The sequence below is a fragment of the Hordeum vulgare genome, chromosome 6H (genome assembly GCF_904849725.1).
Source record: "Hordeum vulgare subsp. vulgare chromosome 6H, MorexV3_pseudomolecules_assembly, whole genome shotgun sequence".
Classification (NCBI taxonomy): Eukaryota; Viridiplantae; Streptophyta; class Magnoliopsida; order Poales; family Poaceae; genus Hordeum; species Hordeum vulgare.
This window is the reverse complement of record NC_058523.1, coordinates 247592051-247664139: the sequence shown is the minus strand read 5'-3', so window position 1 is coordinate 247664139 and position 72089 is coordinate 247592051.

Genomic DNA, 72089 nt, shown 5'->3' with positions numbered 1-72089 from the left:
TGAGGCTTTCAGTCTGTCCTCTTCTTGGACACACATTGCTATTGTATTTTCAATGTCCCATGTTTTAGGGGACATGTTATAGTTCACAACAAAGGTTTCAAACTCCTTTGGCAGTGAAGCCCTGACCAAGTGGACGAGGAGTGCTGGTTTGATTTCTAGATCCGCGTCCATTGGCTAGAGCTTCGCTGCCGTGTTTCTCATCCGAAGGATGTGCTCTCTAATGCCATGGCCACCTCTAGTGTAGTTCTCTGTAACCAGTTGTTTTATTAACTGGGTGGCATATGTCTTTGAAGAGCCAGTGAACTGGCTCTTTATCTTTGTAAGCATCTCCCCTACGGAAATGCACTCTGCAATTGAGCCCACAATGACGTTCTCAATTGTATTCTTTATAAATGCCAGACACTTTTTGTTGGCATTTATCCACTTTTGATTGCAAATGGAGTAGGATAGCTCCACTGTTGCATGATCCCTCTCCTTTTTCGCCCATGCATCATCATCATCATCGGCCTCTCTGACTGGCTCTGTTGGTTTAACGGGCTGTGGTTCCTACAGAACCGAGTCCACCTCAGCACAGACAAAAGTCATGCCTACTTTCTTCCTCCACTCAGAGTAGTTATCACCTGTGAGTGTCGGAACATCTTTTAGGCAACTCATCAGGTGGAAGCCTCCTGAAATAACAATGTAAGTGAGATCAGTATAACAATAATATGCTTTAATCTAACGTTGGTCAAATTAAACATGCAACTGTTTATGCAATTAAACTATATTACCGTTGGGCAAAAATAGAAATAAATGCACCTTTAATTCTAATAATGATAAAACATGATTATGTTATTAACAATGTTGGTTAGAAAATAACAGGATCATATTCTCTTTTAATAAACAATCACTTTAATGTGCTCTTTAATTTTACTTCTATCTTAACTTTTATTTTCTTTGTAAAAGAGCACTAAAATTGTTAGTTCCATGCTTTCCTGTGCTTATATTAGTTCAAGGTCACCTATTTAGGTGCAGAAGGAAAATGTTGGTTCTCTTAAAATATGATTCACATGTGCACCTCCTAAATTAAGCCTTTAAAAGTAATCACATTTGGTTTCTTTTTCTTTCTGCACTTAGTGTGTGCACATAGCTGTCATTTTTCTTTATATAGATAACATGAAGGCACGTGTTATGTCGGGTTGTAGCTGTTCACATAGTTGAGATTATATTTCCCTTTTACTTTCCTCCATTATTTTCATGTGTGTCAATCAGAAGAATTAGATTTTATTGTTGTGCCTACTAATTGTTATTAATATTTCACTCCACAATCTCACTATGCAGATAAAAGGTTGCCTCCCTCCTTGTCCGCGCGACTGTGCCATGTTGTCTTGCCTCGGATTGTGGTCATTGCTCCGCCCATGGCGCCTTCCAGCCGAGAACGCCATCTCCACCCGACAAGGTTCTCTCTCTATCTTGCTCTTTCTCTCATGAACACATCATTTTATTCTGGCTGGATGCTAGAGGTATGTGACAATGCTGCAAATTATGTGCTTGTGCTTGTAGGTAACTTAGTCGACGGACCTATTCATGGTTTAACTTAAAATGGTGTGCTGAATAGAAACACCTTTACATTGGATAGACTGTTATTGCTGACGTGAACTTGGATTCACTGTAGTTTAGCTATGCAGAGATGTGTAAGATGCATAGGTTACAACACTATTAAAGTAGTGTATCATGGCCTCTTGTAGTTCACTCGCGTTCACTTTCTCATGTTTTGTTTAGTGCTTCTTTTTATTGGCTGGCCAAAGCTTATAAACAAGATTCATCGCTGGGTATGTCATGTTAGTAAGCACAATGCCAAATGTAAAATAAAAACATAGGAATTGAACTGGAGAGATAGATCCATTTGAACTAAAATTGAAAAACACAACTTCCGGTTGGCTTTGACAGAATAGCAGCAGACCCAGCAATGGCTAGCCGGAATAGGTTCACTTAACAGCAGACCCAGCCTGTTGCTGCTCGCCATGCGCTTGTTGTTGCTGCTCGCCAGCTGATTGACGGCTTCCCCATGTTGTTCATGTTCTGCTGCTTCTTGCTTATTACTACTGCTAGCCTCCTACTTGGTTCTTGCTTATTCCCAGTGCGGAAAGCTTTATTTCAGGCGATTGGATGTTGCTTAACTATGATTTCTGCTTATTTTAATAGTATTTTTAAATATCAACCGGTTATCATGACTTACTGGTAAAATTTAAAAGTTATATATTGCCACATGCATACGGGTATTTAACTTAACGTGGTCTACATATTCTGAATATGTAGTTCTGCACTATTGCTTTTTGATTACCCAATTATGTTCACTGGAAGTGTGTGGTTCCCTTAGGTACTTACAAAGTTTCCGTCAATTATGTTGCACGTTGTCTTTTAAATAATAGAATTTGATTATGTTCGTTTCTTTTTCAAGTTCCACGATTGTACTAGCTTAAATAAATCTCTCGGCATCAAACTAGATAAAATTGTAGCATTTGTTTGTTAACGAAGGATCCTTAAATTCTACGTTGAACCTCATACCTTGCCCTCTTTTCTTTACTTCCATGTCCATTGACCCCAATAAATTATCTTTTTGCAGGGCAGGACGTGTGTCTACCTCAAGGTGCTCGAGACCCTCCTGCGGCGCTGCCAGTATCACGGTGAGAACCTTTATCTTGTTGTTTTGCAGTTCATGGTTGTAATTTGTCAAGGAGCCGGCTACTTGGTCAGGCGTGGTCAATTTTAGTTGCTCTGTTTCAGAAAATTTGCCTGTTCCTCGGTGTCTAGGATGACCAGTAAAAAATTTGATGTTGGTAGTTGTCACAACTCACAAGTAGATTTGGTGTACTACGCATCATATATGAATGCTGCCTGTAGCCAAAGATTGACTACCTGTTGATGGACAGATTCACTTGATTGCGTGACCTGGATTTATGATGCACTTTTTATAGTATAGAAGATGCACGAGGCATATGGTTTTTGTCATGAAAAATGCATAGGACCATTTCCCTTTTCTTGTGTTGTTACCCACTTTGGAAGAGTAACCTCTTGTTGTGTGTCCGGTAACGGCGACGACTCACGCTGTTATCGTACTGAGGATGCTGCGGGAAAACAGGGACATGTTTGATCTTATTATGAGTGATGTGCACATGCTAGACATGGATGGCTTTAAGCTTCTTGGAATTGACAGTAAGAACTTACCAGTATCCCTTCTCTGTTGCTACTTTTTTAGTAGTCACTTGTGTTGTTCACTATTCTTTCACATTGATGTAGAAGCTGTGACAAAAAGGATACTCGAGCTCATGAATGTTGAGAAACTCACTAGGGAAAATGTTGCAATTCACCTACAGGCAAGCCACTTAATTTACTTTATTGTAGTTATTATCAGTAGACCAGTGCCATGTGCATTCCATACTTGTCGAGCATTATCTGTACTGCAACCATCAGCTAGGCATTCAGAGATAGTAGTGCATAGAAAAACTTACAAGGAAGAGATCATTTTTGGGTTACAAGTCTCTAGGTATTGTATATCCTGCAACTTATATTAAGTTCTTCGATGCAATTGATAGAGGTTTTAGTAACATATAATATATGATAACTGATTAACAATATTAAAGTTGATCTGAAATAACATACTGCTCCCTGATTAACAATAGTAAGGTTGAAGTTTAAAAAAACAAAATTATGTTTTCACTGGTAAACACTCCAGTTTCATGAACAAATGCTGAAACAAGTAAATGAGTAATCTGGTAAGAACTGGATAGAAGGGGCACTTTTCTACAACACTTCTCTAAATCAGTTGTTCGTTTGTCTAAAGTTATTTTATACCTGAGAACTTGTGGTTGTTTAGAGTTAGATATTTTGTAAAAGCTTGTCATGTTGTTGTACTACTAACAAGTCACAACTGATTATAGATATTTAGAACTAATAAAGCTGGTGGGGACCCTCATGGTTGCCACCGACCGGATGCCACCACCGCTGCTGATGTCATTGTCATCCTCGCGGCTGCACCACATGACACTATCGAACAAGTCTGTATGCCTCAATCTCGCCCAGTGCTTCCCTCGCCTCACTGGTTCGTTTGGTGACCTCCCTTGCCTCCTTCTTCCTCAGCCTTAGGAAAAGCATGGCTGCCAGCACAAAATTGTCTTAATTATTAAAAATATATATACAAATTGGAATTAAACATTTTTTCTTTAATAATGTAACACATTTTGTTGGAAAACTGGATTAGAATCGCTGCTATGTGATCTTTGATATATGTACTGGATTGCAACAATACAAGGTACATTCTGCCACCGCTGATTTGGTTTGTTCCGCGTGCAGATCGTCGGCCTTTGCTTTGTGAGCCAGCCATTGCGTCAATGGCGGAGGTACCGCACGTTGACTTAAGCATCTGCTAACGCCCACACCTAACTAAGAGCCAGTCCTTCTTGTCGCACCTAACGGTCATGGTTGGTTCCCTCTTTCTTTTGTGGCAGCAGGGGAAGAAGGAGAAGGAGTTCAGGCTTTTCAGCATGCCCCCCTGTTTCTGCTCATGTTCAGCGTCAAGAACAACACTCCGGTAAGTGGAGTTCTTGTGTGTGTTGATTGATATCTCAGCTTAGCAAGGACATATCTTCTGTAGTAGTACTTACTGTCTATCTGCACAACTGTTTTAATTGAACGCCTGACCTTCTGGAGTGCTGATTTTGTCTGTCTTGCATGCACTTGCTAAGACTTAATTGTATGTGCTCATGTCTTCCAAGTGACTAGTCGTTTCCCTCTCAAATGCCTTTGGTAATAGTGTGGCACTGCAAAGTTAAATGCACCACTGTGTACATGAGAAATTAACTACTGGCTGCAGAGTTAATTGCGCCGTGTAATAATGAGTAAATATGATGGTTTCTCTGCACCTTTCATCAACTAGTCACCCTTGTAGCAGTGTGGCTCTCTTAGTGTTGCAAAGTTAAATGCATCAACACGTAATATGTGAGTAATTAACCATCTTGGTGTCACATATTTTTTCTTGCTTTATGTGATGTGATCTTGCAATTATTATTATATATAATCTTTTAGTGGCGGCGCAGTCATACATTGATTGAAGTTCTATCGACAAAGATTGATGGATATGTTGATTGGCCATTAATAGCAGTCGATGGATTTGAATTGTGAGTTGCCATGTTTTGCTCGACTGGAATTCATCCGCCGTCGTTCAGGCAAGGAGTAGACCAGCCGTTCCTACAAGCCATTAATGGAGTGGAGGGGAGGTGTGATGGTGGAGCTGATGTGTTTCTGGGTGCCTACCTCTGTAGCTTGCATGCAAGTGTTTTTACGGATTAATTTAGCTGGCCTCTCAATTCTCAGTGTCTGTAGTTTAATGCTAATGGCTCTGTGCTTCCTATTTCGTCAGTGTTATGAAAGATTGAAAGAGATTTAAAATTGGGGAATAATACATCTCGGCATGTGTGATTCTTTTAAGGAAGGCAGTGGTGTAATTATGCAACTTTAATTAATGTTTTCTGTCGCACTCACATATGATTCAAATTGTAATTTGTTTTGATGCGCTGCTTTCCACTGGGAAACACTACGATAATTATATGGTATAGGAACGGGGGGAGAGAGGAGTACGGGAGGGAGAGAGGAGTACCTCCAGCACAAGTGTTTTGTGTGTGGCGGCTATCTCAGGAACAGGAGATGGCTGGGAGCTTCCTTTTAGGTTAGTCCCACTACATGGGCCTGGGCCCTAAGAGATAACTTGTATGGGCTGGGCCATACCGGTTCAACACTCCCCCTCAAGATGGGTGGTAGATATCTGTCATTCCCATCTTGTCACATGCCAAGTTACAATCCTTTGTTCCCAGACCCTTTGTGAAACAATCTGCAAACTGCTGTCCAGAACTGACATGAGTAAGGCTGATGACCCCGGCATCAAGCTTCTCCTTAATGAATAACCGATCAATTTCCACATGCTTTGTCCTATCATGTTGAACTGGGTTATTAGCGATGGCTATAGCTGACTAATTGTCACACCACACCTTCAAGGGCCCCTTCCTCAGAAGTTTCAACTCGCTCAGTAGGTACTTGACCTAGAGCATCTCACACAACCCTTGAGATAATGCTCTATACTCAGCTTCTTCTGTTGATCTAGACACAACCGACTGTTTCTTGCTTCTCCATGATACCAAATTTCCTCCCACAAACACGCAGTAACCAGAAGTAGATCTTCTATCATCTTGACAACTGGCCCAGTCAGAGTCACTATAGCCATCCACCTCAAGATGTCCACTCTTCCCAAACCACAACCCTTTACCCGGAGTCCCCTTCAAGTATCTCAGGATTCTGTGCACAATATCAAGATGCCCACTCCTTGGTTCATGCATGTATCTGCTCACCACCCCCGTAGCATACGTAATGTCAGGCCTGGTATGACACAAGTACAACAACCTTCCAACCAGTTTCTGATACTCTTCCTTATTCACTAGCTCTCCTGACTGTGCTGTCACTTGGTGATTTTGTTCAATCGGAGTAGGGGCAGTATGACATCCCATCATGCCCACGTCACTCAAGAGATCCAAAGTGTATTTTCGTTGGCACAAAGAGTTCCCTTCTCTATCCGAGCCACTTCAATGCCAAGAAAGTATTTTAGGTTACCCAAATCCTTTACCTCAAACTCCTTGCTCAAACAACCCTTCAATCTCTCTATTTCCTCCTCATCATCTCCAGTGATGATAATGTCATCCACATAAACAGCAAGAATGGTGATCTTCTGATTAGAGTGCTTGTAGAACATCGTGTGGTCACCGTTACACTGACCATACCCCATAGCACGGACAACACGTCTGAACCTATCAAACCAGGCCCTTGGTGATTGCTTCAGTCCATAAAAGGATTTCTTCAGCCTGCATACCTTCCCCATAGTCTCTGAAGTACCAAAAACTGGTGGTATTTCCATGTACACTTCTTCTTGCAACTCACCATGCAAGAAGGCATTCTTGACATCTAATTGATGCAACTTCCACCCAAAGTTTGCAGCACAGGAGACCAATATCCTTACTGTGTTCATCTTTGCCACGGGAGCAAACGTCTCATCATAGTCAATTCCATAAGTTTGACTATATCCTGTGGCGACCAATCTGTCCTTATACCGTTCCACCTTCCCTTCAGGATTCTGCTTCACTGTATAGATCCACTTACAACTCATTGCTTTCTTTTCTGCCAGCAATGTGGTTAGCACCCATGTCTTGTTTTTCCTTAGTTCTTCCAACTCTTCTATCATCGCTTCACGCCACCTCGGATCTTGCTTTGCAGCCTTCGAATCCTTTGGAATTGACACAGTTTGAAGGGAGGCAACAAACGCCTTATATGTGGGTGACAAAGCCTTATAAGACACAAAATTGCCAATATCAAGATCATCACAAGCATCATCCTTCGGTAGAGCCTTCCTTGCTACTTCACCCTTTCTTGCCGCTTCACGTGTAGCCTTTCGCAATGCAATGGGCAGCTCCACTGTGTCAGATGAGCTCGTCTCACTATCTTGCTGCTCCCCCTGCACTCTTGCCTCATTGCCTTGTTGCTCCCCCTGCACTCTTGCCTCACTGCCTTGCTGCTCCCCTTGCACGTGTGGTCGCCGTCGAGAGTACACTAGGGTGTTCGTCTGCCATCGATCCCGAACAGGAACCCGAAGAGCACCAATCTTAAGTGTATCGACGGTTTGCTCGACTGGAACTTGCACATCATCATCAGTGAGAGTACTAACCGGAATTGTTCCCACTATTGGTTGGACCTGAACTTGCACATCATTAGCAGTGTTATTGCCCACAGAATCACCCTGAGTATGAGACACATCCTTCTCCCCCTCTTGACCATCGTGCACATGATGTAGGTGGTCAAGCTCTTCAAATAGCAGACTGAGATCAGTCGGCGTACCATAGAATGGCTCGGACTCCCTGAAGGTAACATCCATACTCACGAACCTGCGTTTTTCAGAGGGAGACCAACATTAATACCCCTGCTGACTAGAAGAGTATCCCAGGAAGACACACTTCACTGCCCGAGGATCAAGCTTTCCAACAGATGGTCGGCGATCATGAATAAAGCAAGTACTGCCAAACAACTTTGGGGAAACAACAAACTTATTATCTCCAATGAGCAACTCAGACGGAGATTTCATACCTAATATCCTGGAAGGTGTCCGGTTGATCAGGTACGTGGTTGTCATAACTGCTTCATCCCATAAGAACTTAGGCACATTCATAGTAAACATTAATGACCGAGCAACCTCAAGAATATGACGATTCTTCCTTTCGGCCACTCCATTCTGAGGTGGGGTGTCCGGACATGAAGTTTGATGAAGAATCCATTGGTTAGCCAGGAAATCCCCAAAAATATTGTTCACATACTCTGTACCATTGTCAGTCCTGAGCACGTTGACCTGCACCTGAAACTGGTTCTTCACAAGAGCATGGAAGTTCTCAAAATAGCTAAACACCTCATCCTTGTGATGCATCAAGTAAATCCAAGTCATACGAGAATAGCAGTCAATAAAGGTAACAAAATACTTCTTTCCATTCATTGACACTACTGGGCTAGTCCATACATCTGAATGAATGAGCATAAAAGGAGATATGCTCCTAAGCCCCTTACTCACATATGAGGCTCGTGTGTGTTTTGCATATTCGCAAGCATCACATGTCAACTTGCCCTTGCCTATTCCACACATAACATCCGGAAAGATTCTACTCATCTTATCAAAAGATACATGACCCATTCTACAATGATGGATCATCGCATGCTTCTCCTTGTCCTCCATGGTCGCAGCACACACCAAGTCCGGTTGCACCTCCTGGTCCATGTACCAGAGCCCCGTACGCCTGGTGCCAGTCCCAACCGTCTGGCTCGTCTATCGCTCCTGAATCAAGCAACCGAACTTGTCAAGGAACACACGACAGTCTATTTGATCAATGAGAGCACTGAAAGAGACCAAATTGATAGGAAAAGCTGGCACATGCAAAACTGATGATAATGAGATGGCTGAAGTGCATTTGACTGTGCCAACCCCTACGACAGGCTGATTGGTACCATCGGCAGTTTGTATAGTGCCCTTGTGAGTAGGAGCATGCTTATGGTAAGACTCAAACACACAGGAATTACCCGCAACATGCTTAGATGCACCAGAGTCTAAGACCAACTCTAAAGCACTCTCATTAGGAGGAAGACATGCCTTCATTGAATTACCTTCGTCAGTGGAGGCCCAGTGAGCAAAGTCTCCATAGGCAGCCTCATCAACTCCCTTGCCCTGTGACGTCCGAGTGTCCTCTTCAACTACCATATGCGCCCTGCCCCCTGAGTTTCCTGAGTAGCCACCTCTGCCCCTAGAAAGTTGACCCCCTGAATTCCATGGGTATCCACCTCTGCCTCGAGCATACCTTCCTCTGCAGTGCCCCCTTTGTTGTATCCCCTGCCTCTACCATGAGTTGGACATTCCCTCTTCCAATGACCTACCTCCCCACAAATATGACATTTGTTGGGATCTCCCCACTACATGCGCTCAGTGACTGCAAATGTCGAAGCCGGCACAAACTTCACGTTTGCATGCGCAAGAGATAGCCTCACCTCCTCTTGAGACATTGCTGCAATACTCTCCTCAATAGTTGGCAGGAGAGGTTGGTGCAACAGGGAAGCCCCCTGCCATGAAAGCAACCTCTGAGGCCTTCCAACAGTTTCAGCACGTGCCTGCGTGCAATCCACTTGCGGCCTGACTCGATGCACGCCGCATCATAGAGTTCTAGAGGATCACAGTTATCCTGCTCTGCCCACAAAGCCTACAGCTCTGCTACATATGCCATCACTGACATTTCATCGCCTTGGCGCAGCCGACTGATCGTCCCCTCAATCTGAGAAATTAGCATGAAATTACCCTTGCCTGAGTATTGGGTGGATAGAGTCTTCCATATCTCGGCGGACGTGGATAGTCCCTCCACAGAGCGACCAATGGAGGGCACCACTGAGTTCAACAACCAGCCAACAAGCACAGAGTTTATGACCTTCCACCGCTTTCCCTCCGCGGTAGTCTTGTCTCCGGGTTCATCAACCGCACCCAATAAGTGCCCATCAAGTTCCTTCTGTTCCACAGCCAGCAATGCCCTTCTGGACCAGCTCAAATAATTTGTGGCCCCCTCTAGCTTCATGTCCAGGGGTGACATTTCGAGCTTCTTGTAACATCCCAAAATCATAAATTTTGGAATGTTAATATAATTATTAGATTGATTGTTTGTTTGTTTGCTGAGTGATTGAAACTTGTGTGAAATTTGAAACTTTTCAAAACTTTTGAATGAGAGGGAATAAAATGACTTTCCCCTTCTCCGGTGAATTCAAATTCAAGCTTTTAAAAGCAAAGAGAGAAGATGACATGACTTCTTCAACTATAAAGAATTTGAACGGAGATATTTGCATTTGAATTCTCTTGCATTTTTATTTGTTTTCTTCGTGCAACAAAATGCCGGGAAATACATTCTAGAGCGGAGGAACATGACCCTCGAACCCACGGGCATTTTGAAAGTTATTTGAACCCTCAAACTTAGAGGATCATTTGAAAATTATTTGCGAAAGAAAATAAACCTTTTAGGCAATTTTGTGAAAATAATTTTTTCTGAAGTTTTTATTTTTGCAGTGGAAAAATGCCCATCATTTATATTTTATTTTTCTGATAATTTTAGTATACAAAAACTCTTTATTCCGAAGTGATTTGATTTCCTTTTTAACGTTTTAGTTTCCTAGTTTTGAAAATAGGAATAATATCACTTCTATTAGGAAATAGGAGGTGGCCCATTAAGAGCTTTCCAAATGTGGCCCAACAGAGGATCATCTCCTACCTATCTCTCCCTCACGTTATAGTAGCTTGCCATCCATGGAGAGGAGAATCCCCACCTCCGGGATTCGTGAAATTCTTTCCTTCCCACCGCCTCCCATCGCCTCTATAAGAAGCCCCACGTCCTCCTCGTTCCATTCCCGTTGAAACCGCCGCCTCTCCTCGCCTCTAGCTCGCGCACCCCTCGCCGGAGTTGTCATCGGAAAACTTGCCAGAGAACTCCACCACCGTCGGCCTCCTCCACCACTCCTCCCTGCCGAGCCCACCTCAACCAGCCACCACCTCCCCACCCTTCGGCCGCCTCCTGCACCCCCCCTCCACCACCCCCTGCTGCCCCTTCTCCACCTCCCCATCGCCATTGCCACGAGCAGCAGCACACCAGCAGTTTTCCACCACCTCGCCCCCTACAGCCCCCTCCACCTCGCCTAACTCTCCTCCCTGGAGCCACCCCTTCCCCCTTCGCCCCCCTTCCCCACCCCCTCGCCGGCCCCTCCCCACCCACCGGAGCTCCACCACGACCAGCCCATCGGCCATCAGCCACGGGAGCAGCTCCACCACGGTAAGAACTCTCTCCTTTCTCTGTTATTTCTCTTTTATTGTTTTGTAGCCCTTAGATCTCTAGTAGATGGTGTAGAGTAGATCTTAGGATAACCTTTCGGTTTAGAGTAGAAAACCAGCGTTTTTTATTTCACTTATGTTTTAGCCAGCCAATTTTATTAGCCTCGGCCGTTTGCTCCTAGCCTTGCAACAAACGTCCCCCGCAGCCTATAGTAGCATACCACGTGTACCCCCTATTTGTAGATAGTTAGCTTCAGTTTTTTCTGTCTAAATTGCAAAAACAGAAAGTTTCTGTTTTGTTTTGGCCACAACTTTTGATCCCGAAGTCCAATGATAGTGATTCGTTTTCCAGTAGCTCGCAAATTTCCTGTAGTTTGCAAAAACATATAATTTGCCTATGTTTGAAATTTTCAAATATAAGTTAGATCAGATTTAGTTCAAACCTTGTTTTGCCTATTCCAGGAGTTGAAAAATAGATTTTAATTTGATTCCTTTTGGTACTGATCACTAGTGATCTTATTTCTCATTGGTAAAAATTTCAGATTTGTTTGAGTATTTTAGCTCACTGTTTCATGTGAAACAATTTCTGTTTCACCTCTTTTAGGATTTCGGCTAATTCCTTTTCTACTTTTGTTTTAAAATATTTTTCTTTATTATTTCAGAAATATTATGTTTTGTTTCTGTTAGTTAAACAATAGTTTTTTCAACAAGTTTTTATTTTATTTTTATTTGTTTTCATGAAATCAATTCTAGTTCCTTAGTAACTTGCAATTGGTTTCACGATTGTTTCAAATCCCGTTTGGGAATACTTTCAAAAGGTTTTGTGAAAAATACTTTATTTTATCTTAGTTAGAGTTATATCTTAGTTCCTTGTTATTATTTTCTGTTAAACAAAAACTAGTTAGTGTTTGATGTAGAAGAAGACTCCCTAGTCTTATTTGAAGTTCCTTTCGGTTTTCTATTCGCTCTCGCTTTTGTTTTGATTGATAGAATGGTTGCTAGTATGAGTGCTTATGTGAATGATATGTTTGTTATATAGATTTCATCGGAGAGTGACGAGTAGTCTATCAAGTTATTTTCTCGAGAAATTCTTCTTTGTCAACATCACATGCAAGTCACTTTGATCATACTATCACCTATGTTTTATGCATCGTAGTTCTACCATCCTATGCCCAATTGCATGCTGCTTAGGTACTTGGAAATTTTAGTAAAGGTTGTAGTATCATGTGATAGGCACACAACAACCCCGATACTTGGCCCCGGGACGACAAATTTCATATTGCTATGCTTGAGTAGACGGGATTTCGGTTGAGTGCATAACACGAGTGATGCAAGGTTGATTAAATAATCAAGACCGGTTAAGACAAGATTTTCAAGACCTCGGACGCAATGCAACTCTGGGTGAAGGACGGTTGATCGGCTCCCTAGAGAACCCAGTGGATGACCCGGGATGCTGGAGAGGCCATGACATCCTGCGGAAAGCTTCACCCAGGCTCAAAGAGACGGACGGATATTTTCAAGACCCAAGGCTTACCTGCACAGCCACAAGTCATTATGGGCTCTGGCTTGGTTGGACAACGCGGCGACTCTGGACAGGCGGTGCTAGCAGATGTAGAAGAACAGTAGGATTGGATGGGCATCGACAGGGATTCAGAGGGACCCGTTGAAAGACCATGTTTTGATCATCCGGTCTTCAAACACTCTGAAGTGCGAGGACATACACGGAGGCGATCAAATCTTGTGGGGAACGTGTGCAAAACTCTGCAGAGTACTCAAACCTAATCAATTAGCCGTGTCCACGGTCATGGACAACTTGAGCCAAAGGAAGTGAAGTTATCTGGATTTCTCAACACCATTAAATATATTTGATGAGGGTAATTATTGACAACTCGGGTACGAGAACTGGTTGGCGGAACCATCTCGTTAACAACCAACAATGTAGTAACATTTTGGTTTTTAGCCCTCTCTTGATGTAGGAGAAAACTTGCTTTTCGCTAAAAACTTATAGCCCCAACTGCCATATATGCATATAGTATAGATGATTACTTTTCACCCCTCTCTTATGTGACTTGCCGGCATATTCAATATGCTGACCTACACGGCTGCAACGTCTTATGTTGCAGATATTTTCTTCGACGAGTAAGAGTACGATTCAGGGTTACGGTCTACACTCAACTTGCCGTTGGTGTTTATTGGGACTCCACTCCCTTGACTGCTTCCGCTGAAATATTTAAGGTATATATCAGTTTTACGCTATTTCCATGTGATTGCACTTTGATATATACATTGATGTACTGTGTGTGCCAGCATACTGATCCAGGGATGGCACAGAAACACATAGGCTTGACTCGTCTTGAGTCGGGTCGCGACACTTCTGAGCCACTTCCTGTCGAGGAACGATGGCCCCAGAGTTGGAGTTGGACTCCGCGAGGATCTTAGCGAGCTTCTCGAAAGCCTCAGCAAGCGCAGTTGATTCAACCATCTCCGATCCGGTAAACAGGTGCACAGTCCTCAGCAGCACTGCCCTCAGCAGCACTGCCCTACAGCTGCACGGTTGGTCCCTTTACGCCCCGTGGCTAGCAGCAGCACCCAGCAACTCAGCAGCTCCAAGTGCAAGCAACAACCACAACCTCTTCCTCCAGTAGCAGTTCTCTCCCTTCTTCCTCTGCAAACAGCAGCAGTTCTCTTCCTCCTTCCTCTGCAAACAGCAGCAGTTCTCTTCCTCCTGCCTCTGCAAACAGCAGCAGTTCCAGAGGATCTTGGCCTCCAACAGCAGCCAATCCCCACAGCAGTTCTCTAGCTCCCGGTCCCCTGCAGACACACGCACACACAACATCACAACAAGGAGCTGCCCTTCTCCACTACCCTTCTCCTCTTCTCCTCCCGCATCTCCATAGCCCGTTGGAGACCAAGCCGCTCCTCAGCTTCCTCCTCCTGCTGCGCAGCACAGCAGCTCCACCTCTCCTTCCTCCTCTGTCGCGCAGCATAGCAGCTCCACCTCTCCTTCCTCTCCAACAAGCCACACCTCCTGCGCAGCCACACCGCGCCTCCCAGATCCGCCGCTGCCTCGCCGCACGCTGCCCAGATTCGGCGCCACCTCGCCGGACGTCGCCGTCGTCTTCTCAGGCCCCGCCTTCGCTGGCCTCTGATACCATGTAGGAACGGGGGGAGAGAGGAGTACGGGAGGGAGAGAGGAGTACCTCCAGCACAAGTGTTTTGTGTGTGGCGGCTGTCTCAGGAACAGGAGATGGCTGGGAGCCTCCTTTTAGGTTAGTCCCACTACATGGGCCTGGGCCCTAAGAGATAACTTGTATCGGCTGGGCCATACCGGTTCAACATATGGGCTACAGTGATCAATGACAAAATCATCTTCTGAGGTTTTTTTCCTTTCTCATGTTAATTCTGCATTTTGGTGTTGTATTAGTCTCATTTTTATGTTTCCATTAGTCTCATTTTTATATCTCCATTAGTCTCATTTTTATATCTCCACAAAATATGAACATAAGTTTACTTGCTATCAGTGTGGTTGGTGCATCATTTTCCATATACCAGGATGTTTGAAACTTTACTTTATTTGGTTGAACTAATTAGGGTCAGAGGTTACCTTTTATGTTCTAAATTTTTATCCTCAGTAAGTCCCAAGCAAACTCCTGCTTCTGGATTGCTAGGTCTTACTGCATGTTTATCTGTTTCTTTAGATTTAAAGGCTTAAACCAACATTTATTGAATCATGACAACCTTTACTAAAAACATGACAACCTATACAAATCTGCAGCGCATTAGGAAGGCCCGCAACGTATGGATCCATGGGCAGAGAAGGTAACCTTTCGATCTTATTCAAATACACATATAGATTGTGCATTCCATTGTACTTTGGGTGGAAGTTCATTGGCACGGCCCCGTTCTAATTAGTAGCAGCCAACATTTTTTACTTCTATTGTCTTTAACGATATATACTTAGGTGGATAATTCCCTTCTTTCTTTTCTCTGATTTTACAGAATCTATTGTGATCCATTCTCTTTCTTCACGTTTTGGGAAACTACTTTATGGTACTTGAATATGTAGGTGCAATCTCACACAATGAAGAGACAAGATAATTTGGTGACAATGACTCATTAATGGAAATAAAACACCAGCGGGAATGATTTACTCTTTTTTCCTAGCTTAAGTTATTGATTGAGATGGCGATTCATGTTGTTATTCTAATTTTACACCCTTGTGTTCTGGGCAAAAAATAAATTATTTGGTTCATATGAATGATCACTGTTGGTGTTGTTTGCTTTCATGAATGAAACCTTGATTTAGAACTACATGACAGGGTCATGTTGCCATATGTGGTGTCCTTGCTTGTTCGTATAAATCTACAGTCTGGTGTTACTCATGTTTCCTCAACCAACTTATAGTCACTTTTTACCGACAATTGTATCTTAACGGCCATTATGATCTGTCTTTTTTGGGTAGCCGCAGGTTCAAAAGTGCAGTAAAGATACTGCTTACGGTTACTTTGTTATGGCCAGAGGCGCAATTAGCCAAATTGGCCCAATTATCCTAATAATATTAGGGGCTTAGCCCAGTTTATTTTAGCCTAGGAAACTTATATATAGTCATGTAATCAGCGCTTTTGAGATTAATCAAAGATCAATCTATTTTGATCGGCTCTAACTAGGAGTCGGTGCCCTAACCCTAGTCGCCTCTTCCATCGCGCCGCCGCCCCCATCCGTGCGAGACGGCGCCCCTGCGCTGGCGACCACAGCCAATCCCTTCTTTCCCCTACAACCTCCGTCCAAGACCGGTAGAACCCTAGTTTCTACCAGTTTGGTATGAGATAGCTTCGATGCAATCATGTCTTCGCCGCCGCCCATCTCAACCCTTCCGCTGCCGTCCACCACCACCAGCCCGATGACCACCACGGCCGGTGCTCCGTAACTGCCCGCGCCGGCCTCTTCCGCCGCGCCGCTTCCTGCTGTCCTCGCCCCGGAGGAATTGACCGGCGCGATTCGCGACTCGGCCATCGCCATTCAGGGTATCCGGCTCTACCTGGCCGCCCCCTACGGGCCGCAGCCGGTCGCGCCACCACCAGACCACGCCGGGCCGTCGTGGCTGCACTGGCAGCGGCCACAGCTGGCGGCAAATGCCGCGCTCGCCTGGCCGCTGCAGCCAACACTGCAGCTGCCTCCGCCATCCTCAGCCGGGCCGCTGCAGCCGACCCTGCAACTGCCTCCGTCGCCACAAACCTCCTCCGGGTCGAGCCCTACCTCTGCGCGGGGGGTGCCGATCCACCAGCTCCGGTTTCCCCCCTCGTCGTTGCTTCTACCGGCCTGGGTGACCGGGTCGTCACAGCCGGTGTACATGACGACCTCAGCGCCGCCGCACATCCAGTCGCTACCGGCGCCACCCCAGCAGTACGACGTGCCCTCGAGCTTCGCCGACACTGATGGGTACCCACGCCGACCCCTGCAGTACTCCGTGCTGACATTCCGTACTGCCAGGGCGGCCCTACACACACGTCGCCGCGCTTCGCCAAACTGGACTTCGCCACCTATGATGGCACCAAGGACCCCCTGAGCTGGCTCAACTAATGTGACCAGTTTTTTCAGGGGCAACGGACGCCTGTGTCGGATCACACCTGGCTCGCTTCCTATCACCTCCGAGGCGCCGCACAGACGTGGTATTACGCTCTCGAGTAGGACGAGGGTGGCATACCTTCATGGGAGCGTTCCCGCGAGCTCTGCCTCCCACGCTTCGGGCCTCCGATCCAAGGGAGCCGGAGCTTGGCCGCCTACCCTTCACCTCCACGGTGCAGGACTTCGCCGACCGCTTCCAGGCCCTGGTGTGTCACGCGCTTGGCGTGACGACTCGCCAGCGGGCCGAGCTCTTTGTCGGGGGCCTCCCCGACCACATCCGTGTGGACGTCGAGATGCGTGGACCACAGGGCATCCAGACGGCCATGTACCATGCCCGCGCGTTTGAGCAGCGGGCGGTGGCTATGCAGTAGGCATTCCCGGCCCATGCACCTCGCGCACCCCCTCAGCCGTCCATGTCTGCACCCAGCCGGCCTGCCCAGCCGGTGACAAGGATGCCCGCCACAACAGCAACTCGACCGTTCCGTCGGCTAACCCTGGCCGAACAAAATGAGCGTCGTCGCCAGGGGTTATGTTTCAACTACGATGAGCCCTACGTGCCAGGCCACGTCTGCCCGCGCCTCTTCTTCCTGGAGGCGGACGACTATGTCGTGGAGGATACAACTGCCTCCAAGCTTGCCGAGGCGGTAGCCCTCGCGTCAGCCACCGCTCTCGTGGTCTCCCTGCATGCCCTTGCCGGCATACGAGCGAAAACAACGATGATGTTGCCAGTGACGGTTAATGGGTTGCCAGTGACGGTTAATGGGGAGCGCCTCTTAGCTCTCCTGGACACGGGCTCTACACACAACTTCCTGCGCGCGTCTATTATGCGTCACCTGACCCTCCAGCCGACGGGCGGCGAGAAACTTCGAGTTACCGTGGCTAATGGTGACCGTCTCCGCTGCCACAGAATTGCGCAACAGGTTCCCATCCTTATCGGCGATGAGTCCTTCACCATCTCGTGCGTCGGCATCGACTTGGGCGCCTACGACTTCATCCTCGGCGTCGACATCTTGCGGACGCTCGGACCCTTCCTTTGGGACTTCGACGCACTGACCATGACTTTCTGGCGTCAAGGGCGCATGGTGCATTGGAAGGGCGAGGGTGGCACCTCTCCAGCAGTTCCCTCTCAGCTGTCGACCGCCATAGAAGACTCCGAGCCAGCCCTGTTGGCTCATCTCCTAGGCGGCACAATGACCTTTTACCGGTGCTCCTTGTTCACAAGCCCGAGGGCTCGTGGCGTTGCTGCCTCGATTACCGTGCTCTCACTGCCACGACGATGAGGATCAATTTTCCTATACCGGTCGTGGAGGAGCTCCGGCAAGAGCCGCCAGGGCCACGCTTATTCCCTACGCTCGACTTGCGTTCTAGCTACCATCACGATCACTTCGAGTTTTTAGTGATGCCTTTCGGTCTCTCCAATGCGCCGGCGACATTCCAGGCCTTGATGCACAACGTACTTCGGACCAACTCAACCCTCCGAAGGCACCTTGGGAGCAGCTCAAGGAGTTCCGTCAACATTTTCTAGATGTCCAGCTCGAGGACGAGCTGTTTGCGCAGGCGGGGAGAAATGTTATGAGAAAAGGCCGAGTTAGCCAAACTAACCCAGTTATCCTAATAATATTAGGGGCTTAGCCCAGTTTTTGATAGCCTAGGGAACTTATATATAGTCATGTAATCAACGCTTTTGAGATTAAGCAAAGATCAATCTATTTTGATCAGCTCCAACTAGGAGCTGGTGCCCTAACCCTAGCCGCCTCTTCCATCGCGCCGCCGCCCCCATCCATCCGAGAGGGCGCCCCTGCGCCGGCGACCACAGCTGATCCCCTCTTTCCCCTACAACCTCCGGCCAAGATCCGGTAGAACCCTAGTTTCTACCATACTTCAATTACAACACTTGGTTTATCTTTTAAGGGAAATAAGTTTTGTTTACACTGAAAATAGTGTGTTTGCTTGTCCCTTTAACTCGAGTGTGTCATTACAGGTTGTAGCAACATGAATTGGCCACAGCTCGGCTGGCTGGTGTTTCTGTAAGAAATTACTTGCTTCATTTTGGATTGCTCATGATTACTTGCTTCATTTCGGATTGCTCATGATTATTCTATCTTCAATATACCTAGCGTAGTAACATATTATGTAACAATTTTCCTATAAATGGTTTTATAGCTTTCTGGTTTCAAATCATGAGGTCGATTGACTTCGGCGCTATTTCATTATTTTCGATCATTTTGACTCTGAAAAGCAATAGTATAGTATATCCCTGGAGTACTCATACATCTGATTTGATTTTACACAGGCTGAGATATTATTGATGCTCAATATGTATCTCGACTTCTCATTTCCGAACATTAGAAATGGCGAGCAGTCCATGGAAGCTTGGCTATGCCGCTTTTGTGTGACATTATACATCTGGACCTTTTTGCTTCTGCGCCTCTGGACATGAACTTCGTGATATGGTAATAAAAATCCTGTTAAATTTGCTTGCTTTGGCATGTTACTTCCTCTAAATTTTAAATAGGATATTCTTGAGATGTAGTTTTAGGAAATAGTTTTTTTTCAGACAACATGCAACATATGTGGTGCATTATGGAAGCTAAGCTGGGCTATTGAAGTAATTGTTCTTTAGCTATTCCTTTGCATTTTCTTAATATGATATTGGTATAGCCATGATGGCTCCTGTGTACTTCTTTGGTTTTCTTGGAAAATTTCCTTTGGCTAACAAATATTGCTTCCGACCCAAAATAATTGTCTTAAGAGTTAGTACAAAGTTGAGAAACTTATTTTGGGACAAAGGAGTAGTAGACTGTGTATCAGTTTAGCAGACATTAGTTGCTTGCTAGCTTCTTAGCAGCAATTTAGCTTTGTTTGCGGTTATATATGCTTGTGAGCTGCAGAAATCGTCATGTCCTGCAAATTATTTCAATACAATGTTGATTCCTTTATCGCTCAATTCGTGGGGGTACTCAGCTTTTATTTCAGACCTACATTCAGTCGGCCATCCGTTGGGAGTTTAGTTGTGTGAAGCATCTATATTGTTTGTCAACATCTCCTTTACATACAGAACAAACCTGATGAAATGAAAATTATGAGGAATTAAAAGAAAACGGTTTATCAAACAAAGGATTGTACATTTAATGCTATGTCCATCTTACTTTGTACATTCAACATATTCTAACATAGCTAAGCTAATGACGGAAATTTTGATGGAGGGTCTCGGGATATGTTGATTGATGTGTCAGTTCTTGCAGGCGGGTGGGGATGGAGGAGCTGGGATTGGACATTGAGAAGGCGGACATGCTCTAATTAATTTGGAGTTAAAGATTGGTTGGATTATAATAGATGACTAAAGCCTCTATTATTTTCTTTTTCAATTGTTAGCTTTTGTGTTCTTCTCCAGCAATTTTGACTATGTGGGCCAAGAATAATTTATGTGGCGATTCATTATATAACCTATCTATAATTAATTTGCAGTTAAGATTGATTGGATATAATAGATGACTAAAGCCTCTATTATTTATCTTCTTCAATTGTTAGCTTTTGTGTTCTTCGCCTTACAATTCTCAAGCTTTTATATTATTCCTCAAAAATGGATGGCTAGGTATTATGTCCATATGTGATTTGGGACGACATTTGCTCTATGATAGGTCGGGCAAGCATCCATTTTCCTGTCATGTAGCCAAATTGTAAAGCTACAGATAACCTTGTGGCATGTGACATGTTGGGTTGTAGCTGGGTATGCTTAAGGACTTATTATTTTCTCTTCTTTTCCATCATTTCCATGTTACCCCCTCCATTCCTTTATGTAAGGTGTATAATTTTCCGCATGGTGATCAAGACACATAATTATAGAGGTGTTAGGACAAAATTACCCTTGACAAATTTATTGTTTAGTGGTAAGTAAACCAGTGAGTCTAGAAAAGTAAGAGATACACACAATCGAGAGAGAGATAGTTTCCTTTTTTATATATAGTTATAGATATATGCAATCATGAGAGAGATATTTTCCTTTTTCTGTAAGGCTAATAAAGGAATTATAAGGATTTGCAAAAAATGCACCTTACAGTGTGGAATTTTACCAAAAAAGAAGTACACCTTATATAAAGGAATGGACGGAGTAGTTTATAAGAAGGATTAGATTTTAATTACAAGGTTATATGGTTTGTGCATTCGGTGTTCTTCATTTATGATTCCTATATTCAGTGCCCCATTTATGATCAAAGCGTTGGGACCGACACCCTCGCGCCAAGGCGTGATCCCGACTACCGCAACTCCAACGGCGGCACGACGCTGACCTCAACTTCCCTGACTCCAATGGCTACATTGTGCTGCGTATCTCCGCCTATGAGGGCCATGTCGAGGTTGTCGAGCCCCTACTTGACCGTGGCACAGAGGCGTCGTCGAGGACCAGTGGGAAAGCATGGTGAGCCTGCTTTAAACTTTCACCTATGTGTTTCTCCATTTGGTCCGCCTTCTACAGAACCCCATAAGGATTTTGATTTACTGAATTATTCAAGAAAAAGCTGCAAAAGAGATTATCTGCTCATAACAAAGACCCGCCTCCCAGCGACGAGCAGTTCATTTTAGATTTTCAGAAGTTAGATTTTCAAAAGTTGTGCATTCCGTTTGTAGTAAGCAGAAGATTTACAGAATCAATTCTCTCACTTGTTCTCCAATGAAGTGGGCACATACCTCTACCATGTGCTGAGAGGAGGAAAGAATGACAACATGGTCGCAACCCTATCGCCACCCTCCTCACCTTGCCTTTCCACTTCCCAATTGACTCTCATAAAAGTCTAGACTACCTCTTCACATCGCACCCGATCCCGAATCATGTGCTCTGTTCAGGGCATCATGTTCGAAGTAGAACGAGAGACAAGACAAAAGATTTAAAGTGAATTGTTGTTCTCATTGATGATAGATTACACATATATATAGCCCCCGACGGGGTGCGTCCGAAGTGACATGAGGAAACCGCCTTGGTTTGGAAAAGTAAGGATTAATATGATTAATTAAATCCTAACACTCCCCCTAATCCATGCTTATTAGTGTAAGCCTTGTCATCTTGAAAACTCCTCCAAAACCATGTGGGAAAAATGAGGTTATATATGTTTGATATGCCGCTAAAACTCCTTTAAACCCGGTGGGAAAAATATGGAGAAAATGATGCAACATTTACTGGTTATTGTCTCTTTTAACTAAATATGAGAAATTCATAGAATTTAGAGGACAATAAATATGTCGTATATATTTTCCAAAAAACCCCGGTGGGGGAAAACTGAAAGTATGACATATGATCTTGTATTGATATTACCTCATTAAAAACCTTCATGAAAACCTATATAGTAAACTCATGGAACGAAAAAGAGTATAATATGATGCATTGAAGAGGAACAATTCAGGAAGATACTCCCCGTGATTCTTGCAAATTTCGAAGCCGTCACATACCAATTCCATGAACATAGTTCTCGAGTGTAAAAGTTGGTAGACTTCGTGAGTAAATCAGTCACATGATTTAACTTCCAAGATATGCAATATAGAGATATTGCTTATTATGTAACCTGTTTGCATCCAGGCAACACAAGAAACATTATCGTTGAGATAATGGTTCGTGGATGTAGCCACGAGGTCTGTTTCAAAGACTCTCATGAGATGAGTACCACATCTAGTAGGAATACTAAGCTTGTCTATGATCTGACATAGCAGGGATCTGATCAATATATCCATTGGTATTGGTGTTCAAATTTCTCTGAAACTTGAAAAACCAGGACAAGGTGTTTGATGCCTTTGGTGATATCGATAGATATTCTTGAGTCCCAACCAATTTGGTTTGGTGTATCCAATGACATTATGGAACGCTGAGTCCCAATATCTCATTTCCATCATCTCTTAGTCTAAATAGATCTTTCTCTATGTCTAGAGAATGAACTACCATGAGAGCCATGGATGGAAAAGATTTGTCCACAATGAATTTCTCCAATATATTTTGGATATAGACAACACAGTATACCATAATGTATGAATGAAGGTGCTCAAGTTGTAGTAACGAGCGATATTCTGGTTTACCCAAATCCTTCATTTTAAACTCCGTCGTTTAGATGATTACATGTGTCGTCATCGCAGACACACAAACATGGATAATCATCATTGTAGGGGTAATCCTTGTGTATAAGGATCTCACTACGTCGGTTGTACCATATGCACCGACAACAATAAGTCTTATGGTGACTTACGGATTTTACACAATGTATGTTGCGTTTTGCATCTCAATTCAGAAGTGACATTGCATCGGGAATCAATCATATCTGTGTGAATCTAGCGATCCGCATGGATATGTGATCACTACATCTATCAACTACAGAGATAGATGATTTTGTTGTGCCAATGATACAAATTATCGGAAAGAGATTCCACCTCTAGAGAATAGTTGGGTATCTGCGTGAACCCTAGTGCTCCAATACTTGCTCTTTGTTTCACCACCTCGTTGTTTTCAATTATGTTCCAAAAGAAAACTAGTGTAGGTATTTCTTATGAATACCTTCCCATTATTGAGCAAGATAATTTCTACCTAGATTATACCCTTTGCTTGAGTTCAGTCCGAGTGTTGTTCACACTTTGCCATGGACATGGTCTTTGGACATGAATCATTTGAAAGATTTTTGCAATCTAGTTGAGAAATGTATGTCGGCAATTGTAGACTTCCGGTTATATGTTTCTCTAGAATCTATATATCAATATAGTTGATGGAAATATCGTTACCCATGGTGACTGCTCGCGATTTCCCAATGCGATTGAGTCGGGTATTTTGATGTCCCGGTCATTGTGTGCACTATGTCCTGGGTTGGTGGAGGCTTCCCATCCACCAGGTGTATACTACCCATTAGGTGTTTGTCAACGTGAAGTTGACTTGCATTTACTGATTCACACACCTTGATATCCTTGCTTGCAAGAAGCTGAATCCCAATGTACTTTTGCCATACATCTCCCCATGTTGCATCGAACGGGGAGTGGAGTGATTTTTGTTGGTACCTCCACTCTTTCAGGCATACTTTTACAGGATTGTAGGATTGGGTGACACCTTTATAGTCAGTAAATGAATCTGACAGGTTATTTGCAATGTGCTGCAAATCTTATGAACACATGGTTCAGATCTTTGAGTACGTGGATTTGAGGCAGAAATGTGTTGAACATTCCACTAATTTCCTGACATTCTTTATGGTACTTGAATTCTCCCCCTAATTCGTGGAAATATTCCTCATTGAATCAACATACTAGCCTCGAATAACTCCCCACGTGAGGGGCTTGAGGTATTGACGGAAATATAGTTATTCCTCACATAGATCCCAACTATATGTTGAGGGGCCAATGATGTATGCCGGGTGGTGATATCAGTATGCAACCGAATTACCGTAGATTGGAAATACTTGATAGATTTCTACATATCAAAGATATAGGGGAATAATATTATGCAATTCTGTCATGAGCGTGTAAAACTACATGACTCCAACGTAAAGTTGGTAAGTTCCAATTCCAAAGTAAAGATAATGCATTAAGCTTAATCCTTTGGATAAAGGATTCTACCAAACCATTTTGAGTCTAGACATTAGGACAAATTGCTAAACTTTAATCCAAGGGCCATAGAGAAGGCACTCAAGGAGAATTTGGCAATGTTATCCATTCGATTTGCTTGAAATCGATGTTAGGATAATGAGCCAATGGTTTCATGTGGATAAATCACACTTGACACAATCGTATACATATGTCTTTTAGAACCATGGAATACCTGAATGGTCTAGTCAATGGATGGGAAGAGCCACTAACCTCGACTTGATGCATTCAAGGAGTCGGAGTGGTTCAGTGTAGACTTTAAGGTGCACGAGCCTTAAAATTAGTTTCCGTGTGTCACATGTAGTGCACATAAAATCCAAATACTGTTAGAATTTAGCATCATAATAATCATAAACTATTGGAATTGCTGATAGTTTCTCTTTCAACCCAATGTCTCGACGACCAAGACGAGAATGCCAAGTTTGTCATGCACAAGACACTCTGTGAAACTATCTCGTGCGCAACATGTGCTATGGCTTGTGTCGTATGTGTAGTACAATCCGGATGATACATGCAAAATCTGTTTGTCATATCCATTGCATATGATAAAGATAAGTTATTTCTCTTTATTGTCATCATAAGTTTCGCTATGGAAACTATTTTGACGGATACCTCTATAGTTTAGTAGGGTACGAGTTAAACTTGGGAAGCAATAAAGCATCGTGATGTTACTCGAGTACCCACAGGGATAGTAAATATGAATCAAGTTGATTCAACAAATACCTCATCGTGTCTAGCGATTTAAAATATATCCTTTCTCTCAACAAGAGTGGAAACATTGGACTTCCCTGAGTATAGAGTTCGTGGCGCATATGTCCACAAGGCACAATTCATATTTCATCAGATTGACCCCCGTAGAAATCTATATATAGACATGAAGATTCTCAATTTGAAAATCAATGTTAGATATATAGAATACATACAAATGTATATGTACCAAAGTGCTGATACAATATATTGTGATATACAATATATGATGACAATAATATTTTATGTTATTGTTACAATCATGAATGGACACAAATTATATTGGCCACCAGGAGAGTGGGAGACTATTCATAGTCTCTAAACATGTCAGTTGAGGCATATTCAACCACACGTTCTCCATACCCATGGGATCCCATCATCACTGCTGATGTCGGGTTGAAGGTTGAAGTGGGCTTCAAACCTTTGCCATTGAGTTAATTGTATCCCATGAATTCCTAATACAGAATTACCAGATGCAAAGATCTGAATCTAATGCCTTATGATATATAAGGCACTATTTTTCTATTAGCGGTGTGATCCTGACCAGAGGTGAATCCTGGATTGCACACTTTATCCCACGAGAGACAAGAGCGATCATGATGTCCATGGCCCAGATAGGGCAGTGGTGGCCATTGAGGGCGAGTGCATCAAATTCTATAGCCATATTTTACCGCTATGGGTAAACCTGAGATAATCAATTTACGGTTAGTAAATTAAAGACCATCATGGTTGATGTTGTAATGAACTTAGCAAAATCAATTTGTATTTCAAGAAGTTATCTCAAAACCATTAGTGTGAATCTCAAATTGCTAAATATGACACCTTGAAGATAATCGCTAACATGGAGTAGATCTCGCAGCACTAGAGAGTATAATCTGATGAAATCAGTAGATACTTACTCGTAATGCCTTATGTCATGACTTAGTAAAATGTGTGGGAGAGCACTTTGTAAAGCAAACATAATGTTGAAACGAAAAAATGTAGGTTTTATCAGTAGTAGTGATAATATGCAAAGCAGTAGATCTACACACTACCTTGTGATCCCAAAACACCAATTTGAAAAACAACACTTAAAATTTTGCATATCAATTCTTGCTTGTATCAAGCAAAAGGCTCAATTAAGATGAATTGATTTATATTTGCAAGAAACTAAAAGTCTCCCAATTAGGACATGGAAATATATTACATCACATATATGTTCTGGAATACAAGGTACTCTACAGAAACACAATATTGAAGATAAATACTTGATATAATAGGGTCTAAAATATGTGAATACTAGTAAATAGTATTTATCAAACCAATTTGCGAAATCCCACAAAAAGAAGGGTATTGTGGCAAACTAGTCTAGACCACTGTTTGGGCCTTTTGCAAATTCATGTTAACACAAGATCTTTAATGCAAAATGGCAAAGGGATACGTTTTCCCTAAATTCTCTCTTGAGCAGTTCCTCATGGGAGTAACTGCCGTCGGTAAGCACGTCGCCAGAGGGGCCTCACTGGGGAAGGAGGAGGAGCCATGACTCTCCTTGGACCGAGATCCCGGCCGTGGCCGAGGGCCACTCCATGGCCGCGTGCGTCGCTGCCGCAGAGGGCGCACCGCATCGCTGGGCACCGCCTCCGCACCGGGAGGGCACCGCTGCTGTCGCGCACCGCCGTGGGACGTCGGTGAGGGCTGCAGACCATGGCGAGAGCCGCATCGCGTGTCTAGTGGAATGTAACGCCACACACGTAAGTCGCCGCGGGCCGGGCAACGCGCCACTCCATGGGTGGCCATGGTTGTTGGCCGCCACGAGCCAACGGACGCAGGAACAAGCACCGCGCGTGTAGGGGCAGCGGCGGGCCGACGGTCAAGGAGCGTCGGGTGCTCCGTCGGCGAGAGGAGGTCGCTCGGACCGTGTCGAGGGCGCTGCAGTGCTGGAACTACTTGCTAGATACCATCACTTGGAAAGGCATCGCGCCATGCGCGTGCGAGCGTTACAGCGCTAACACTGCTTGCTAGATGCCATCACTTGGTAAGGCATCCCGCCATGCGCGAGCGCGCTCGACGTCGTTAAGGTCCCGCGTAGACACGCAGTGTTGTGCGCCAGGGTTACGCCGACAGCCGCAAGTGCTCAGACTTGAGCGTGGGGCCTCCTCTCCCGCGTGATGCGGCAGGGCTTCCGCGAGCCGGGCCAACGGCCGCTCGGAGGAGCGGCGTGGCTGTAGTCTCCACTGCAACGGGAGGACTGGTGCTACCACATGCCTCTTCCACGAGGATGTTGTTGCTGCAGTAATAACGAGGCGACGAGCGGTACTGGCCGGTACCAGCAGGGCAAGGGAGAATAGAAAATGACTTGGTACCTTCTACCTCCCCTTTGCATGACTCGTTGATGCAAACTTGATTCAACCATTTTAGTCTTTGACCCATGAATTTCTTTCAGTTGATGCTTCAACAATCCTTTCATCTCATCATGCCCACATGCTTGTGAGTGCAAAGGCGTCCAAAACAAAAGAAATCAATTATTGGATCATTGATTGATCACAGACAGATAAGATCAAACAAGGAATTGTTGGACAAATTCCTCTTTGTACGCAATAGTGGCCGGTTGACTCGTCATAGGTCCCCGCCGGACTCTGCGCGTGAGGAACGCCGGCCGCTCGGATCTGACCACTGCACGGCGAGCATGCGCCATGTGCTGGGCTGCAGCACCTAGACGGCTGTGTAGCCGGAAGCCACACCGCCAGGACAAGCCATGGCCGATTGCTGTTGTTGTTTGAGGGCCGTGGTTTTGGAGGCACCGGGTAACGTCGGGGGGACGCTTCAGCCGTGCTTAACCGCTGCATGGGGATGGCCTATTTCTCTGATCGGAGAGCACATTACTGATAACATGTTCGAAGTAGAAAGAGACAAGACAAAAGATGTAAAGTGAATCGTTCTTCTCACTGATGATAGATTACACACATATATATATAGCCTCCGAAGGGGTGCGTCTGAACGGACACGAGGCAACCACCTCGGTTTGGAAAAGTAGGGATTAATATGATTAATTAAATCCTAACAGATCAATAGTGGCTATTAAGTTTTCCCTTTCTATATATTCTTGAGAATAAGTAAATACCATCTTTTTTCCTATCAGCATCACCCATAGTTGGGTGTGTCCATGATGATGTCTTTTCATTTCTATCTCTTGTAGTCTCTTTTGTTCTTGCAAACATAGTCATCTATGTATATGTTTGGGCATAATTTGTTTACTGAGCACATCATACGACCCTTAATTATCTGATAATGACGTATTACAAGGAACACATATACAACATCACTGTTTAATACTCAGGTTGGCTGTCTCAATTTTACCGATTTGAATTTCTTTATGAAGTAAATTCATTGTTCCTCTATGTCTGCCATTTGTGTTTTGCATTCCTGCATTCATGGGAAACCTTCATTTGGTTCTGGCTACTTTCTATGGGTAGTGGAGTAACATTGGTTGATGGTTTTTACGGTTTGGCTGGTGGTGTTGCTACTTTGGTTCGCACTTTTGGTATTGAACTTCATGTTGAATGGCTGCGTTTTTGGTATCGAACTTTATGTATGAGTGGTTGTCTTTTGTGATCTTATGAACACACTGGACTCTAATTCCTACTAACTTAGCATTATCTGCTTGATCAAAATGTTGGGACCGACACCCTCACGCCAAGGCGCGATCCCGGTCTAGTAAGAGAGAGACGTGGGAGCATTTCACGGTCCGTGTCTGTTTTCGATCACGGGAGCGCTATTGGGTACGTGTAATCAGGATTGTCCGCGAGGGGAACTACACCGCACTGGTCCATATAGCCGTTGGGGTAGACCGTTTTTAGGATTGTTGGGGTAGACGGATAAGCCTCGAAGCGGGGACACATGTCCTCGTCAGCACCTGCGTGAATACGGGCGCGCCAAAACCTAATTTGGCTCATGCTCTCTCTTGGTGCTTCTTCGCCCGCTCTCGCTCGTTCGGCCGCACGCTTCACCGTTGAAGAAATATGTGAAAACAAAAATACTTTACGGATTTTAAATAAAATTTCATCCATTTAAGGGATTTTTGTGAAGTTGGGAAAAAATTGTGAACTCGATAAACTACATAAAAAGTAAAAGATATTACGAATTTAAGAAAAATTTGTGAAATTTGAAAAGTTCATGAATTTGGAAAAACAAATTTTATAGCAGTTTATAAAAAATGAAAAAAGTTCACAGATTTTGAAAAAAAGTTTGCGTCTATGAAAAAGTTCATCGATTTTGGAAAAAAATCATTGATTTTAAAAATTTCATGAACATGAAAAATGTTCATGCACTGAAAAAAGTGCAAAACTTGAAAAGGTTCGTTAGTTGAAAGAAGTTCACAAAAATGAAAAACATCACAAAAAAAGGAAAAAAGGTTCATAAATTGGAAAAATTTTCACAAAATTTGGAAAAGGTCAGTGAATTTTAGAAAACATATCACGGATTTGTAAAAGTATCAAAAAATTGAATAAAGTTCACGAGTTTGAAAAAAAATGTTTGTGAACTTGAAAATAGTTTTTGTATTTGGATTTTAAAATGTTTGTGAATATTAAAAAGTCCATAATTTTGAAAATATGTTTGTGAACTCGAAAAATGTTATTTGCATTCGAATTTTAAAATGTGTGTGAGTATTTTCTGCATTCGAATTTTAAAATGTTTGTGAGTATTAAAAAAGTACAGGTTTGGAAAATGTTCACACATTTGCAAAAATGTTTGTGGATTGAAAAAATGGTTCATAAATTTTCAAAAAGTTCACAAGTAAAAAAGCGAACAAATTCAATAGAAAGTTCATGAAAAAACCAACAAGAAAAAACTGAATAAAAAAAGACCCAGAAAACAGTGGTACGTGAACCGATAATGTGCACAACAAGAAGAGAGAAAGAGTAGAAGTAGGCACAACAAGTGATATGTTCCATCGTTGGAAATAAAACATGAGATTTGGCTTTTGAATCTTAACTCGTGCACTATTTTTGGATTTTAATAAAATAAAAAAGAAAGTTAAAACTAGCACTGAGTGCGCCAAATAGGATCAAGGCCAGAACGGAGAGGGCGAGTGCACCAGTTTGTGGGTAAGCCTATAACTAGCATTGAGTGCGCCAAATAGGAGTTCAACACATCGAGTATACTTCTCAGGTGGGGTGCATCGATCTCACTTCGTTGGAATGCATCCAGGTCATCCGCATTCCTTCCTTTCAATCTCGTGACGTCCTCCCGCGAGTGTAGGATCAGTTCGAGTCGAGGTTCATGAGTAGGAAGGACACTACTGCCGCCGGCGAGTGTAGGTGAAGGAGGAGGAGCGCGGGGGGGGGCATCAATGCACCATCGTCATTCCCTACGCATGAGATGAGCACCGGGATGGCGGGCAGAAACATGACTCTCGGTGGAGCAGGAGGAGACGTCTGTCGGTTGCTATGGGTAAGTTGTACGTGGGAACTTTAGTCCAACATCACAGATTTAGTCAGATTTCCATTAAGTTATAATTGTTTCCCTCAGCCAGGGTATCACCAAATAGTAATACAAGGAGACGGTAGATTATACGGTCTAGCACAGGATATGAATGCTTTTGGTGTAGTAAGATACAGTCTTAGCATTGTTGGGAGGGGCACAAGTATATGGGGAACTCTGAAGTATTGTTTAATTTCCAATATATTAGATGGCCTATTTACAAAGGAAAATGGTGATATTATATCCCTAGCGCATCTTTACTAGACTTATAGGAGAGTGTCCACTCTCTAGTTATGTTATATATGCCTGGTATATCTTTTCTAAAACTCTAAAACAGAGACTTTATAGTAGCTACAATAGCCAACCCTATAGTGTTGTTCTTGTATTTCGAGTTTCACTTTCGCAAAGACAAAATTTATGTAGATAACAATTAATCTTTGTGATTCTTACTTGATGAAGCTACCAAGATAGATTTACTAAACTATGTGTGTTATTTTTTATGTTTCATTGCATCCATCATGAGGACTAGTTGACCAAAATCTTGTTTGTAGAGTTTAGAAAATACTCCTTTTTTAGTGGGTCTCCATTTTGTCCCCCGTGTGAATCTCAAAATAATGGAATATCGAATTTGTGTTGTTGGTATGAATTCTAAACATGAAAGTGTCTTAGTATTGTTAACTATGATGATCCGTTGAGAAATGCTATCTACTTGGACTACTTGGTTGATTAGCTTTGCCGAAAAATTGATGCATTGCTTGAGTAGGCTAGTTAATAATATGTTTCTTGTAAGGTGCTTGCGATTTGCAAGGAAAAAGCTTGTTCACATTATTTTCGACGTTGAAATAATTTGGTCGAAATGTAGCTCTCCATCGTTCTATCATACATGTATTCTGGAAAAACACAAGACATGTGAGTAGCCCAATGGTTGTTAACACTTAATAGGATCCTACATGGATAAATCTAATCATGCAATTCACTAGATAAGTTCGTAAAATTGTGTGGTCGTGCATCCAATGAAGTACTATGTTGTGTGTTGCTCTCTAGATTTTCTTACCTTCCATACTTAACAATCCTACATGTTCATTTTAGTTTTACCCTTCGACCAATTTTGCATTGTTCATAACATCGACTGTATTGACATCTCGTGTTATCGTTTCCATGTGAGAACATTAATGTGTTTTTCAAAAATGGAGAAGTTGCAGAAGTTCATATTTTGTATTATTAAAATGTTGAAGCTTTGTTTCTTGTTAAGTCAGGAACCCTATTGTTGCATGAATACAAACAAAGGATAAGGTAAGTTGTCGATGTTAGGCAGGGACTCTCATTAGAGTTCACACACTCGACGACCATTGCTTCGAAATGTGCATCATATAGGATGACACACAATGTGTTTGATTGAAGAATGTTTAGAATAGGATCACCAACACTATGAAGAGGCTCAAAAATACAAGTCAGATTTACCAGACTACAATGTTGAAAGCATACAACACAAAATCATGATAAATACTTACGTGCAACATACAAGAACACCATCTATGCAATGTAATGCTTGCATCGGATATCAATAACTCAATGTAAGTCCATCCGGAAATCAATGAATGACAACTCTCAGTTTTCAGTTTTTAGACCTTCGTACCCCTAAGAATGATTTTGAATCATTCTACAGATAAATTCACAAGTAGCACTTGTTAGTTTTCATTCATTTTGAGTATTTCTTGCTTCATTACACTTGTCATTCTTGAGTTATCATTCATAGTTTGCATGTAACAAGATGGTCTGCCAGATTTGCATGCCAAACCACACTAAGAGGAACTCATCGGGTTTGCCATTTGGGCCCTACAGGGTGGGCTGAGGGTTGGAAAACCCAAGAGGGCCGGGGGCTGTGTGGAGCTGAACACTGAGACGAAGTGGAATCCAACCTGAAAGCCAAATGAAATCACATGAATTCTTTACAATTTGTGGAATGAACTCAACTCAAAGGAGCATATACACGTGACAATTTGTCACTGGACAAAAAAATGACCTAAACCAAAAGATGAAACACAAATGTCTAATGGTTAGACACTCCCATCCTAATAGCTACAATTGCCCACATATGTCTTGTCCTTCGCCCACCTCTAAGCAAGTCTCTGACAACTTGTGTATATTTGGTTTTGCATATATCCATATAAATAATGGTATAAAAAGATTTCTTCGGTGCAAACGGCGACGCGTGGGTGGTTTCCTTCAGCCACAAGCCGAGGACAGTGGCCGGCTGGGCGAGGGAAGGGTCTAAGTTATCCATTCCGTCTAGAGGGATGGTCATCGGTGGAGACGGTCAGGCATGATGGCTATGGTGGCGGGAGACAAGGCGGCGAGAGGGTGGGAGAAAGAAAAGCTCACACTTTTACCTGGCCGCGGTGGGAGGAAGGATATTTAAGGAGATCGGAAGGATTTTCGATGGGAGGGGATAGGATTTCCTTTACTATTCGGTTCAGTGATTCGGCTAAATGTGTAGTAAGGGAAAATAATCGAATTTATCCTCCATTGCTGCGGATCGACAATGTTTTCTAAATAGGAAAGTTCACTGTAGTCCATGTAGTTAGAAATACCCGAAATACGGTCACAAAACTTGTCCTCGGGTTCACATACGGTCCATTCTACGATTTTTTTCTATATACACGCTGATTTGGTGGTTCACTCGCATGTCCACATGTGTGTTGATAGCCAAGTCAGCTCGAGTCCTTCGGACCGCTGCTATACGCACGTAAACCATGTTTTTTCTTGCAAAATCAGATGAATTAAAATACCTTCCGACCTGGTCGGATGCACCTGGTCGGACCGCACCCGCTCGCTCCCCTGTTCCTCTTTGCTCGCTCCCCTCCTTGTTGTCGCTGCCGAGGTGGTGGCCCCGAGCTCGCCTGTGTGTGCTGATGGACATGAGCTCGTCATCGGCCGCCGAGCCGCCACCGTCCGTGCCCTTTGGGAGAGGCCTGCGCAATGCCCCTCTCGTTCCGATGCGGCATCCACCGGATGCCGGCCTTCCCCTTTATGGTACGTCGTCATAGTCTCATCCTTGTGCGCTAAATCCTTCGATGCTAGCTCCTCGATCGACTCCGTGTTGGGTTCAATTGCGCTCACTTGTTAGGGTTTTGGCTTTGTCATCATGGATCGAGTTGTCTGCTTGTAAGGTTGTAGCTACTTGATTGTGCCAAGTAGGTTTTTAGCAGCGACAGTGATAGATGAAAATTAGGGTTTGGGGGAGGGTTAGAGGGTTAAACAACAGTGGTGTAGTGCCAGAAAAGGCCAATCCTTGTTAAATTGGCAAAAAATGTGTGCTTTAATACAACCTTGTGTTGGTCAAATGTCTTCTGTTCATTTTAGAGACCCACAAAATTGATGTTGGACCTCAGAGATCATGTATTTATCTAGTGGAGGCCATAATTCCCCTCTTTAATTCTACAAAAGATTGAATTTTGCAAGAAAATGTCAAGAATGTGTGAAGATTGCACTGTCTGTTTTTACTGTCAGAAATGTATGAAGATTGCAATTTCTATTTCTACTGTGTGAATACGTTTATAATTTATTTGTTTGAACAATGTCAATGTGATTGTTTTGCGGAAGCCAAGAGCAACCACTTCTCTGCTGAAGTCATACATGGTGGCTATTTCCTTTTCTCAAGAAAGCATAGGGCTTACCACAAGGGCCACTCCATTTGGTATGACTACTGTGATATAGATAACTAGACACCTAGTGTTGTTGCTAGTTTAGTGGAGGAAATAGGTTATGAGTTTGAGGCAATAATCAGGGCTTACTGGTGTGTTCTCGAATTGATAGTTTACAATAATGAATTAAGAGATATTAAGCTGGGAGCAACACTATGACTGAAGACATGGAGGATTGTGCTATAATGGGAACGAGTTATAGCAGATTTATCTTGATCATGATAACAACCTGAGATCATATATTAGTACTATTCCTGATTATTTAGATGATGAGGATCCTCCTGTGGTCAATTTAGTGGCACGAGACCAAATAAGGAGCAAGGACAAGAGGAGCAATCACATCACCAAATAGAGAAACAAACTGATCAACAACAAGAGGAGCAACCTAACCAACAGGCTGACCAAGATCCAAGTGAGGAAGATGCACTATCTGAAAGTGAGGAAGAGTCAGAAGATGATTACGTACCAGGACCACCTCAACAAGGATATTATGTCCATTCATGTCAGTTTTAGCACAGGGGCAATAAAACCTGCACGACTTTGAACATGGATGCATCATATGGAGCTTTTGATTTAGCAGTTCATGACTGAGGTGATGAGTATAACCCATAGCTTGTTGATTCACAAAATGATCTTCAAGATGACAATGACTTTTAACATCAATGTTGATTTTGAGACAGGTTAAACATTCCAAGAAGAACCTGATGATCCTACTAAAGATGGGGACATGAGTTTGCCTGACTCTAATGAAGATAAGATTAAGCTGAATTTCAAATACTTCAGAGATGAAGACCTCACGAAACCTGAGTTCCAAGTTGGTCAGACCTTTGGCACCATTGAGTTACCGAGGAAAGCTATCAACGAGTACGTTTGTCAGGAAAGAGTTGACATTAAACGCCCCAAAAATGATAGGAAAAGACTGCATGCTATTGTGAAGATGGGCTCCCTTCGACTTTGTTTGCATCATATGACACAAGAATTAATTGCTTCATGGTCAAGAAATACAACCAAAGCATACGTGCATACAGAAATGGAGTGTTAGGTCATTCACTGCTCCTTTTATGGCTGGAAAATACCTTGATTCCTTCAGAGGTGATGAAAATTTGAACATGAAGAATTTTTCAAGAGTATTTCATAAGGACTGTAATATGACAACATTAAGGATCAAACTGAGAAGGGCTAAGAGATTAGTCAAGAAAGTGACTGAAGGAGATGAGTTAGAGAAGTACAATAGCATGTGGGATTATGCACAAGAATTTAGAAGATCAAACCCATGCAACTCTTTCTATGTGGGAGTCAATGATGGCATATTTGGAAGTTTTTCTTTCTCTATGGATGCTTGCAAAAGGGGTTTCATGCAAGCTTAGAGTGCTGTCATATGTTTAGATGGATGCCACTTGAAGACCAAGTATGGACTGCATCTACCCTATAGCATTTGCAGTTGTGGAGGTTCACAACACTCACAATTAGAAATGGTTCTTGTCAAATCTGAAGATTGACTTGGGAATACTGAATACAGAGCCATTGACTATAACGTTAGACAAGCAAAAGGGACTAATCATGGGAGTGAGGCAACACTTTCCTGATGGAGAGACATACACTGTATCAGGCATATGTGGCAAAACTTTCAGCAAACACACAAAGGAGATGTGCTTAAGAACTAGTTATGAAAGTGTGCAAGGAGCACAACATGAGATATATGGGCTGCAAATATGGAAGAAATAAAGGCCATCAGCTTAGAAGCCTACAAGTGTCTTGAGCAACTTCCACCAAACACTTGGGTTAGAGGGGTCGAAGGAGTCTCGCCCAAGTGTGATATCCTTCTAAACAACAACTATGAGGTTTTCAACAAATATATTCTCGAGGATAGGGAGATGCATCTCAGATGAATGATTGACAAGATCAAAACCCAGCTAATGGTCAAATTCTACGACAAGAGAAAAGAGGCAGAGACCTGGCCTAGAACCATATGGCCAAAAATAGGGAAAATAATAGAAAAGAATATAGAGCTATCAACTACATGCATGGTTTGAGGGGCTCGTGATGCCATTTTTCAGGTTGACAACAAGAACAGGACATACATTGTTGACATAAAGGAGGAGAGTTGCACATGTAAAATGTGTGATGTAAGTGGAGTTCCTTGTGACCATGCAATTGCATGCTGCAGACATGAGAAAATTGAACCTAAGACTGTGGTGCACTCCTGTTATAGTATAGAAGCTCTCAAGCTAGCTTACAAACCCATTATCAAGCCTTACAGAGATAGGAGTGACTGGGGGAAGACGAATGGGTGTGAAATCAAGCCACCTATCTATGGAAAAAAGGTAAGGAGGCCTTCCAACAAGAGCAGGAAAAAGTAGCCTTATGAGATTGAGAAGAAAGATGGAACAAAGGTACGGACTAGACATGGACGTACAATAAAATGTTCTTACTCCAATAAACAAGAACACAATAGGAAAGGATGTGGCAAGAGAAAAGCTAGCATTTTGCCAAGGCCAAAGCTACAAGTTAGAAGGGGGCTAAGGGATATACTTGATGATGTGTCAGATGATGATGGCCAAATCACACTGGATGATGTCCAAGTCTCTCACGAGCAGGTCCATGTCACACAAGACGATGACCAAGTACCTCAAGAGCAGGTCCATGTCACACAAGATGATGCCCAAGCCTAACAGGATGGTTATGACTATCATACACCAGTCATTTTCCATGCAAATTCTAATCTTTTGTCCAACTTGTACTTATAAAGTGAAAAATGTACTAATTGTACCACATGATCAATAACTTTCTACAAGTTCAGGACTTTGGATGTACAATGCTTCATAGGATGCTGCCCTCCACACCTATTCCTAGAGAAAATGACGAGGGCACTGTGCCAGATTCAACTTTCATCTCACGGACATGAAGCTTTCAAGCTTCAATACAAACAACTATATCTACAAATGATGGCAACCTGACCATGAAGTTGATGCAGATGAAAATAGACAAAGAAACGCAGATGGTAGTGTAACGCCCAAGATGCGATCCTATCCTTATTTTGGCGTGAGGACCTCGACAGGGATAGAAGTGCATCTCGTCGTTTCACAAGAATGGATGCCGTAGCAAGTCCATGTACTGAAAAAATGAGTATAAGGAGTTGGCTTACACTCGCCACAAGCTATATCAAGTTCATATCAATACCACAATATATAATCATCATGAAGAAGAGAAGGGTCCGATTACGGAAGAAAACAAACGATAAAAGAACGACGTCCATCCTTGCTATCCCAGGTTGCCGGCCTGGAACCCATCCTAGATCGATGATGAAGAAGAAGAAACTGCAAAAGCACAATCATCGTGCTCACGTCATAATATCACTTTACCTATACCTGCAACTGGTGTTGTAGTAATCTGTGAGCCACAGGGACTCAACAATTTCATTCCAAAGGTATCAAGACTAGCAAAGCTTAATGGGTGAGGTATGGTTAAGTGGTGAGGCTACAGAAGCGACTAAGCATTTAATTGAGGTGGCTAACTTACGAGTATAAGAATAAGAGGGGGATGGTCTAAGGAAAACCGGAGGTGAACTAGTAATGATCAAATGAATGATCCTGAACACCTACTTACGTCAGACATAACCCCACTGTGTCCTCAATAGGAGAAGGGGCTCATGAAAGAGACATTCACGGCTACACAAACAGTTATCATTTTTTAATTAAGCTTACTTCAAGTTATCTAGAACCGGATGTTAAACAAAGTTTCCAAGTTTGCCACATAACCGCGGGCACGACTTTTCGAAAGATTTAACCCTCCAGGGGTGCTCCAACTAGTCCATCACAAATTACCACAAGCCGCATAGAAAGCGTTGATCACAAAACTCGTGATCTCCTCGGATTCCTTAGTGGAAAACCTCAACTCTCAGATAGCCCAAAGAAACACCAAAATCCCGATGCACAAGATATTTCGTAAAAGCTAAAACAAGTCCAACAAGGCAACCCGACGTGTCGACGAACCCGATAGGAGGCGCGTATCTTGTTCTGAGGACACGACATATAAGCGACGCATACCGTGGCCTGATAGAAATCACCCAAGTTTCCCTAGGTTCGCCCCGCACAGTGCTCTAGGTTGGACCAACACTCATGAGGAGCACTGGCCCGGGGGTTGATTAATTATCCACGGGGCGATCAAACCCTCTGCGGTTCATTAGTTAATTAAGCAAATGTAGTACCAAAGTTGGGCCTTGCCAGACAAGCTTCAACTAAGACGAATTATCAAGGGGCCCCCATGACAACCCCGATCGTGTTAGGAGCACTCAATTATGGAATATAACACCGGTAGCCGAAACTAAGGCGACAAAGGTGGAACAAAACACCAGACTAGAAAGGACGAGCCTTCAACCTTTTACCAAGTATATAGGTGCAATAAATTAAATAGCATTAATATGGTGATATAACAAGGAGCCCATGTTATCACGTGGAAGCAACAACACCTGCAACTAGCAACGCTAACACATGGTTAAGCAAGTGGTAACATAGCCAATCAATGGTTTGCTAGGTTGTAGAAAGGTTGAAGGTTTCATGGCAATGTTGAGAGGCTCACATTTAACAGGTGGTAGGAAATGAGACGTAACAAAAGAAACAAGACAACTAGCATGGCATTGATAGTAATGGTATCTAGGGAAATGGTCCTCTTGTGTGAGATCCTGCTTGGAAGAAGAACGAAACCGTGAAGCAGACACTCTGGAATAATGAATAAGGAAAAGTTGAGCCGATGATGAAGTAATTCAGATTGACCTTGAGGAAGGAATATGACTGATGGAATCCATTCTTACATCATATTTAAAAAGAATTTGAGATTTCCAGAAATAATAAGAAGGGCCAGGATAGATCCTGGGAAAACCTATGGGTTATGGGCCCACTCAAAAGAAACACCGTTGAAAAGGTTTCTCAGAAAGAGAGATACTTTACCGGTATAACCAAAAACTTGAAGAGGTGAGACCCTCAAAATAATTGAAAGGATTGAAAACAAGAAACTTCTCACATATGTTCAGCACTCCGGACCAAATAGAGAGGGATGAAAAACAAGTAAGACTTGATAAGAATTTTCAACATGGCAAAGAATTTAAATGATGAAAAGGATATGATGAACATAGATAGCTTGAATTGAATTCACCAGAAAAGAGAACAAGAATGAAAAATGATGAACTGAGAAGTTTTGAGAATCTTCACAATGAATCACCAAATAAGAGAGAAAAGAAAAATATAGCGAAGCAATAATGAAATGAAATACACTTGGATGATAAATGAATCACTGAAGAAAAGAGCGGGAGGGCGGGGAAAACAAAGACAACTTGGGATAGATGAGAAGAACTCTGGAAAGAAATGAGAGATTGATCTTGCAAAAAATGGAGAGGATTGAATACTTGAAGAGAAGCACACCGGTTGAATAAGAATTGACATGATGACTCCGGTTGAAAAGAATTGATAAGACAACTTGATTAAGCAAAAGAATTAATTAGCATTCCCAAATAAATATGAGAACACATCTTGGAAAGTTATGAATTCACCACCTGACATCGAAGAAACTCGAATTACCATGCTCCAACAAAACAAAGGATGAGGCTTGCAAATTAGCCAAAACAAACATATGATAGAGATTCCGCTTGAATTTTTGTGGATAGGATCGCACGGGCTCGATCGTACGTTGGATTGTCATATTGAAATGATGCTTGAATACGCTCCCTAGGCATAGCGAACTACAAGGCTTGTCGAAGCATACTTATGACATATATCGAGACTGTCCTTTGTAAAAACGACCGTGAACAAATGAATCCACTAGATGTCGAACCCCAACCTCACATCATAAATCTATTGGAAGATTGTCCTATAAGTAACTACTTGAATTCCCACCTAAGAACTTCCAAAATTTTCTAGTCATTAAATCGGGTCCACAGATACAAGGAGTAAAATCCATCACTCAACTCCTAGAAATAACACTAACCCGTCCAGTGTATCACATCCGTCAACACATAACCAGAGATCTCGGAAAATCATCTATCTCAGACCCTCGAAAACACAACGATACGAAGTATGACAGTACATCCGGACACTCTGCACTAGTACTGGCGATGCCAGACTCCTTTCACCACTAGTAGTATTGAAGCAATTTTGAACATCTTTCGTCCTGAGATACTAAGAAATCTGAATGATAACGATGTGCTCAAGAATCCCCTAGAGCTCAACTCCCCGGAAGAAATCAAGTCAGACACGAGACACCAACACAGAACTCCGTCACATCAACATCATATAGATTCCAAAATTATCCGCGTGATCCTAAATATTTTTTGAGTGAGAAGAGGACTAGAATTAAAATTATTATGTCAAGATTTTTCACCAAGGCATAGAAGAGGACAAAAAAGAATCATACTCTCCGATATATAACTAGATTCAAAGCAGTTTTTCACTAGACTTGACTCGGCCAAGATCGATCAATCAAGGGGGCTCCTAGGTCGGTACTGCTCTTCTACCAACTTCTAACACCCAAGATGCGATCCTATCCTTATTTTGGTGCGAGAGCCTCGACAGGGATATAAGCACATCTCGTCGTTTCGCAAGAATGGATATCGTTAAAAGTACATGTATTGAAAAATGAGTATAAGGACTTGGCTTACACTCGCCACAAGCTACATAAAGTTCATATCAATACAACAATATACAATCATCATGAAGAAGAGCATGGTCCTACTACAGACAAAAACAAACGATAAAATAATGACGTCCATCCTTGCTATCCCAGGCTGCCGGCCTGCAACCCATCCTAGATCGATGATGAAGAAGAAGAAACTCCAAAAGCACAATCATTGCGCTCACATCATAAAATCACTTTACCTGTACCTTCAACTGGTGTTGTAGTAATCTATGAGCCACAGGGACTCGGCAATCTCATTTCCAAACGTATCAAGACTAGCAAAGCTTAATGGGTGAGGTAAGGTTAAGTGGTGAGGCTACAGCAAGTCACTAAGCATTTATTTGAGGTGGCTAACTTATGAGTACGAGAATAAGAGTGGGATGGACTATGCATAACCGGACGTGAACTAATAATGATCAAATGAATGATCCTGAACACCTACTTACGCGAGACATAACCCCACCGTGTCCTCAATCGAAGAAGGAGCTCATGAAAGAGACAATCACGGTTACACACACAGTTGACATATTTTAATTAAGCTTACTTCAAGTTATATAAAACCGGATGTTAAAAAAAGTTTCCAAGTTTGCCACATCACCGCAGTCACGACTTTCTGAAAGATTTAACCCTACAGGGGTGCTCCAACTAGTCCATCACAAATTACCACAAGCCGCATAGAAAGTCGCTATCACGAAACTCGTGATCTCCTCGGATTCCTTAGTGGAAAACCTCAACTATGAGATAGCCCAAAGCATCATCGGAATCCCGATGCACAAGATATTTCATAAAAGATAAAACAAGGCTAGCAAGGCCACCCGATGTGTCAACGAAATTGATAGGAGCCGCGTATCTCATTCTCAGGACACGATGGATAAGCGACGCGTACGATGGCTTGATAGAAATCACCCAAGTTGCCCTGGGTTGGCCCTGCCCAGTGCTCTAGGTTGGACCTACACTCATGAGGAGCACTAGCCCGCAGGTTGATTAATTATCCATGGGGTGATCAAACCGTATGCGCTTCATAGGCAAATATAGTACCAAAGTTGGGCCTTGCCAGACAAGCTTTAACTAAGACGAATTATCAAGGGGGTCCCCATAACAACCACGATCGTGTTAGGAGTGCTCAATTATGGAATATAACATCGGTAGCCGAAACTAAGGCGGCAAAGGTGGAACAAAACACCAGGCTAGAAAGGCCGAGCCTTCCACCTTTTACCAAGTATATAGGTGCAATAAATTAAATAGCATTAATATGGTGATATAACAAGGAACCAAGGTTATCACATGGAAGCAATGTCACCTGCAACTAGCAACACTTACACATGGTTAAACAAGAGGTTACATAGTCAATCAATGGTTTGCTAGGTTGTAGAAAGGTTGAAGGTTTGATGGCAATGTTGGGAGGCTGACATTTAACAGGTGGTAGGCAACGAGACGTAACGAGAGAAATGACACAACTAGCATGACATTGATAGTAATGGTATCTAGGGAAATGGTCATCTTGCCTGAGATCCTGCTTGGAAGAAGAACGAAACCGTGAAGCACACGAACGTCGAATGGATCCTCATACTCCGAAGCAGATCGAAACTCTATCGAGAAGAAGCCAACCGGAAAGAAGAATCAACATACGGTATTCGCCACGACACATGCACGATATGATGCACAACCTAATATGATTCATGTCCATTTCAATTATGCAAGGATGGCATGGCAATTCACCACAATCAAACACTACACATTAAGTGAAGCTCAATATGCAACGAGATGCATATTGACGAAACTCCACATACGAATTATTTAGTTCACCCCTGTTTAGGTACCCGACAATATTAAATGTTGTTAAACATGGCAAGAGGTGAAGCATGTGATTCTACGTGTCATACTAGCCGGTTAACATCTAAGAACATTGAATGGAGCTACGGTTAAAAGATACGTGCGACACAGGATATTATGCCATGAATGTAACATGCATGCAATTTTGTGAAAACACTGGCAAGAAGGATATGAAGCATGTGTCGCCATGGCGAACGAAAGGGAACTATGGCGGGAATGCTGAAACGATGCCACAACTACGTTTCAGTCCCAATACTCGATGAGATACCAGTGCGAATGAATTGGGAGCGTGTGCATGTCATGCCAAAAAATGATGGGGTGATCCGGGTTACCGGGTTCCCATGTGTAGGGGTCACGGCAAAAGAGGGATGAAGCGGAACTAGCATGGCATCTACAAAACGGACAATATCACCTCGCACACAACAATGCATTCATTCACGGGTTATCGTCTCGGTGATATACCTTCGAAGCTTGCCTCTCGGAGTGGACCAAGTCGCTGCGGTGTAGATGTACATGGGTCATCGTGGAAGTAGTGGTACTCGGCGACCTTGTCGGTTCCACGACGACGGTAGTCGTACACGGCTGGGGACGAACTTGACAGATCCATGGTACGTCTCCAACATATATATAATTTTTGATGGTTTCATGTTATTATCTTGTCTAACTTTGGATGTTTTGTATGCCTTATATATATTTTTTGGAACTAACTTATTAACTCAGTGCGAAGTGCCAGTTCCTGTTTTTTCCATGTTTTTGACCCCTTTTAGAGGAGATTTTGAAACGGAGTCCAAACGGAATAAAATCCCCAAAAATATTTTTTCCGTAACAGAAGAAGATCAGGAGACTTGAGAGCCAAGGCAGGGGGTCCCCAGGGGCCCCACAAGCCCCCTCCCCGTGGCCAGGGGGGAGGCCACCGCCACCAGGCTTGTGGGCCCCCTGGACCTCCTTTGCCCAAGGTGTTGCGCCTATATATCCCTAAAAATTCCACAAAAAATTAGGAGATCATCGAAAGTACTTTTCCGCCGCCACAAGATTTTGTCTCCGCAAGATCCCATCTGGGGTAGGTTATGGTGCCCTGCCGGAGGGGGGATTCGGATATGAAGGGCTTCTTAATCAACACCTACTAAGGGCTTCTTCATCAACACCATGACCTCTCCGATGATGCGTGAGTAGTTCACCATAGACCTACGGGTCCATAGCTAGTAACTAGATGGCTTCTTCTCTCTCTTGGATCTTCAATAGAAAGTTCTCCATGATCTTCAAGGATATCTATCTGGTGTAATCTTCTTTTGCGATGTGTTTGTCGAGATCCGATGAATTGTGGATTTATGCTCAGATTATCTATGAATCTTATTTGAGTTTCTTCTGATCTCTCTTATGCATGATTTCATATCCTTGTAATTCTCTTCGAGTTGTGGGTTTTGTTTCGCCAACTAGATCTATGATTCTTGCAATGGGAGAAGTGCTTGGTTTTGGGTTCATACCGTGCGGTGACCTCACCCAGTGACAGAAAGGGTAGCGAGGCACGCATCGTGTTGTTGCCATCAAGGGTAAAAAAATGGGGTTTTCATCATTGGTTTGAGATTATCCCTCTACATCATGTAATCTTGCTTAAGGCATTACTCTGTTCGTCATGAACTCAATACACTAGATGCATGCTGGATAGCTGTCGATGTGTGGAGTAATATTAGTAGATGCAGAAAGTATCGGTCTAGTTGTCTCGGACCTGATGCCTATATGTATGATCATTGCCTTAGATATCGTCATGACTTTGCGCGGTTCTATCAACTGCTCGACAGTAATTTGTTCACCCACCGTGATAATTTGCTATTTTAAGAGAAGCCTCTAGTGAACACTATGGCCCACGGGTCTACTCCACACCATATATTGAGCCTTACACTTTTTACTTTGTTGGACTTTCCGCCTTCAGATCTCACTTTGCAAACAATCTTGAAGGGATTGACAACTCCTTTAAAGCGTTGGGTGCAAGCTCTTTTGTGTTTGTGCAGGTACTCTGGACTTGACGAGATTCTCCTACTGGATTGATACATTGGTTCTCAAACTGAGGGAAATACTTACTGCTCCTGTGCTGCATCACCCTTTCCTCTTCAAGGGAAAAACCAACGCAAGCTCAATAGACGATAGAAGGATCTCTGGCACCACTATCGGGGAAGGACTTTTGTTGCCGTAGCATAAGGATTTCTGGCGCCGTTGCCGGGGAGGATCAAGTCAAGAACTCATCCAAGTACGTGTCGCAAACTCATCTCTTGCATTTACTTTGTTTGCCAGTTGCCTCTCATTTTCCTCTCCCCACTTCACCAATTTGCCTTTTCCGTTTGCCTTTTCGTTCGCACTCTTTCTCCCTTGCTCTTTGTTCGCTTGTGTGCTACGTGCCTCCAAAATGCTTGCATCTTCGCTTGCTAAGAATCTGGTGACATGGATCCTCATCCACTTGCTAATGTTTTCAAGAGGTCCAACTATGTTGAACCAATTGCTAGTGAGTTTTGCTCACTAGATTATTTTTATGGAGTTTTGCTTGAGATGCGTGAATCTGAAAATTGTGAGGAAGAAATTTATGAAGTGATTCACGAGGGCTCCTTGGATGAAAAGCATGATTGCAATGGTTTCACTATTAATTCTATTAGTGACAATCATGCCAAAAATATGCAAAACCCTAAGCCTAGTTTTGCTATGTCCACTACTTGTTGCAATAATCATGATTGGGGTGATGATTTTTCTTACGATCTTGAAAATTTGTTCAAGCCTCATGATGAATATGATATTTGCAATATTATTGAAAGTGGGTTTGGAGAATTCATGACTTTAGTTGATGATAATCACACTATTTTTGAAGAGCGTAAACTTTGCATGCATGTGAATCATGAAAAGAATATCCTTTGTGATAGCTATATTGTTGAATTTGATTATGATCCCACATGTAATTGCTATGAGAGAGGAAAATATTGTGCTAGAAACTTTCATGCTACCAAATTACCTCTCGTTATGTTGAGATTGCTATTGTCTCTTTCTTCTTCCTTGCATTTGGTAATTATTGGTTGTCTTGCCAATTTGTTCTCCTATAAAATGCCTATGCATAGGAAGTATGTTAGACTTAGATGTGATTTTCACATGCTTTATGATGCTCTCGTTGTGCTTCAATTCTTGTCTTTTATGTGAGCATCATTGAAATCCTTATGCCTAGCTAAGGGCGTTAAACAATAGCGCTTGTTGGGAGGCAACCCAATGAATTTATTTCTTTTTCTTTCTGTTTTGTTGCGTCCACACCATCATAATTCTGTTATGATTGTGTATTTTGTGTTTCTTTTTGTGTTTGAGCCAAGCAAAACCTTTATGACTAGTCTTGGTGATGGTTGTTTGATCCTGCTGGAAAAAGACAGAAACTTTTAGCTCACGATATGATTTTACATTTTTATTCAGAAAGAGCTTTTGAGTTGATTGTTTTTTCTGCTGGTTTATATGCCTTTTTCCCAGGTAGTCGTAATTTTTCAGATGTTTTGAGGTACCAGAAGTATACAAAGTATACAGATTGCTACAGACTGGTCTGTTTTTGACAGATTCTTTTTTTGTTGAGTTGGTTGCTTGTTTTGATGAAACTATGGTTAGTATCGGGGGGTACTAGCCATGGACAATTGAGAATGCAGTAGCCTAACACCAATATAGATGTAATTCAAGTTTGCTACAGTACCAAAAGAAGTGTTAGTTTGTTTTCTTGTGCTAATGTTATCACGAGTTTATGTTTAAGTTTCGTGTTGTGAAGTTTTCAAGTTTTGGGTGATGTTCTCATGGACGATGAGGTAAGGAGTGGAAAGAGCTCAAGCTTGGGGATTCCCAAGGAATCCCAAGACAAATTCAAGGACACCAAAAAGTCTAAGCTTGGGGATGCCCCGGGAAGGCATCCCCTCTTTTGTCTTCAATCCATCGGTAACATTACTTGGACCTATATTTTTATTCACCACACGATATGTGTTTTGCTTGGAGCGTCTTGTATCGTAAGAGTCTTTTCTTTTTGTTGTGTCAAAATCATCCTTGCTGCACACCTTTTTGAGAGAGAGAGACATGCACCCATCGTGATTTTGCTAGAATGCTCATAGTGCTTCACTTATATCTTTTGAGCTAGATACTTTTGCTCTATGTGCTTGACTTATATCTTTTAGAGCACGGCGGTGCGTGATTTAGTAGTTGGCTTATGCTATGAAAGTAGTCCCAAAGGTGATAGGTACCCAAGGAGGATGCAAAAACCTCCATCTTCATGTGCATTGAGTAGAAAGAGAAGTCTTGATTCCTCTCAATTAGTTTTGAGACGTGGATTAGGTAATATTAAGAGCTATGTTAGTAGGGTGTTGTTAATCTAGAGATACTTGTGTTGAACTTAGTGATTCCCGTAGCATGCACGTATGGTGAACTGCTATGTTAGGAAGTCGGAGCATAATTGATCTATTGATTGTCATCCTTTGTGTTGAGGTCGAGATCGCGCGATGGTTAACACCTACCAACCCTTCCCCTAGGAGTATGCGTTTATCACTTTGTTTCGATTACTAATAAAAACTTTCGAAACAAGTATGTGAGTTCTTCATGTCTAATGTGAGTCCATGGTATAGATGCACTTTCACCTTCCACCTTTGCTAGCCTCTTTAGTGCCGCGCAATTCTCGCCGGTGCACCAACCCACCATATGCCTTCCTCAAAACAGCCACCATACCAACCTACTATGGCATTTTCATTGCCATTCCGAGATATATTGCCATGCAACTCCCACCGTTCCGTCTCATGACTTGTGCCGTCACTCTCATATTGCCATTGCATGATCGTAAGATAGCTAGCGAGATGTTTTCAACGGCATACGCCATGCTAGATCGTTGCACATCCCAGTACAACGCCGGAGGCATTTCCTATAGAGTCATCATCGTTCTAAGCTTTGAGCTGTGAGTAAATAAAAGTGTGATGATCATCATTATTAGAGCATTGTCCCATGTGAGGAAATACAACATTAAAAAAAGAGGCCAAAGAGCCCAAAAAAAGAGAGAGATATGGAAAGAGCCTAAAGAGCCCAAAAAAAAAGAGAAGGGACAATGCTACTATCTTTTTCCATACTTGTGCTTCATAATAGCACCATGTTCTTCATGATGGAGAGCTTCTTGCTTTGTCACTACCATATGCTAGTGGGAATCTTCATTATATAACTTGGCTTGTATATTCCAATGATGGGCTTCCTCAAATTGCCCTAGGTCTTCGTGAGTAAGCAAGTTGGATGCACACCCACTAGTTCTCCTTTTGGGCTTTCACATACTTATAGCTCTAGTGCATCTCTTGTATGGCAATCCCTACTCATTCACATTGATATCTATTAATGGGTATCTCCATATCCCTTTGATTCGCCGAGTCAATGTGACCATCTCCTCCTTTTTGTCTCACAACCACCACCACCACCACAGTCTATTCCACCTATAGTGCTATATCCATGGCTCACGCTCATGTATTGCGTGATAGTTATAAAAAGTTTGAGAAAGTAAGAGTGCGAAAACAATTACTTGGCCAATACCGGGGTTGTGCATGATTTACATTAGTTGTGTGAGGATGATTGAGCATAGCCAGACTATATGATTTTGTAGGGATAACTTTCCTTGGTCTTGTTATTTTCAAAGTTCATGATTACTTTGCTAGTTTGCTTGAAGTATTATTGTTTTCATGTCAATAGCAAACTATTGTTTCGAATCTTACGGATCTGAACATTCATGTCACGTGAAAGAAGTTGCAAAGGACAACTATGCTAGGTAGCATTCCACATCAAAAATTCATTCTTTATCACTTCCCTACTCGAGGACGAGCAGGAGTTAAGCTTGGGATGCTTGATACGTCTCCAACGTATCTATAATTTTTTATGGTTTCATGCTATTATCTTGTCCAACTCTGGATGTTTTGTATGCCTTTTATATATTTTTTGGGACTAACTTATTAACTCAGTGCGAAGTGCCTGTTCGTGTTTTTTCCATGTTTTTGACCCCTTTTAGAGGAGATTTTGAAACGGAGTCGAAACGGAATAAAATCCTCGAAAAGAATTTTTCCATAACAGAAGAAGACCAGGAGACTTGAGAGCCAAGGCAGGGGGTCCCCAGGGGCCCCACAAGCCCCCTCCCAACGGCCAGGGGCGGAGGCTGCGGCCACCAGGCTTGTGGCCCCCCTGGACCTCCTTTGCCCTAGGTTTTGCGCCTATATATCCCCAAAAATTCCACAAAAAATCAGGAGATCATCGAACGTACTTTTCCACCGCCGCAAGCTTCTCTCTCCGCAAGATCCCATCTGGGGCTCCTTCTGGTGCCTTGCCGGAGGGGGGATTCGGATACGAAGGGCTTCTTCATCAACACCATGACCTCTTCGATGATGCGTGAGTAGTTCACCATAGACCTACGGGTCCATAACTAGTACCTAGATGGCCTCTTCTCTCTCTTGGATCTTCAATACAAAGTTCTCCATGATCTTCATGAAGATCTATCCGATGTAATCTTCTTTTGCGGTGTGTTTGTCGAGATCTGATGAATTGTGGATTTATGATCAGATTATCTATGAATCTTATTTGAGTTTCTTCTGATCTCTCTTATGCATGATTTCATATCCTTGTAGTTCTCTTCGAGTTGTGGGTTTTGTTTGGCCAACTAGATCTATGATTCTTGCAATGGGAGAAGTGCTTGGTTTTGGGTTCATACCGTGAGGTGATCTCACCCAGTGATAGAAGGGGTAGCGAGGCATGCATCGTGTTGTTGCCATCAAGGGTAAAAAGATGGGGTTTTCATCATTGGTTTGAGATTATCCCTCTACATCATGTAATCTTGCTTAAGGCGTTACTCTGTTCGTCATGAACTCAATACACTAGATGCATGCTGGATAGCGGTCGATGTGTGGAGTAATAGTAGTAGATGCAGAAAGTATCGGTCTACTTGTCTCGGACGTGATGCCTATATGTATGATCATTGCCTTAGATATCGTCATGACTTTGCGCCGTTCTATCAATTGCTCGATAGTAATTTGTTCACCCACCATGATATTTGCTATTTTGTGAGAAGCCTCTAGTGAACACTATGGCCCCCGGGTCTACTCCACACCATATTTTCAGCCTTACACTTTTTACTTCATTGCACTTTCCGCCTTCAGATCTCACTTTGCAAAAAACATGAAGGGATTGACAACCCCTTCAAAGCGTTGGGTGCAAGCTCTTTTGTCTTTTGGGGAAAAACCAACGCAAGCTCAAGAGACGAAAGGAGGATCTCTGGCACCACTACCGGGGAAGGACTTTTGTTTTCGTAGCAATCCACGATCTTCGAGGGTCGATGGTAGTGGTTCCTGTAGTTGTTCTTGTGTCGTAGCGTCGACCTTGTGTGGCGATCCACGATCTTCGAGGGTCGACGGTACTGGCGATACACGAATGCTCTTATTTGGGGAGGTCTCGGTTTCGATGACTCGGCTGGCTTTAAAAGGGGCCACCGAAGCGCTGGAGTGGGTCTGGAGGCACGCTGGCTGGGTAATGTGCAACAGAGGTGGCCCCAGGTGTGGAGGCCAAGCGGATGCGGTCAATGCATGAGAGACCGCACGTCCTCTCGACAACGCACGAGGCTGCCATGGCGCTCGAGCAACAAAGCAAAGGGGATTCGGGCGAGGTGACGCTTGGAATGGATCCAGCCCAGGATGAGCTGGATAAGGCAAGGACAGGGCCAGCTCCGCAGTTGCCTCCTCGAGCTGGCGTAGGAGCAAGGCGCAGAGGAGCCGAGGATGGTCACATCACTAGTTCGTGTTGCACGAGGCGGCGGCTAGAGGGAGCTGGTGAGGCGAGGCCGGGGAAGAGGACGCTGAGCAGCGGTGGCACGTCTGCTCGCAACTCCGGCGAGGCACACTACATGAGGTGCGACAGAGAGCTCTACAGCGACGGTGCCATGCTGACCGGCTTAGGTGAGTGCAGAGGCGAGGACAAATGCGGTCCGGGGCTTGCGGAGGCGGGGCGACCACTCTGGTGGCCACGGGGCGATGTGGCTCCGGTCACTGGCGGTGGATGCGGCGGGGCGAGGGCGACGGGATCGAGGAGGATGTTGGGAATGGGACAGGGAGGCATACCGGCTCCAGATTAAGACGGAGGCAAGGTCTTGTCAGCGGGCTAGAGGCCTTGGCGGGGTCGAGGGGCACTGTTCCTCTCTCTACGCGGGTGTGCTGCGACGCGAGGTGAGGGATGCGACGGGAACGAGAGGAGTGAGATGTTGATCGGGCACGGGTTCAGGGAGAGACTAGGGTTTCGGTGGTGGGGGCGGCTGGGCCTTGGGCCAGCTTTGGTATAGGCTGGGCTTCTCTCTCACAAATCCCTCTCTGTATCTCTTACTATCTCTAGAAATTAGCAAAGAAAGAAAAGAAAGGAAAGCGAGGGGTTAGAAAAAGAATTTGAGCATGGGGTTTAAAATGTAGTTGTGTTCATGGGTGATTCCAAAAAGACAGTGGAATGATTTTATAGTAGCGCCCTAAAATATTGGGAGGATATGTTATCAAGAGAATAATCGTGTAAATCCCTCAATTTAAATAGATCCAAATATCCATGCAATTGTTTATTCGAGATGCAGAGAAACTTAATGGCATGATGACATGATGACATGATGAATGCAACAAACCAATAGTTAACACGACGACAACGAAATAAAAGGGGAATCTTATGGAGCGTCGGTGTTGGGCTGTTACAGGTAGCCATAAGAGATGCAACACTTGAGGCAATGAATGGGATGGCACAGAGGAGAGCATAGGAGGGAGGGGCAAAAAGGCAAGAAATCAGTATGATGAAAGCCGAGGAGGAAGCAAGAATAAGAAGAGTACCAAGAGAGAAGAAGGCTCAGGAAACAATTGCAAAGTGAGAAGCTACAGCAAGAAGAAAAGCAACACTGCAACAAGAGAAAGAGGCCAAAGCAATTGAAGCAATTCCAGCTAGAGCAGAAGCAGCCTTGAAGAAAAAAGAAGATCAAAACCTCCTTTTAATAGAGAACCAGAACAAAGCATTAACACATGGTGAATACATGAAGTCCACAAATGATGACATTCACCAGAAACAATTCCAATTATTCTCACCTTGGGGTATGCAGATCATAACACGTAATAGGTGCATACAACTTGCAAGATAGGATCTAAACACTTTCATATTCAAAGAAAATATAATAGGTTCAGATCTGAAATCATGGCACCCGGGCCCTAGTGCAAGCATTAAGCGTAGCAAATTCATAGCAACATCAATCTAAGAACATAATGGATACTAGGGATCAAGCCCTATCAAATTAACCCGATTACATGATCAATCTCACCAAAATCCATCACGATCCAACAAGCCAACAAAGGAATTACTCACTCACGATGGTGGGCATCAATGACTTGTTGATGGATAAGGGTTGGTGATGACGATGGCGACGAATACCCCTCTCCAGAGCCCCAAATGGACTCCAGATCAGCCCTCCCAAGCAAGAATAACTGGTGGCGGCGGCTATGATAAGTCACCAATGTATCTGTAATTTTTGATTGTTCCATTCTATAACATTATCATTCTAGGATACTTTTTGGGTATTTATTTACCAATTCATATTATTTTTGAGCACTAACCTATTAACCTAGTGCCCAGTGCCAGTTGTTGTTTTCTGCATATTTTTGGCTTTTCACGTTGCAGTACCAAACGAAGTCCAACTGCCACAAAACTTTTTGATGATTTTTCTAGACCAATGGAAGACATGGAGGCTTTGGGAGGATATCGAAGGTTGCACAAGAGAGGCAGCACACAAAAGGGCACACCTAGGGGGTGGCCGATCCCTGGTGTTTGCAAGCCCCTCCTGGCATCTCCTCTTTCATCTCAATCCATCGGTATGTCACTTGGAGTTATATTTTTATTCATGACATGATATGAATTTTGCTGGGAGCCTCGTTCGCCTTATTTTTATGCTTTAGTTCCCCACAATCATTGTTTGTTGTACACATCCACTTGAGAGGGACACAAGATTACCATGATTTCTTAGTGTACTCTTTGTGCTACACTTATATCTTATGAGCTTAGCAGTTGCTCTAGTACTTCACTTATATCTTTTAGAGATGTTGGGCAAACAACACCTATGTGACCACATGGATCCCATTACGGTTCGGCAGGGAGAGAGGGACGCACCAAGAGCAGAACCAACGATCAGCATGAGGGGATTTTACCCAGGTTTGGGCCGCTGAGAAGCGTAAAACCCGACTTCTACTTTTGGTATATTGTGTGTTCTTGGGCTTCGGCTCCAGGAGCATTATGCATTACACAACAACTACACGGAGAGTCTAAACCCTAGAGATTGCATGGATCGGATCCATTTCCCCTTCTAGCTACGCCTTGGGCCTCCTTTTATATGTCAAAGGGGTCACCAACAGTGGCGAATAGTGCACACACGGGGTGCATAGTTGTACAGGGTATACACGGGGTGTACAGTCATTACAGTGTTTACTATCATCTGAAGATAGACGCATTAAATGCCTTCGTCAGGCGTCCGTGACCTCCTATGACACGGGACAGGGACCTGTCCCATCATCACTGCTCAAACCCCCACCGTTTCTTGACACATATCCAGGAGGAATGACAACTGGTCACTGCGCTGGCGCGGTGGCAGGTTGGTGGGATCTTGCCGGGTGCACGTCTTGCCTGGGCTCCGCTAGCTACCCCGACAAGGATCTTGCCGGGATCCCAGCCTTTGGTCTCCAGCCTTCTGGTTGTTAGCTTGAACGTCTTCTTGACATCTTCGTACTTTCCTTCAGTTGTCCCCCGACAGGCCTTGCCGCTGGCGTGGCTACAACTGCCCGTGCACAAGTATGGGGTACTAAAGACCCAAACTTTAGTATGCCGACAGAAGCCCCCAGGCCTAGGCCATACACGAGTCTGAGGCAGTGTTGGGCTAGGCCCAAACAGTGCACGGGCACGCGTGGCAAGATTCTGCGGTTGTTATTATTTCAGTTACTGCGCCCCTTCCCTCCCACGACACACATTAAATGCGCGACGTGGGAGATGTGCACGGAGCGGCCGAAACGACCGCGTGCATGCTGAAGCATTTTCTGACGAGCCAAGAGGCAACCCCACATCGTCCCCATAAAGGGGAAAGCACAATTGCTCCCTAGGGTGGTTTTGATAATTTATCACAACATATGCATCATTGGACTAATGTGTTTTCCAAGTATATTTCAAAAAAGTTCAGAATATGCTATGGCTTAAGGTTTATGTGGAGATACACCTTGATGCAAGAGAGGTATAATATTGGCTCAAGCTTCAAGCTAGAAGACTCTTCATTTTATATTTGTGAGAAATCACTTTTGAGTCCATAGGAAAGCCAATACTATTAAAAGGGGGTGAGGTAGTAAAATGAACTGATTGCTCAAATTCTCAAAGTTAGCCACCAAGACACTCAGTCATTTTGCCCACATATCTACTCTGTCAAGTTCCACATTCACAAATTCAGTGTCACCAACATTTCCACATCAGACCCACCGAGTTTGAACCTCACACAGAACCCTAGCCATTCCCACCAAATCGGTGCAACTAAAACTGCATTGGTGCTACCGAGTTTGGGTGACCAACATTCCGTTGCCAAGATACACAAAATCGGAATTTCCGAGTTTGAGTATCGGTGCCACCGAGTTTGTCCATCTGACCGTTAGTCACATTTTTAGTGCCACCGAGTTTCATATATCGATCTCACCGAGATTCAAAAGTTCACACCTTTAGTCCTAGTCGGTACCACCGAGTTTCCAACTTCGGTGTCACCGAGTTTTCTCTTTTGTGTGTAACGGTTGGATTTTGGGTGCTACCTATATGTACCCCTTCACCCACCTCTCATTCAAGGGAGAAGCACTCAGAACACACACACACACTTCATTTCCAGATCCATTTTCTGAGAGAGAGCCAGCTACTCATGTGTTGAGACCAAGATATTCCAATCCAATCATTTGAAACTTGATCTCTAGCCTCCCCAAACTGCTTTCCACCAAATCAACCTCTCCTACCCATGCATATTATGTGAGAGAGTGATTTGTGTTGATGAGACTATCTTTAGAAGCACAAGAGCAAGGAGTTCATTGATCTACCCCATCTATTACCTTTTCGAGGGTGGTGCCTCCTAGATTGGTTAGGTGTCCCTTGGGAGCCTCCTACTTCATGTTGTGGAGTTGAACCAAGATGTTTGTAAGGGCAAGGAGATCGCCTACTTTGTGAAGATCTATCGTGAGTAAGGCTAGTCATCCATGGACGAAAGCTGTGGTGGGTTAGACAAGGCCGCTTCTTTGTGGACCCTCCATGGACTCTCACAGTCGTTACCCTCCGTGGGTTGAAGTCTCATGCGTTTGATCTCCCTACCTTACTCCTCTATTTACACTTGCATGTTTACTTTCCGCTGCTATACTATTAGAACTGCATGTGTAGGGTGTACTTGACTTGTTATAATTGTTGTAGCTGCCTCTCAAGTAAAATTGGGACAATGCAAATTTTTTTATCTTGTCAAGTAGTCTAATCACCCCCTCTAGACATACTTTCGATCCTACAAGTGGTATTAGAGCATTGGTCTCCATTTCATTGGTTTAGCAGCCTAGGAGAGTATGGCATCTAGTGAGGGAAATTATCATCGTAGAGGTCCTTACTTCGTTGGCACTAATTTTGCTAGTTGGAAGCATAAAATGAAAATACATATACTTGCATTTAATCCTCATGTTTGGGCTATTATTCGTGTTGGTGTGCAAGGTAACTTCTTTGGATAAGGGCATGAACCAGATCGTGATGCGACAGCTGATGAACTGATGATGTTGCAACTTAATGGTCAAGCCTACGATGTCATCTTGAACTGCATTTGCGCTGAAGAATTCAACAAAATCAGTCATCTTGAGAATGCAAAAGAAATTTAGGATAGTTTGGTCGATATGCATGAAGGTACTGATTCTGTAAGAGAATCTAAGTTGGATGTGCTTTAAAGTCAGCTTGACAAGTTCAAGATGAAGGATGGTGAAGGAGTCGTTGAAATGTACTCTAGGCTAGCTCTCATCACCAATGAGATTGCCGGCTTAGGAAGCGAAGAAATGACCGACAAATTCATAATCAAGAAGATACTTAGAGATCTTTATGGGAAGTATGACACAATGTGCACATTGATCCAAATGATGCCAAATTGCAAAGATCTCAAGCCAACTGAAGTCATTGGTAGGATTGTTGTTCATAAGATGTCACTCAAGGATAAAGATGAGCCGCACAAGAAGTCAAGTGGTGCTTATAAAGCTTCATGTGATCCTCCCGCTACTTCAAAAGACAATCTTGTCACTACTGAAGAGATAGGCCTCATGGTCAGAAAATTCAACAAGTTCTACACGAGTAGAGGCAAAGATAGAAGCTCAAGTTCAAGACATGATGAGAAGCGTTCGTCCAGTCGTGACCGAAACTACTACAATTGTGGGAAGCTCGGACACTACTAAAATGAGTGGTCGGCTCCCTACAAAAGAAGAGAAGAGTCACCTCGAAGACGAAGCTCAAGAGATGAGTCACCTCATAGAGAGAGAAGGAGTAGAGAAGATCATTATGAACGAAGACACTCATAGAGAGTCAAGGAATCAGAGAAGAAGGACAAATACACCAAGAGCAGTTCAAGAAGAAGACATCAAGCTCATGTTGGTGAATGGGTCTCTGGCTCCGAGCCTGATCACCACTCCGAGAGAAGCTATAACTCCAAGTCCGACTATAGTCAAGATGAAGGTGTTGCCGGAATTGCGCTTGTTTCCACCAAATCCTATGACTTATTTGATTCACCAAATGAGGGAGTCGGAAACTGCTTCATGGCTAAATGCCCCAAGGTATCACATCCTATGTATCTTGATTTAAATAGCGATGAGGATGACTTGTTAGGAGAAGATGACTTGCTTCTAGATAAAACTAGTGAATGCACTGAAAATGAACTTGCTATTTATCATGCTAGTCAAGAGAAATCGAATGATGATGATAAAGAAGGAAATTGAACGACTAACTCAAGAATTAGAAACTCTTAAGTTAGCTCATGAGACTACTCTAGAAGATCATAGAGATCTAGCAAGAACTTATGAGAAGCTACACTTCGAGAAGCTCAACTTGGAGCAAGAGCATGACTTCTTAAAAGCAATCAATGATCACCTTGGAAGAAGAGTTCTTCTTATCTAGCAAAACGATTACTCTTGTCTATCTTTGTTCCACAAGTTAAACCTAGGAACACTAGTAACAAAGGCAAGAAGGTTTCTTCATCTGTAACAACAATGCTAAAGCTAAATCCAAGAATGTTGTTGCTAGTAACTCTATTAATTCCACTAACGATTCTCTTAGCCAAGTTAAACTTGAGAAATAAGATGATCTATTGACAGGGATTATAGAGAGAGGTGTCTTCAAGAGTCTTGCCGGAAGTAATATATTTGAGGAAATTGTGCGCAAGCAAGGAGGACATCAGAATAAACAAGGTGTTGGATACTTCAACGCTAAGGGAGATGTTTGGGAAGAAGGTCCATATCCCACTCCCAAGTTTGTTCCCAAAGAGGATAAGTCCACTCCTTCCGAAGTAATGAGCTCACAAGATGGCCTTCTACCACAGGACCAAAAAGGCAAGGGTAAGCTTCAAGATGACATTGACCTATTTGAAGAAGAATCCCAAGCCAAGGTCAAGTGGATTCCCAAGGATACTACTAGCTCTACCTCAACAAGTGCTACCACAACCCCAAGTATTCCCATCAATTTGGTGTGGATCCCCAAGAGGAAGAACTAGAAGTTCTTGAGGCGTGACTCTGCCAATGAGATTCACTCTTATTCATTTTGGCAAGAACTATATGCAATCAACCTCAACCATATGCATTAGTTCAAGGAGTCACACATTCCCTCAAAGGTAAGCAAGGAAGAAGGTAATTAATGCATCTTTGGACATTATCCCATGTGTGCTTCACTCCATGTCCATATATATTCTGGCATATGTTCCTTTTGCTTTGGGACTAACACATGTAGGTGAGAAGATTATGAAAACAACAAGGATTGCTCCCAACTCAATATGATCTTCATCAACATTGAGCATCCACCACTACTTCACCTACTTGAAGTCTTCTACGACAAAATCCAAGGTTAGTAGATCCCTCTTAGTGAGGATGTCATATCAAGGGGGAGCTTTACTCTAAGACTTGAGTATAAGCATCTCCTAAGGATATGAATTATGACGAGATGATGTATATACTTCTCGCCCCTTGTTGGTTACCCCAAGTGGAAGGTGGAGATGTAGTCAGCAACAAATTTACCTTACACGGAGACTGTAAGGTTTATCGAACCAGGAGGACTCCTAGGCTCAACAAGTAGGTGTCTTCCACCCTGGCGCTAGCAGAAGACGTGGACATGCACACACAACAAATAACTTTGCTCCCAACGAGTACAGAGAAGTTGTCAATCTCTCTAGCCTTGTAGTAAGCAATGGATCAAAACACAAGCGGGAAGGTAATAGTGATTGCAATGGAAAAGTAACGAAAGCGGTAAATAGTGGAGGTGTAACCAATGATGGTGACATGGACCGGAGTCACATGATGTTCACTAGTGATGTCTCTCTCCAAAAATACGATAAACAACTATTCTAGGGTAAACAAATCACAGTTGGGCAATTGACAGAATTATGATCGCACCGAATGGTAAGGTAAACAATCCTTGCAACCGTCGTTGCAAGCACCGTTGTTTTCTCCCTGGTGGTAACAAGCACATTCCCTAGTCTCATGTTTTTGTCACTCAAGCTAGACATCGAGGGGCCCGAACCCACAACGATGCATAACGCTCCCTCTTGGAGTTACGATCTACTACTTGACCAAAGCAATAAAAATCAATGGAGAACATGCATGGATCACTAAGGAACATAATATAAAAGGATAATCAAATATATAACTCATAACAATCTGAACATAATCTCATAATCCATCGGATCCCAACAAACCGAGCATAGCAGAAGCAAGAGAATTACATAGATGCCTTGATCATGTAGGGCAGCTCACAAGGACTAACCATTGAAGCACAAGATTGGAGAGAAGACATCACATAGCTATTGGTCATGGACTCATGGTCCAAGGAAAACTACTCACGGCACATCCGGGAAGCGTCCATGGCGGTGGAGAAGCTTCCGGAGGTCAATCCTCCATCCGACAGGGTGCCGGCAACAGGTCTCCTGACGCTCCTGATCTTGGAAGCGCTGCGGCGGCAGAACGATGGAGAAATTCCCGATTGCAGAAACTCTGCGAGGGTTTCCTCACGGAACACTAAATATAGGACAAAGGAGGGCACCGGAGGAGGTAGGACCCACACAGACGACCTCCTGGCGTGGCCTCAGGCCTGGCCGCGCCAGTAGGCCGCCTGGGAGGCCCCTGGCCCCCTCTGGCCCTCCTTCAGTTATCCCGAAGCTTCTGTTTTGCTGATTTTTTATATATTTTTTTGGATTTTTTTCGGGCTTTGGAAAATTGGGTAAAAGCCCTTGCAAAAAAGACATCGGCAGACAGAAACTGGCACTAGGTGCACTGAGTTAGTAGGTTAGTCCAAATATGTGTAAAATGATATAAAAGCGTAGCAAAACATTTAACAATGTCACCCAAAAGATCATGGAACAAGCAGAAATTAGATACATTTGGGACGTATCAACGAACACATTAATGCTTATGTAAAAGTGGTAGCCCCACTTGTGCTTGATGATGAGTATGACCTATGATCAAGTATTCTTACTTGGCTCCTATGTCAATATACTCATATATAGATGACTTTGTCATCGCCGAAGTGCTTGATAGCTGCTAGGATGCTTGTGCATGTTCACCATGTTTTATTCATCATTCTTTTTGTGTGAGAATGTTGGTCTGCATGTGTTTGATAATTCGAGGACATCCAATTGTTATCATTTGGATTTTGATTTATCTTTTGCCAATTGGATGGACAAGAATGCCCACGACCCTTCTCTAGGTATCTATGCTATCTCATCTCAAGTTCTATTCCTGCTTCATCACAAAACTTGAACAAGCATTTGTCGATCCCTCTGTGTGAAGGTGCACTCGGAGTTCTGTATCATCAAAGGCTGCCTTCCAAAACCTCTTTCAAAAAACTCGGTGTGACAGACTCCACAAACTCGGCGCCACCGTTTTTTCGAAGTTGACCAGGTTTTCCTATCTCGGTACCACCGAAATCGCCAACTCGGTTACACCGAGTTTCCCTGTCTACTGACAGTTGAGGAACTCGGTGACACCAATTGTTCCATCTCGGTGACACCAACGACGCAGGGGTATATGTATCTGCGGACCGAATCTTTGACTTCACTTCGTTAAAACCATTTCGTTCACAAAACCCTCGCTGCCCCTGAGACCTCAGGTCATCGCCTTTGTCTCCACGAGCGCCGCCGCCTCTAGGATTCGCCGTCGTCGACGCAATCTGCTCCGGCATCGTCACCGTAGCCGGACCGCCACCAAGTTAGGGTACGGATCGGATTTCCTTTTATGTTCCCCTATCTGATTCCTACGCATTGGGAAAGAACTTCTTCGAGCCACTATGTGCAAACCCTTTCTTCCATGAAATGAATCTCGTAGTGTATAAGAAGTAGAAATTTTGCATCTGATCCGCCGCAGTATGCAACTCGGTAATACTGAGTTTGTAAAATCGGTTCCACCGATTCTTGTTTTAGGGTTCCTGAGAAGCAACTCAGTGAGACCGAGCAGCTCTTTCGGTGCCACCAAAAATGACTGCCAAGGCTGTGTTAAGCGAGTAAGATTTCTCAGTGACTCCGAAAATGCCAACTCGTTGCCACCGATTTACATCCTGCAGAAGATCATACCCTAAGTTTCAGACTTCAAATTTTCAAAAACATCTGAATTTTGTGATGCTCATCCATTCTGTCTTTCCTATATCCACTTCATAGGTTCTGCTGTTTGCTGCTGATCGTGTTTGTCAGTATGTCAGGATCAGATGATACTTAGAATGACTTCACAGAGCAGAGTGTTATGATGGACTCACGCACTAGTCCAGAGAAATCTGCTTCAGACCCAAGTTCTCTGAGTTCTAATGGCTTGCCCAAGGCAGAGAAGGAAGCTAGTTTCCAATGAAGAGGACTCAGATTTCATGTGAGAGGAAACTTCAGCTCCTCCTAAGGCTCTGTAATGCCCCTGGAGTGTCACTTGCCTTATTTGGAACCTTCTGTATGTGGGTCCATCTTGTCAGTGCCATGAGAGATCAATGCAAGTGTTATTTCACGTGATGCTTCCTTTGTCATGGTTCCCTTGCATGCATGCATCCTTATTCATCCATGCCTCTTTGTATTTGTTGTTCTTGTGATCCATGTTGTGGTGTGACATGTGATGGTGTGATGATATGTGAAATGACGTGGGTCTTGTTTGAAAGTACGAAGCACTATGTGGGTTACAATAGAATTCAAAACTTTCCCTTTCTCTATTTATCTCAAGCCCGAGATTCTCTTGTTCCTTCCCTATTTTAAAAATGCCCATGTTTTAGTATGATTTGTGGTGGATGTGATGCTTGATTTTAGTGGTTTGAAACTTTGATTGAGAGGTGCTAAATATTCAGAAAACAGTGGATTAAATTCTGTTTTGTTAATATTTATATGCTCCAAATATTCCTTTTCCATTTTTTTCAAATAGGTCATAATTCCTTATGACGAGGGGCATTTTTGTTTTATTTTTAGCCTCAACAAATTTTCCTGTGCTTTTGTTTTGCTTCTGTTTATTTTGTAATTAGAAAACCCCAGAGGGTTTTATTTCTTTCTTATCTGGCGCCACCTAGTGGGCTTCCTCCCACAAGCTGGCCCAGCTCCCTTCCTCTCGCACAGGCAGCCCACCTTCTTTCTTTCCCTGTAGACGGCGTCTTCTTCCCCTCCTTCCTCCGTCAGTCTTCTTTAGTGAACAGAGAGACAACGAGCAACGGCGTCTCATGGACGTCGAGGCGCACGTCCCTCGCCTCCTCCTCCTCCATATAAACCCCCTTGGCGTCCGTGCAAGGCTAGGGTTCCTCCCTTGTGCCGCCACCTCTTTCCCCATCTCCTCAGCCCTCTCTGTCGTCGGCATCAGGTAAGGGAATGAGCTCCTCCGCCATGGCCGCAAGCTGAGGAGGTCCTCGTTGTCGCTGTCGTACGCCCGCGTCCTCTCCAACCCCTGGCGTGCACACATGACCTTAAAGGAACCCATTCCCGTAGCTAGAAGAAGCGGATCTGCTCTGCTTCCCCTTCTTCGACGACGGCGGCTTCCTCCCCGACGTTCTTCCTTGACGCGGCTTCTTCCACTCCTTCCTCTACGTCCTCTCCGACAGGCACGACGACCTCGTCCAGTCGGTGAGCCCAAGCCTTCCTTCCCCCTTCCTGTCGGTAGATCCAGAGCATAGGGCCGTAGCTTCGTCGTCCTTCCCCTCTCTGTCACCGGTGCCGCCGCGTGTATTGGAGCCATTGTTGTAGGCTACCCCGAGGCGATCTTAGTTTAGAAATGGAACCGTGGAAGCCTATTCTCCCTTCCATCGACGAGCGGCAGTCCAATTTGATGTGTAACGCCGGCGAGGTACTTTCCATGTTCCGACCACCGTCGGGCAGAGGAAATACAAGAGGGGGTTGCTCAATAGAGTTTACTCCCCTTCTCTATTAAGATCCGAAGCAGCAGCAGAGTGGTAGGTGCGTTTTGGTGCAGTGGACAGGTCATGGGTTCGAAACCCCTCGGCACACCCCTTTTGCTGTGATATTTTTCGGCACAGTAGCTTCAGGGGGAAGCATAACCTGCTTACACTGTCCCTTCTGTCGAGCCAGAGTGATGCAACGTAGTGGTGCTAGTAACTGTTGGTGACCAGGGGGTCTTGGGTTCGAATCCCTCCCCCATTGCTTTTTTTTATATTTATTTTGTTGTGTTCTATTGCTTGCTATATTGTTGCTGCAGCTGCTTGAGAAGCAAGGTTTGCTTGCCAGATATTATTCCAGTATGTTTCCTAGTCATGTTATTGCTAGTAAGTGTAGTGATGATGGTGTAGGCTTTGTGTGCATGAGTGTAAGTGTGAGCTATACCATGTATGTGTGTGTGTTTAGCATGTGTGTTTTGCACTAGGCTAGAGTGATTCATGGTGTGGTTCTCTTGTGCATAGGTGATAAGCTTATGCACTATGATGTGCAAGTGTGTGTGTGTGGGTTCACCCCCCCCCCACATACTTTGTGGTGTAGGAGTAGTGGTTCTTATGTGTGTGTGTATAGTTGATCATGTGTGTGTGTGCGTGTGTGTGTGTGTGTCACACATGCCCAAGGCATGGTGTGCCTTGTTAAGCACATGTGCAAGTTTATATGTGTAGGTGTAGGAGTGCATGTTGAGAGTGTAAGTAGTGTGTGTGATTCCAACTAGCATGTGTAGGTACTTGTTTTATGTTGTGTTTGATGTATGTGTGTGTATGGTGGTGTGCTAAGGCACATGAACATGAGGTCTACCCCTCATGTGCACCATTGGATATGTGAGAGTGTGCAAGTGCATGTGTAGATGATGATCTAGTGAGTAGCATGTGATATAGCACTATTCACCTCTATGTGATTCCATGTTTATTTTCTTCTTAGCTTTGTGCCATTTTGTTCTATGCAAGTACCAGGGTATTATATATGATTTTCAGGTACAATCATCCCACGAATACAATGGTGGGTTCAGATTCCACTTTGGAACACTTTCTGGGAATGTCATATTTCTGTTTTGTTCAATGTTTAGAGCTTGGTTCCATGTGATGTGATGAGCCCAAGAGGTTGATTCCTAGTTGTGGCAGTAGAGGGTGAACCCCTCTATAGCATGTTGGTTTTGTTTTATGCTTAGGAGTTCATATGTGCAAGTTGTGCCTCGTCAAAGTAGGCATGTGGCTGAAATTTTTCAGTTTAATGAAAATCTGTGATTTTCACTAAGTCTGAGAGACTGCTGATATTTTCTTCCCTTGTAGTTCTGCATGTAGAGGTTTATGTGTTGGGAATCAGCCCCTGCAATCAACTGAGAAGTTGTAGCTTTTGTGTTTGTCTAGCTCTCTGTCAATTTTCATTACATTTGGCCTCGTGTAGATATTGTTTTACGTGCTGTCAAAATGCCATTGGAGTGTGTTGTGATGGATTTGATCCGTAAGACTCCATTTCTTGTTTCATTGTTTCCGGTTGATACGTAGGTCCGTTCGTAACGTTCTTTATATGTTTTTGTATCATTTTCACGTGATGCATCTGTTCATGTCATCCTCATGCATGACAACATAGCTTCGAGTGCAGTTCTGACCTGAAGTTTGTAGTTTCTTCTCATGCATGTGCTAGTGACTAGAATAGAGATGCATGTTCATTTTCATCTCATGCATCATGTGTTTGTTGCATCTTGTTGTGCTGTTGTTCATTGGATCCTATTTTTATGTTGGGTAGCACGAGGATCGGATAACGAGTATGTGGATCTGGGAGAGTATGTGCAGGACGATCAAGAGCAGTTCCAAGCTGAGGACATCACAGGCAAGATGATATGACCTTGATTCCATCTCTAGACTTGTTATGCTAGATTCACGTTTGTGTCGTCATATGCTCGCTGCCTACCACTGAAATAATTGCCTCCTGATATTGCCATGAAACCCAAACACTTTCCCCCTAGCAAATATTGAATGGCTAAGTAGGCTTGCTCAGCTACTAATGTTAGCGTTGCTAGTTGGAGGTGAATTTGTCCCATGTGATAACATGAGTTTGATATCATTATGTTAAATCTGTTATTTAATTAATGCACCTATATACTTGGTAATGAACGGAAGGCCTAGCCTTCTGCCGGGTGTTTTGTTCCCTTATTACCGCCATAGTTTCCGGCTACCGGGGTTTGATTCCATAACTGATCGCTCCTAACACGTTCGGGGTTGTTATGGGGACCCCCTTGATAAATCGTGTAGTGTTAAGACTTGTCCGGCAGGACCCAACATTGGTGTTAATTTGCTAATCACCTAATAATAATCTGCATATGGTATAGCTACCCCGAGGAATTAATCAACAACCCGACCAGTGCTCCTCATGAGTGTTGGTCCAAACTAGAGCACTGTGCGGGGCCATCCCGGGGCAACTCGGGAGATTCCTCTGGCCATTGTACGCTTAGCTTATCCAGCGTGTCCTGAGACTGAGATACGCGGCTCTTATCAGGGTCGTAGACACATCGGGAGGTCCTTCTAGTCTTGTCTTACCTTAACGATATATCTTGCGTATAGGAATCCCGGTGAAGCTTTGGTTCTCCCCACAGTTGAGGTTTTCCTCTAAGGAATCCGACGAGATCACGAGATTCGTGATAGAGGATTACTTGGCGGCCCGTGACCGTTTGTGATGGACTAGTTGGAGCACCCCTGTAGGGTTTAATCTTTCGGAAAGCCGTGCCCGCGGTTATGTGGCAACTTGGAATATTTGTTAAACATCCGGTTATAGATAACTTGAACTAATCTAATAAAATTGCCAACTGTGTGCGTAACCGTGACTGTTCCCTTCAAAGACCTCTCTTCGATCGGGAACACGGTGGGGTTATGATTGACGTAGGTAGGTGTTCAGGATCACTTATTGATCAGCTAGTCTCCGCCCGCTAGCGTAGACCACCAGTAATAACTTGTGCTACGTAAGTTAGCCACCATAAATGCTTAGGATGCTGCAACCTAATCACTGAACCTGCCTTACCTAATAACTTGACTAGTTCTGGCACCGAGGTCATAGATTGTTGAGTCCCCATAGCTCACAGATTACTTCAACACCCCAACAGGTACAGGTACGCCCGACACAGGCGATCCCGATGGCACGCAGCTGGCGTGGCAGTATGATGAGGAGAACGACCGCCTGTACATGAACTATCCAGAAGACCGAGGCGTGGTCGTGATCGTGGGCAAGCATGCAGGGTAGCATAGCCTTTTGTCATGTTGTGTAGTACGTAGCGGAACTACCTTGTTTGAATAAATGTGTGATTTAACCTCTGATATTATTTATGATTCTATTATTATGTAAGTGCTATGTTATCGTGCTTGCGAAACACTTAGATGCACTTCTTTCCTTTTGAGGGCCTCGTTCCCTAAATCGGAAAGGACCGCATCTTAGTCGTTACAGGCTCCTCCAAGGAAAATTGTGGGGAAGATTTCTAGTAGTGTGCTGATTTGAGAGCACCTGAATATGCCAAGAAGGGAAAAGCACTTTCCGAGGATGCACCTGCCAAGAAGAATGGTGTGAAGAGGCCCAGGAAGAGAACTACCCATCTTGTTGGCAGGAAGACTTCAGTGTTTGAAGACCCAGAAGATGTTGAGGAAGAGGCTCCTGAGGAGATCCCAGTTCCTCCCAAGAAGAAGTCGATGGCTGATGCAATCAAGTCTGCTCCTAAGCCTATTGCTAAACCAAAGAAGGCTCCAGCTTCCACGAAGACCACCAAGGACATACCTGCAGCTGCCAAGAGCAAAGGCCCTGCATCTAATGCCCATGCTACACAGGAGGAAGAAGATGAGAATGCTCCATTTCTCAGGAAGCTCAGACCAACCCTTCCACTCCACAATGTTCCTCATCCAGTAGCAGCAGATATGAAGAAGAGGAAGGATGCCAGACTAAGAAAGTGGAGAGCTAATGTTCCATAGGCTGTTAGAAAAAGAACCGTTGTTGATCCAACATTTCACACCAAAGGAACAACAAGATTTTTATGAGTCTGTCTTGTATGAAAAGAGTCCCGCTGTCAATGATATGAGATATGTCGACTGGGCATATATCAAGGAAAATGAGAATTTCTTTTCACATGTTCAAGAGAACTTCAGACTAGTTGACATAGAAGAATTTGTTGCGAAAGAGATGACCCCATGGAATGATGAGATGGTCATGCAATTCTATGCAACCGTTCATTTCTATGATGAGTCTTTAGTCTAGATGACTGGTGGTCACAAGTATGAAGCCAGAATTACTGAATGTGTTGCTATCATTGGTGTCCCCAAGTAGGAAGAATCAGATGTAGATGTGTATGCGTAAGCTAAGCAGAATCACAACTCGATGGCCAATATGTACAAGACCATTCCACATCAGTACTTGGCTAGTCACACGTTTGGTTCATTGTATTTTCTTGAAGCTGGCATTCCTACAACAAACACTATACTGCGATACACCCTCATGCCTAAGTCAGGGGATGAGAAGATGATTAGAGGATATTCTATCAACCAGCTGCACCTTCTAGACACCCATACCAGATTCAGAGTGATGGATTTGATAGTTGAGACTATCCGAAGAACTGCTGCGGATCAGAAGAGATCTTGTGGATATGCACCTTACATTCAGATGCTCAGCAATGCCAAGCTAGGCAAGCCTGCATATCTTCTTGATCGTCCCCAGCTGCCTCTTCAGCCTGAATTTGAAGATAATGAGGTTGTGATGGATGACAATGATCCCAACTCAGGTGCAGCAAGAATGGCAGCAGAGGCAACAGAGGATGAAGCTACTATAAATAAGCCACCTCCAGTTCCGCAGCTCAAAAGTCAAGCTGAGCAAATGGCCTTTCTAGTAGCTCTGTCCAAGGCATGGGGAAGAGCATCCAAGAGATCATGCAAAATCATAAGAGTCTTGAGAGAGTTGTTGAGACAAAATTCCACAACATGGTTGTCAATGTAACTAAGTTGACTACCATTGTCAGACAACTTCAACATGAAGTTGACTCTATGGAGATTACACACTCAGAGGATGAAGATGAAGATGAAGATGATGATGATGAAGAGGATGAGTCTCCTCCTCCCACTACTACTATGTCCAGCATCAAGCCTCGGTCAGTTGCGGTTCCTGCTCAGGAGACACGACAGACATCTTCAGCACAAGCTTCAGCACCCTCAGCACCAGCTCGAGCTCAAGCTCATTCAATATCAACTCCTCCAGCTCCTGGACATTCAGCACAAGCCTTCTCAGATGCTGTTCTATCGACTCCATCATCAGCTGTACAGAGAGACGAGTAGTTCTATACTTTTGAACTTTTTGGTAACTTGTTGCCAAAGGGGGAGAAATGTATAGATCGTAGACTTCGTGTGAGAGAGAACTTTTGACTTTATTTGCTCTCATTTGGTTCTATCCTATCTGTGTGATTGATCATACGCTTTATCCTGCGTGCTGCTACGATATCATCTTTTAGCTATCCTTGTGATGATCACTCGCTTATCTTGTTGGTGTCATGTGCATAGCTATTATTTTTACGCACCACCAAGATGTATGTGACATGGAAGAGTAACCCATGATCCTAATCGATTGTGCATTGGCATTCAAACACAAATTTTAAATAATGCACAAATTTAGGGGGAGCTCTTGCATTTCACATACTTCTCAAAGCGTGGATGCTAATTGTTGGGGATATTATCCCGCCATGAGACCCGCCCAAGAAGCCGGGACAAGATGATGGCAGCTCAATGTTCAAGTTCAAGATGGGCCATGACTTAAGAAGGAGAAGGCCCAGGGCGAAGCAAGCAAGAGCCGGCTATAGCCCAAGACACGAAGATGGCGACTCATAGCCCATATGGGAGAAGGGACACGAGGAGTTTCCTTGCGCTAGAAGCAAGGCGAGTTAGAGACATAACATGTTACGAATCATAACGTGACCCAGACTCTTGTAACCCTAGGGGCCTCGACCTGTATATAAAGGCGAGTCTCTTGGGCTGGTAGACTTAAGTTATCATTAATCGAGAGATAGGTCAGGCGAATACGCACCCTTGTAATCGATTTCCACATCAATATACCTAGAGAAGGACGTAGGATTTTACCTTGTTTAGTGGGGCCGAACCTGGGTAAAATCATTTCTCGTTCCCATACAACCCCTTTGAGTCGCCACATAGTTGTGATGGCCTCATCATTAAGTCCTTTCATAAGGACATATGCCGTGACAAAACCACGACAGTTGGCGCCCACTGTGGGGATTGCGCACAATGGAGTAGAGTTCTCAAAGGGAGCACATCCAGGGTTCGGGAGCTATGCGGCCAGTCTCATGACCAAGAGCCACCGTGGAGGACACTACATTGTCAATTCAAGTTGGAGTCCCAAGGCAGGTTCAAACGAATTAGGTTACTGGGTCCCCTTCGGCAAGATTCATGTTTTCATTGGAAAGATTGGAGCACCAGTCCCCGAGCCGGATATCTACACCGACATCGTCGAGCCGACTCGGCTCGCCCAACCCGCCAAGCCTCGGATCGGGCGGCGTCACATCTTCGTCGGCTTTACGTAGGGGGTTGGTCTCCCGGATGAGCCGGTAACCGGGGGAGATACCCCTGTCAACTCAGACGGCGAGTCATCCATGGGGGATACAGATTCAATTTTTCCTCTATACGAGGGGAGGCTTGGGGCCTTCCTAAGACGGCGATTTCTGAAGGGCCACAGGAACCACCACACCAAGTCACCATCTACATGGTGGGGGCAACGACGGCTCAAAATCAGCCATATGCGCCGACCGCCAATGGAGCTAGTGGGTCTCGAAAAAACCCGGTCCAGGCCATGATGGATCTGATGGTTGAGATGTCAAAACTCATGGCACTCGCTTTGACGGCTGATAACCAGGAGGAAGTCAATGCAGAACTGGCCAAACTCCGAGAGGAAATGGCTCAGGTACAACGTGAGATTGATGCTGACAAGATCCAGACGGCGGATCAGCAGGCTTGGATTAACGAAGAGGTGGAACGCTTGAAGATGGAGGCATGGCGACTTGAGCGTCAGCGGGTCGCGTCTGATGTGGTGCACCAGAGGAGGCATCAGAGTCGCATCCCGACCAATCTTAACCCCACTGTCTACTCAACAGCCCACATACACCTAGCGTGGAGCATAACTGCCACGTCAAACTAATCCGCAGGTCGAGGTCGTCCAGCAACCAACTCAACCCCCACTGATCCACGAGGTGGCTCAGCATTTCCAAACACCCCAAGGCCACTTCTCCAACCCGGTGGATAACGTGTTGGCTGCAACCCGTCACTTGGAGTCTCTTCCTATTCGTGGAAACATCGTGCTTTAAGTGGAAGCAAGGAACGCCATTGAGATGCTGAAGATGGCGGTAGTCCAGCGGGCGCAATTTTCATACAATCGTGATCGACTGCACTCCATGCCACAGATAGGACATACGAAGAGCCACCCAGATGATCCCCCAGCGGTTTCCAGCAGCGGTCGTCCACTGCAACCTCAAGTCAACCCGCCCGAGCTTCCAACATCAAACGCTCACGCGCTTGTTAATGCTGCGCGAGCCGCCGCACATAGGCAGAAGCAGAGGTAGCGACAACAGTGGCGGGCCAGGTAGTTCCAACTTATGCCCATCCGGCCCCTACATACAGTGGATCGGGAGGAAGGAACGTAGGTGTACCTTGCCTATCATTTTCTCTTCGCAATGAGTGCATGCCCAGGGACTTCAAGGGCCCTCGTAAGGTGCCTAATTATACGCCCGACCTTGAGCCCGGGGCATGGGTTGAGAGTTACGAGCTAGCTATGGACATGCTTGATGCCAGTGATGCTGTCTGCGCCAAGTATTTCACCATGATGTTAGAAGGGCCGGCTCACACGTGGTTGAAAAATTTACCACCCAACTCCATCAACACTTGGGCAGAATTGAAGGAGCGGTTTGTTAAGAACGTTTGTGGGACCTGTATGTGACCAATGATAATTGTAGATTTACAACATTGCGTTCAGCGGGCAGATGAGTCAGCCCACCATTGGACAAGGCGGGCCACATAAATTATTCATTCATCGGATGACATCACGGGGGCTCAGGCCGTGTTAATCTTGGAGAAGAACTGCCATTTTCATCCTCTGGTGTTGAAGCTCGACCGTCTTAAATGAAAGGTGCAGGATATGGGCGAGTTGATGGACACCCTCACCAGGTACGCTGAGTCAGATGGCATGAAGGATGCAGGTTCCGACAATGACAAGACTAGTGAAGTTAAAAAGGGAGACAGAGCTAAGAGTCACTTCGAGGATCATGGGCGCTACGACAACCACAGAGGCAAGGAAAGAGGAGGTAGCAAGATGGCACATATGATTTCATTGCCAACACCAGCGCTGGGCCAAGAAACCAGTGCCGGAACACTGGTCAAGATCGGGGCTTTAGTGGGATAAATCCACGCAATTATGAAGAGCTGCTTAAGGGACCTTTCCCTAAGCATAGTACCCCGGATGCCCCGTCCAACCATTCTTGGGAAAACTATTTTGTAAAGCAGGAATTCCATCTTCAAGTATAGAGAGAGCACTAAGGAGGAAACAGAGGTGGCCATCCGGGTCAATTTGGTCCGGGCGGGTCACGAGGCGACTCGTTTGGCGATTTTCCTAATTCAGGTCTCCAAGGGTGCGACGGCTCACATAACAACGGTGGACATCCATCTGGCTAAGGTAATCTGTTGGATTTCGCGCTCCGCAAAACCCTAAAGATTCGAACTCAGGGGTGTGTACGAGGATTTCTCGCAGGCTCACCTCACCTAAACCGCTACTCGCTGGGGATGGCAGAGAACTCATTCGATGATGAGGAAGACACAGAACACGACAGTTTACCCAGGTTCGGGCAGTTGAGAAGCGTAATACCCTACTCCTGCTTTGGTGGATTGCCTCTCGTGGAGGTTGGTGGATGAACTAGTACATCGTTCTTGGGCCTCCGGATACTGGGTGGCCTTTGTGTGGTGCCAGTGGACGAATGAATTAATCTCCGTCCGGTTGGATCCTCTCTATGAAGTAACCTATCCTCTATATATAGCGGCAGCCCGTGTCCTCTCCCCTTATCGCAAGGGCTGGAAGGGGTCCCACAACGGCCAATTTTGAAGGGGAACAGGGGAACATGCTACCCTGCCCAAAGGTGGTCTTCGCCTGCAAAGTGGGTGTCAACGCAGCAGAGACGGGTCTAGGGATGATGTCCATCCTGCTGGCGGGTGGTGGTGGCCTGGTTGCACCAGAATGGAAACCTTTGGAAGATGCCTTGGGAACCAGCGTACGTCCTTCCCTCCTTTGCATGAAAGGGGAAACTGCACCATCCTACTGTCTGGTGCTC